We start from the raw sequence: 72,089 nt of genomic DNA on the forward strand, positions 1-72,089 counted from the left end.
TCTCCTATGCTCCAAGGAATAAAGTGCTACCCTGCCCAACCTTTCCCTATAGCTCAGCCTCTTGAGCCCTCACATGCTTGTAAATTCTATTACAGTTGTTTCTTGGCTAATTAGTTGACGTCTCTCATATTCCTCATGAGCACCTCATACTCATACACAACCCACTCTCGCCTATGTCCACTGTGATGCTTTGTCTGGCCTCTTCCAGCTTTCTTCTCCTCCCTACAATCAATCTGAAGAAGGGTCTTGACCCAAAATGTCTCCTATCCATGTTCTCCAGTGATGCGACGTGACCCACCGAGTTATTCCAGCATTCGACCCCACGTGTCTTTTTTGTCACGTACATTGGGTAATGGTGAGACTAGATCTGGATCCTGTTTGCAGTATTGGTCCCTTTATTGGAAGAAGTTCAGACAAGTTTATTAACTACATGGGATTGGTGGGTTGTCTAATAAGGAAAGGTTCGACAGGCTAGGATTTAAAATAGAGTTGTGGTAACTGGTAAATCTTTTCTCTTGAGCGAGAAGAGAGTTGAGAATCTTTGGAATGTTCTTACTCAAAGGAGTCTTCAGATTAATTTAATGCAGATTTTGATGAAGCGAGGGGCGGTGAGATTGAAAGGTTGCCTGAGTTGATCAACCACCATCTTATTAAATGGCAAAACTGGCTGGAGGGGCAGGCTTGCTTTCCTCTCCTCATTTGTATATTTACAAGAGGATTACTCACAGACCGGCCTCTGCCATTGTGGACAAGCCCATACAGATACAGTTTCATTGAACTGGAAATTCATTCTTGCGCTGTAAATGCAAATTACTATTGCCTCTAGATTTGACTTTCCCAATACACCACTGGCTAACTTTCCATGTTCTTAGGAATCCTTTGAAATTCTACTGCCCGAGTCCTTCCATAAGCTAGGGTATTGTCTGATTCACCTCGACCCCATTGCGGACATTGGACTTTGCCTCTGGAACTGATGCGCTACAATGCTGAGAACTATATTCTGCACACTGTATCTTCCCCTTTGCTCCACCTATTATATTTGGGTTTGAACTGATTGTATCTATGTATAGTATATGTGATCTGTTGGGATACCATGTAAAACAGAGCTTTTCACTGTTCCTCGGCACCCGTGACAATAAACCTAAGCCTCCCCCTATTCCCCTAGACCCCTTCCACTCAAATCCTTCCCTCTAGCTTTACATTTCTCTCCTTATCTGACAACCTTTTGTCTCCATTTCATCTCAAGCCTCTGTCTATCCGTGTGTCAACCAACCTCCCCCTAACGTGTAAACTGTCACCTGTCAGACTTTGTCCTGCCCCCACGTCTCTTTTCCAGCTTTCTCCCCACTCCCCAAATCAGCCTGAAGGAGGGTCCTGACCCAAAACGTCACCTGTTCCATTTCCCTCCACAGATGCTGCCTGGCCCATTAGGTTCCTCCCTGCTCAAGATTCAAGCTTCTGCAGTTCCTTGTGTCTCCATTAAGTTACTAACTTACTTTAGACGATTGATAAAAAAGCTTGTGGAGTCAACGCTCCCCCCTTACTCCACCCCCCCCCCCCTCCACCCCCTCCACCAGAGACAAAGGAGTGGGGGGGGAGAATGTGTTGATGAGGGGAGAGGGATGCAGGATGTTGTTGCAGGCACCTTGCTTCTTCCAAGAGATAGACACAAAGTGCTGAAGTAACTCGGCGGGTCAGGCAGCATCTCTGGAAAACATGGGTAGGAGATGTTTGGGGTTGGTACCCTTCTTCACACTGAAGGTAGGGGGTGTGGAGAGAGGGTGGGAGCCGGATAAAGAGCTGGAGGAAGAAGCAGTTCCCAGGACTGTTTCTTACTCTGCAACAGGCAGCCCACAGGTGTGTGGAGAACAATGCCCTGGGCCGCGTCATCCACAAACAGGAACTCTGCGGGACTGTCGAGTATGGCTCAGCCTGCCTCCTGTTGTTTATTCTACTCAGGAATGGAGGAGTAGGGGTTAGACGCTTTAAAAAGTTGCAGCCACCTCACCATCATCTGCTCCCCCCCCCCCCCCCCCCCCCCCCTTCAGACATTCCTGACTTCTCACACGTCCTGAAGCATAATATCCTGTTTGCATCCTGCTTTTCGGAGGTTGCAAATTCTTGAATTCATCTCGCTCGCAGTGCTTCATACACGTTGCATTGAACCCCATCCCTTCCCACCCGCTCCTAGACAGTCACTTTGAACTCCCTTCCTTGCACCTGGGTTAGCCGAAGCCCCATCCACAGCCTCAGTCAACAGACAGCAACGTGAGTGTCTGCAACACCACATTTAGTTTCGTTCAGAGATACAGCATGGAAACTGGCCCTTCGGCCCACCGAGTCCACGCCGACCATTGATCACCCGTTCACACTAGTTCTATGTTATCCCACTTTCTCAACCACTCCCTACACATTAGGGGCTTTGTTTTTACAGAGGCCAATTAATCTACATCTTTGGGATGTGGAAGGAAACCAAAGCACCCGGCGGAAACCCACCCGCAGGGAGAACGTGCAAACTCCGCACTTGAGGTCAGGATCGAACCCGGGTCTCTGGCGCTGAGGCAGCAGCTCCACCCACAGCGCCACTGGGCCCACCTGAATTTCCAGTCCAATGAATCAGAAACACCCCAATCTGTCCCTTTCTTCACATCTCTCTTGAGTTTTTTAATACATTTATTTATCCAGATGTTATGGTCCATCTCTACTTCCTTGGACACACCTGCTTGAACCGCTGTGGTCCTTCTCATGAAGTCGCTCTCACAGTGCTATTGGGATGATAATTCCAAGGACGGCACAGTGGTGCAGCAGTTAGTGCTGCTCCCTCACAGCTATAATGATACAAGTTTGATCCTGACCTCAAGTGCTCTCTGTGTGGAGTTTGCACGTTCTCCGGGTGCTCTGGTTTCCTCTCACATCCCAAATAAGTACGGGTTTGTAGGTTAATTGGCCTCTGTAAATTGTCCCTAGTGTGTAGGGAGTAGATGTAGGTGGGATAACATAGAACTAGTGTGAATGAGTGATCAATAGTTGGTGTGGACTCAGTGGGCAGAAGGGCCCGTTTCTATGCTGTATTATTCGGTCAATCAATCATTCAAAGTTCTGAGTGTTCAGGACCAGGGATCACAGTGTGAGGAACAGGGTCAGCCATGTACAACTGAGATGATGATAACTATCTTCTCCCAAAGAGTGGTGAACATGTAGAATTCACTACCACAGAAAGCTGCTGAAGCCAAATCATTAAATATATTCAGGAAGGAATTCATATTGATTTTGGGACTAGAGGGATGAAGAGATATGGGGAGAAAGCAGGAACGTGGGGATTGAGTTCAGTTGGGCAGCTAGGATGAGTAACGAGTGGTGGAGTGGGATAGAAAGGTTGAATGGCCTATCTCTGCTCCTAACTTCTATGATTCTATATTTAATATTATGACCAGTCTTCCTTCCTGGAACAGATGGGCTTCCTTTAGACCACTGTTGGGTCTTGATCACTCTTGGTTCGGGTCCTCCATTGCTCTGCCTCAATTGGCTGCAGTTGGATCCTTTCCGGGTCTTGATTGGATTTAATTTGTGTCCCTTGTTGGGCTTGGTTAGGGCCATGAACATGCATTACTCTGGTCTACTCCCAGCCTCTTCTCTCCCTCCTCCCAGGCAGGAGGGGGCAGCAGCACTTGGTGGCTGGCCTGGCGACCACAGGTGCCTTTAAGTATCTGCATTGTAGCCTGGGAACCAGTTGCTTCCCAACGGGGGTTGAAGGGTGCGTGGCGTGGGAGCAGAGAGACCTATGGACCAAAATAATTTTAAAAAGGGAAACTAACTCAAGAAAGACCTTCATTGAGGCTCCTGCACAGATGTCTGGCAAATGTTACATTTCCTATTGCTTTTAATTTTTTTCAAGGCTTATTTTTGGCAGGGATGGGATGGAATGTTCTAGTTAGGGTTTGACGGTCTCTGGTGTCTTTGCCAGTGGCCACTCCTCCACTCAAGTCTCACTCGCTGCGAATGTGAGAGTGACTATGTCCACAAAATACCAGGTAACAAACTGAGGGATAACATTTCTTGTTGGCTCAATAAACGTCGACATGTGGAAGATTTCCATGCTCAACAGATCGTTTTCAAAACAGTGTATCCATAAACCTTTTGTAATGGAGACACTCGCTCTTGACTGCAAAGATTCCTGAATGTAGGCACAAGGAACTTCAGATGCTGGAATCTTACGTAGAACACAAAGTGCTGGAGGAACTCAGCGGGTCAGGCAACGTCTGTGGATAGGCTACATTTTGGGTTAACCGAAACATCCCCTATTCATACTCTCCACAGATGCTGCCTGAGCTCTGAGTTCCTCCAGCACTTTGTGTTCTCGCTCAGTGAAGAGAAGGTGGAGGTACAGAATCAGTTTCAACAGAGGGATAATATTGAAGAGATTCTCTGCCACCTTGAACCGTCTTGTTAGTGGATTTTCTGCGCAAGTGCTATGGAAGATACTGTAAGTGCAGCACAGACAGAAAGTGCAGCACACACAGAGGAACCGTCTATCGAACAGGCAGTTAACAAGGCTGCTGTTCATTGTTGGGTGATCATTGGAAATTATTTTGGAGAGGAGCAAACTATCCTGATTAATGTCGATTCCTCACCCCTCACCAAATCTTTAAAACTGCTCTTCTGCTCGTCATTACCTGGTTATCAATGCACTGGAAAAACCCATCAGGACAGGCAGCATCTGTGGAGGAGGTACCAGAGGCAACGTTTCAAGTTGCAGACCCTTCATAAGATTTCTAGCATCAGCAGTGTTTGGACGTCCTTCAGTGATTAACCATTCATCGTTAATTATTGGGAAGTCTTGATTACATGAGATGATAAGGAGATTTTCATTCATTTTATCTATTTAAAAATCATGGATTTAACTGAAAGGAGTAACGAGTCAAGAGTCAAGATGTTTGATCGTCATATGTACTGAAATGGAATGATGAAATTCTTGCATGCAACAGCATAACAGGTTTGTAAACACAGTGTTAGACACAAAATGCTGGAGTAACTCAGCGGGACAGGCAGCATCTCTGCAGAGAATGAATGGGTGATGTTTTGGGTCGAGCCTCTTCTTCAATACTCAATAGATAATATAATAAACAAACATAAAGAAAATAAGTTCAATAAATGAAAAAAACAAACAATATTATGCAAAAAAAAATAAAGTCCAAGTCCTTAGTGCATTCAAGGCAGTTCGTAGTTTGGAGATTAGTTGGAGTTTGTGGTATTTAATAGCCTGATGGCTGTACGGAAGAAGCTGTTCCTGAACCTGAACATTACAGTTTTCAGGTTCCTGTACCTTCCTCCCGATGGCAGGAGTGAAATGAGAGTGGTCAGAGTGGTGTGGGTCCTTGATGCTGTTGGCTGCATCTTTGAGGCAGCAACTCCTGTAGATCCGTTTGATGGTGGGGTGGTCAGTACCTGTGATGGACCTGGGCCCTGACAGTGCAGCACTCCATAGCTACTGCACAGGAGTGCCTTCGGTTAGGGACTCATGGCTCTGTCACTGGATTTGAACCCACAGATTCAGAGCAGATGGAGGAAATTATCTAGGCGCCACGTGTACAATAGCAGTTCTCAGCTTTAATTGCACTAATTTCTTCCTCTTACATGACTGTTCTGTCCCGAGAGCAGGATTAGTAAAATTCTTAGTTGGATATCTTAGAAGGGTGTTTATGATCTCAATGCAGGATAAATAACTTTACTCAGGATCAAAACAACATTGCATAATGGAGCTAACAGACTCCAAACATGTCTGATGCTTTTTCTTAAAGTGATATTTCTAACTCACTGGTAACTCTGTGTCCATCTTCTTGAACTCCAAAGTACCACATGGTCAATGAAGAACCTTTTGAGGTGTTGTTCAAAACTGTGGACATTAAATGTTGCCACAGCTGGTAGACCTACTGCCTCACAGTGCCAGAGACCCAGGTTCACTCCTGAACACTAGTGCACGTTTGCACATTCTCCCTGTGACTGTGCGGGATTCCACCACTTGTCCAATCTGACCAAGCTACCCCCTCTCCAGTAGTCCCACCTGTCTGAGTTTGGCCTCTATCCTGCTAAACCTTTCCAATCTATTTACCTGTCTTAATATCTTTTCAATATTGCTATAGTATCTGACTCAACTACCTCCTCTAGCAACTCGTTCCAGACACCCACTGCCCTCTGTGTGAAAAATGTGTCCCTCAGGTTCTTATTAAATCTATCCCCTCTCACCTCAAACCTATGTCCTCTGATTCTTGATTCCCCTTCTCTGGGTAAAATACATTTGCTCTCTCCATTCGCCTTTGTTTGGGAGGACAGAAGTACCTCAGTTTAATATCCCATTCAAAGCACAACAGAACGAGGTGACGGTATCAGGTTCATGCATTGGCATTGATGTGATGCAGAAATTTTACTTCAAGTATACATTGGCCCAACTGACATAAAGGACCAGCTGTAAATACTCACACTACATCATTACAGGCTGCATGTGGTATGGGTATTTAATGATCCTTTTGGTAACTGCATACATTTATGGATATTTCCTCAATACAGTTGAGATGAGTAATTTCTAAAATTAATGTGTCAGCTGACATGAATCTGACTTTAAGGCTGGAGTGCACTTGAACCCATAATCTTCATGTTCATTTATTTATCGCTCTCATATTGTCTTGCAATATAAGAGGCCTTTTGACCCGTTGAGGCCATGCTAGCTCCCAAATAATTTCTCTCTCTCATGTACATTGATTTTGACCTGATTCTCCCACCAAAGTATTCGGTGAAAACACATTTAGTCACAGGAAGAACATGCAAACTCCTCACAGACAGCATCTAAGGACAGGATCAAACCCAGATAGAGTCATAGAGTAATTCGGCAGAGAGACAGGCCCTTCAGCCCACCATCAACGCCCACTGACGGGGTGGGAGATTGCAACCTTCACGAGGTCCACCCTGTTTCGACAAATGCCATCAACCCGGCATGCACAATCAAATAAGATCAAATAGAACAAGTTGTCCGACATATTTAGGCTGTGCACGTCATACGCAAGAAGAAGAAGAAGACCCACTGACATTAATCCTACACTAATCCCATTTTATTTTCCCCACAGATTCTAACACTGACCTATGGCGGCAATTTACAACAGACAATTAACCCAACAATCTGTACATCTTTATGATGGGGGAGGAAACCGCAGCACCTGGCAAAGCCTATGTCACAGGAAAAACTTGCAAACTCCACACAGACAGCAGCAGAGGTTAGGATTAAACCTGGGGATAGGGGAAGGGGGGGTGAGACATCTGCACTACCTGCTGCTGCAATCCCAGAAAATGAATGTATACGCTTACTGAATTACAGGAGTAACCTATACAGGGGCGCAGCTGGTAGTGTTGCTGCCTCACAGCATCAAAGACCTGGGTTCGATCCTGACGTCGGGTGCTGTCTGTGCTTAATTTGCATGTTCTCCCTGTGACCAGCGTGGGTTTCCTCTGGGTGATCTGGTTTCCTCCTACTTCCCAAAGATATGCGGGTTTGTAGATTAATTGCCCCTGAGTGTATAGGTAGTGGGTACAAAAGCTGGATAACATAGAACTGGTGTGAACGGGTGGTCAGTGTTTCCATGCTATATCTCTAAACTAAACAGTGCATCACACGGTAAACCCATCTGCCACTTCTTGTTTAGTCTGGGTTTTCATTGACTCGTAAAAGATTTATGACCACTCAAGGTTGCCTCCCTGACCCCTTCAAGAGAATTCCTCCTCTGGGCAGCACCATGGTGTGGCTGCTGCCTGAAACTCTCACTTTTCTTCCCCTTCTCTTCACTGTGCCACACCTGGATGCACACCCATTTCTCCCACTGTCCTGCCCCCTTTTTTCCCTTCCCCCTATCCCCTTCCTCTGGCTTCACATTTTATGTATCTTCTCTCCTTACCTCACAGCCTTTTGTCTTCTTTTCATCTCTAGCCGTTGTCCACCCATCAGGCCACCTCACCTGTATCCACCTGTCACTTGCTAGACTTTATTCTGCCCCATCACTCTTCCAGCTTTCTCTCCCTGACTACAATTAGTCTGAAGAAAGATCCCAACTAGAAACATTGCCTATTCATGTCCACTACAGATTCATTGCCTATTCATGTCCACTGCTTGCCCCCACTGAGTTACTTCAGCACTTTCTTTTAAAATTTCAAATACAGTTGGGGCCAGTTATTGTATCTGCTGTATCAGACAACCTGGGACTTGGACACACTCTGATCTCGGCCACTGTCTGTGTGAAATTTGCATGTTCTCCGTGATCAGATGGCTTTCTTCTCTCATCCCAAACATGTGCAGGTTGGTCAGTTGACTGGTCTACCATCGGCATGAGTAGGAAAGATTTAGAGGGATATGGGCCAAATGGGACTGCCTTATATAGGTTATCTTGGTCTGCATGGGCCAGTTTGGCCAAAGGAATCACTTCTGTGCTGTATGACTCTATGGCATTGTAAATTACTCAAATGCAGGACGGTGGTGGGAGAATCGCAGGGAGTTGATGGGAATGTGGGAGAAGGAAATAGATAAGCAATTACATAGTTCCCTGAAATTGGTGACATAGGTATGCTGGGAGGTGACAAAGGCGCTTGGCACGCTTGGCTTCATCAGACAGGGCAATGAGTACAATAGTTGGACGTCATGTTTCAGCCGTACAAGATGTTGATGGGACTGCACTTGGGAGTATCGTGCGCTGTTCAATTCTGGTCGCCCAGCTATAGGAAGGATGTGATTAAACTGGAAAGGATGCAGAAAAGGTTTACAAGTATGGAGGGCTTGAGTTATAAGGACAGGCTGGAGAAGCTGTGATATTTTTCAGAAAGTTGTGGGGTGATTTTTTATAGATTTGTAAAAACCTAAGGAGCATAGACAGATGTATGGTCATAATCTGTTTCTTAGGGTAAAGACCTGGAGGGAATAGGTTTAAGGTGAGTGGAGCAAGATTTATAGTAGATCCGAGGGGAATGGTTATCCCACAGAGTGCTGGGTGTATGGAACACGCTGCCAGAGGAAGAGGTAGAGGCAGATACGATTACAATGTTTAAAATACATTTAGACAGGTACGTAGATAGGAAAAGCTTAGAGGGATATGGGCCAAGCATTGGTTAATGGATGCTGCCTGACTTGCTGAGATTGGAGAGTACAATGTTCATACCATTGGGATGTAAACTATCCAAGCGGAATAAGAGGTGCTGTTCCTCCTGTTTATGTGTGGCCCTGGTCTGGCAGTGGAGGAGACCCAGGACAGACAAGTCGGTATGGGAATGGGAAGAGGTGTTAAAATAGCAAGCAACAGGGAGATGCAGCCAGCCCTGGTGGACAGAGGGCAAGCAATTGCCTGATCTATTCTAGATCTTGCCGATACATTGGTTGCTTCATAATTTAATAAACCTTTGGCTGACAGAAGACCTCACTGCACATCTTTTATATCTACTAACATATTCAAATAATGAAACTCTATCGATCCCATATATATTATTGACATTTGTCATGGTCTCCGTTGCTGTTTGAGGAAGTAGTTTATTTACTGTTGATTATTTGTAACATTATATGGTCGGAGGTCTGGCAGTTCATGCGTTGTCAGACAGACAGTAGCAGAGACTGATAATGTCCATAAGCTTTGCATTAGTGAAAATATTTCGGTAGCTCAATCAGCCTAAATAGCCGCAGGCATTTCCTGCATGCTGGAGCCAAGTCCTTGCAAAGGTCCTGGAATATATTTCCCGAGGTCAGAGCTCCGCTGAAGATATGTATACATTGAGGTTTTTTTTTTGAACGGGGACAAGCATGGGGACCGATTGCAGAAGCAATGGGAAAGATAAAAACATCAGATACAGGAGTCGGCCATTCAGTCTCTTGAGCCTGGTCTGCCGTTCAGTTCAATCATGGCTGACCTTTTCCCTCAGTACATTTCTCCTGCACTAGCTCCATACCCCTTGGTTCCCTCACCGTCTAAAACATTTGCCATCTCATATCCTGCTTGGGTAGCTGAATATCTTCAGTTATGGAGCCACTTGCATTGGGAATTTCCAAGATTCCACCCTCTGGAAAATTCTTCCCATCTCCAAGCTAATTGAGCAACATGATTTTGATGCCATGACCTCCTGCTTTAGATACCCCAGCAAGGGGAAACATCAACTCTCGTGTCAACTTTATCAAGTCCTGTAAGAACGATGTGTGTGTGTGTGTGTGTGTGTGTGTGTGTGTGTGTGTGTGTGTGTGTGTGTGTGTGTGGGGGGGGGGGGGGGTGTGTTGTGGGGGTGTGGGGGGGGGGGGGGGTGTGAGTGCATGATTGCGGGTATGAGACAGTTGGGTGTGTATGCATGAGGGATTATCAAGTATCTGTACACTGTCAATGGCTCGATGGTAATCATGTATTGTCTTTCCGCTGACTGGTTAGCACGCAACAAAAGCTTTTCACTGTACCTCGGTACACGTGACAATAAACCAACTGAATTATGTGTGTGTTTTGTTTGTGTGTGTATGTGAGCATTTGTGTATGCATGTGTGGGATTGTAAGATTTGCTAGTACGTCAGAGTATTTATGTCTTGTGTGGTAGTATTTGTGAATGTGTGCATGTGTCTCTGAATACCTATGTGAGAGTGATGTATGGTTTTTCACATTAATGTCAGTGTCTGTGTGAGAGTGCCTATATATGGGCATGTGTATCTGTCTTTGTGTGAGACAATAAGCTTGCCCATGTGAGTAGGTGTATGTGAGTGTACATGTGTATGACTGTACTTGTGAGAGTGTGTGTGAATATGCTTGTGCAGGAATGAGTGTGCAAGAGTGTCTATGTGAGTGTGCCCGTGGGGGGGTATGTGTGTTTGAGTGTGCATGTGTGAGTGTGCATGCAAGTATCTGTAAGAATGTGTGCATAAGAATGTGAGTATGTGTGTGTTAGAGATAGTGTATATGTTTGTGTGTGTGTATATGCGAATACTGGTTTCTTCCCAGTATGATTAGCCCTTTACAGCAAACCCCTAGTCTCCCCCCTAGGAGGTGGCATCTTCCACATGGTCAGTGTTCATCTGCCTCAGGGCAGGGGTGTTTTTTTTAACGTCCTCGTGCAATGTGACGTCGACCACAGAACTCCATCTCACTGCATCGACCAGTCCCAGTTGGATAAATATAAGATTGGAATTGTGACAATGACCAGACCACTGAGTTGTTGTACACAGTTTAGTTCACCCATGCCCTTCAGGGAAGGGAAGCTGCTCTTCCTACCTGGTCTGGGCGATACATGACTCCAGAGCACAGCAGTGCCGTCGTTTCTTCACTACAAAGTGCAATTGCACTCAAATCGATGGGGGTAGTGGCAGAGGGTGTTAAATGCTGGTGATATCCACATCCTGTGATTAAATTGAAGAACACAACATGTCCTGTCAGTTTCGACACACATGAATCCCTCTGATTTGCAAATTTACAGCAGTCAATTATCTATCCCTTTATAAAAGAGTAGATACAAAGAACTGCAGATGCTGGTGTACCAAACAAAAAGATGCAAAGTGCTGGAGTTACTCAGCGGGTCAGGCAGCATCTCTGGAGAACATTGATAGGCGATGTTTTGGGTCGGGACCCTTTTTTAGACTGATTGTAGAGGGGGGAAGAGAAACTTGGAAGAGAGGGGGAGCTGGACAAAATCTAGCAAGTGATCGGTGGATACAGGAAAGGTTCCAGATTTGTTCCTCCCTACAATCAGTCTGAAAAAGGGTCTCAACCCAAAATGTTACCTATCCATTCTCCGGGGATGCTGCCTGACCCGCTGAGTTACTCCAGCACTTTGTATCTTAAAAACATTTTTTAATGGAAGTTGTCATTGAATCTCCTCCGAGTGTAATTCAACCAAAAGCTCACTGTCAAAAAAATAAACTTTCTATACAGGATCACAGTTATGTACAGCACAGAAACAGGTCCTCAGCCCACCATGTCCACTCTGGTCATTATATATTCTGGTCACATTTTATCCATAGACCTTCAAATTCTTGGCAATACAAGTGATTGCCTGAAGACTTCTTAAATATTATGCGAGTTGGCTAGATCACTTGTCTCCAACTCATTTGCCCAATGCCTTCATGTATTTTTTTTAATTCATGATTCATTCCAGGGAATTATGTATCATTGATATGATTGGTTGGTTATCATTGATATGGTATATTGCCCATTATTCATTAGTTTTGAACTGAATGGCTTGCTCATCATGGAAAGTCATTCGGCGGCCCAACTAGTCTATGCTGACCAAGATGCCCCATCCAAGTAGGTCTCATTTGGACTCATTTACCTGCCCCTGGCACTTATTTCTCTAAACCTTTCTTAGTCATGTACCTGTCCAGAAGTCTTTTAAATGTCCATTTCAGAGGGTGTCAATCATAAGAAATCATAAGAAAATTACAGATGCTGTAAATCTGAAGTTGCATTGCAAAATGTTGGAAATATCCAGCAGATCAGGCAGCACCAGTTGAGAGAGAGAACGTATCAATGTCTCAAGTTGATAACTATTCATCAGACCGTAAATATTGAGGACCAGATGCAAGCTCTATGAAAGGGTGGGATACAGAATAGATTCAATAATGAATAGGGTGATGCTGTGAAGTAAAAAATGTCTAAAAGTCGTGAAAATGCAGAATTGTTCTCTGGAATTACCAAAGGAGATTGGAGAATAAAAATGATAGGAAACTGGAGTTAGGAGTCGCACCTGTGGACAGTTCCAATGTTGTTTAGTTCCAAAGCTTGTTGGTTATTTTTTATGCAATCCAATCCAGTAAAGTGTAGCTCTGCCTTCCTGCAGCCTAGTTTCAGTTTGTTGCCATTCTAGTGCAGTGCAGTTTCAGTTTAGTGCGTTTCCAATGCAACACATTCCCAATGCCATCCATTACCATTTTTGGTGCAGTGGACTTCCTGAATAGTATGCTTCCAGTACAGTACTCCCCCTGTCTATTGCAGCTTCTTCCCTTCTTCCCCTCTGTTGTCAGGCTTCTGAAAGGTCTTACCTTAAGCTAGGGTATTATCCGATTAACCTCTACCCCACTGCAGACATGAGACGTTGTTTTTGGTACTGATACACTACAATGATGAGAACCATATTTGCCACCTTTGTTGTATCTATTGTACTTGAGTTTGACTTGATTTTATTTATGTATGGTATATTTGATCAGTTTGGATAGCACCCAGTCTAAAGTTTAAACAATGCTTTTCACTGTAATATGGTGCATGACAATAATCAAACTAAACCTATTTTCAACATTTACTATGTAATGCAATCCCAATATAACATAGTCCCAATATAATACCAGCATTGTTCCATTTCCACTGCAATGCATTTGCCATTCAGGCTAGTTTCAATGCAATGCATTTCAGTGTCATGAAGAGCATTGCAGGGACCATACAGTGACCTTTATCTTCACTAAAACAAACATCTATGTCCAGGGTTATGAATTTCCAATGTTACATAATTCTCTCATCTTCCAAAAAAAAAGTATACTTTTGCATTCCAATCAGCAAGAGAGATTCTAAGGAGCAGCTTGTTGTCATTTCCTGGCATGTTGTGGATTTGACCTGGAGATCAGCGCAAGTGGAAACATGACCAAGAAACATCTGCAGCTGGGGTTGTTTCCAGATTAACTATAATTGCAGGAGGTAATAATTGCTGGATTAAACACAATTATAAACATCTATAACATGTAACAGTCGGCTCTTAACCTACTCCATCCACTACCAGAGCCTCAGCATGTTTAAGTTCCTTCCTGGTCCATCTACGGCGTAGATTTAATTCTTGTTGATCTTCTGTCTGCTCTCTCCAATACATCAGGATATTTTCCTTCGGCAGCTTACAACCCAACAACATGATTTTGATTTCTCTAACTTCAAGTAACCCTTTCATTCCCTCTCTCGCTGTCCCTCCCCCAACCTAGTCCTCCTGCTTATTTCACCATTTTGTATCCCTTTGTTATCACCTCATCCGCAGTCAACCATACACCATTGTGGGCTCCACTTTTCCTGAGTCATTGATGCAAGCTCTGCTTTGTTCCGTGCCTTCTCATGCACCTGGTTTCCCCCTCCCTGACTCTCAGTCTGATGAAGGGTCTCGGCCAAAAACATCACCAATTCCCTTTCTCCAGAGATGCTGCCTGACCCGCTGAATTACCCCAGCATCTTGTGTCTTTCTTTGGTGTAATCCAGCATCTGCAGTTCCTTTTTCTACATCAGGACATGCCACATATTCCATCCACAGCTGTTAGGTCCAAGAAAGAGTGCATGACAGATCTCAGGTTGAGGGATTTCAGCTCCAAGATTGGACTGGAGAAGACTGATTGAGAAATGATAGAGGCGTAGAAGACCACGAGTGGCTTTGTGTGCTATCCAATCAACCCTTATAAAACTACACATACTATAAATACAATCTAGCTGAACTCAAGTATTAAAGATAGAGCAAAGACAAAATTAGAGTGCAGAATATAGTTCTCAGGACTCCAACGTAACAGTTTCAAAGAAAATGTCCCAGCTACACTAGTCCCACCTGCCTGCGTTTGGTCCATATCCCTCCAAACCTGTCCTATCCATGTAAATGTCTAACTGTTTCTTAAATGTTGGGATAGTCCCTGCCTCAACTATCTCCTCTGGCAGCTTGTTCCATACACCCACCACCCTTTGTGTGAAAAGGTTACCCCTCAGATTCCTATCAAATCTTTTTCCCTTCACCTTAAACCTATGTCCTCTGGACTTTTGAAATGAAGTTTTACAAGCGCAAGGAAGAATAATATGGAAGAAATAACTGCCAAATGGGACTGGATACAAAATAGTCAAGAGTGTTTTATTGTCATATGTCCCAGATAGAACAATTCCATTTTTATTTGGGACATATGACTATAAAACACTCTTGACTTGATTTGTGGGAAATGACCATTTGTAGGTACTTCTTTCAGAGTTACCAACAAGGTGAGAGAATGCAAACTAGAACTAGGAAATAGTACCTAGTAGAAGAAAAGCCAGAAATAAAAGCAGGAAATGCCAGAAACTCTTAGTTGATCAGGCAGCATCTGTGGAGAGAGAAACATTTAGGTTCCAGGTCCAGGAACCTTTGTCAGGATTTGGAAAGGAAAAAAAAACAAGTCCGTTTTCTGTTTTCTGGAGAGGTGAAGGTTGGAGAGGTTTGCATAGAACAAGGGAATTGTGTAGTCACTAAACAGAAAATCTACATTAAACTTAAGGAGGAATTTAAGAACCTTTGTTAAAGTATAGTGCACCCTTCATGTCTCAATATAACAGAGGTACAGAAGCGCTAGAAAAAATATATAGAGAATGGTCAAGTCTTCTACCAGAATTCAGATGCCAACTTTTCTCTGCAAAACAGGTATAGGATACATATAGGTACACAAAATGCTGGAGAAACGCAGCGGGTGCAGCAGCATCTATGGAGTGAAGGAAATAGGCAACGTTTCGGGCCGAAACCCTTCTTCAGACTGATACATATACATCCTTTTCTAGTTCCATGGACACACTGGCATCTTTTAGCTACAAGTTACAAACCATTACAGTGAGGGTTCGGTGAGAGAGGTCCACCAGTAAAGGGGCAATTATATTGAGGCTGTGATCATTATCTTGTCTCACCACCTGTGTTAGGACAGGATCAAAGAGCTAAGCTTGAAGGCATATAATGTGTTTGCTATTTGAACGCAATAAGTTGATGGACAGGCCACTGTTAAAACAAGCAGGTAGATGAATTTCATTGGAATGCAAAAAGGGTCCAGCTGGAGTTTCCACATTTGGATACCACGACTTTCCTTATCATTATTCCACAGGGCCAATCCTGGAAGTGATGTGGAATTCTTTGCTGACTGTTTTCCTTCCAACTTTTAGAAGGAAAACAAAGGCTAAGAATAGTATTTCTTTCTTTGACATTGTTTCCCCACTTCTTGAAAGAATAGACTAGTTTCCGTCAACAGTATACCGACCTTGCAGCCTCACAGACCATGATGTGTGGATATAAATACCATGAACAGGAGTGTGTTACTGACCTCCAAATGTTAACTCATTCATCCTGTGGCCCAGTCATTGTCCAGCTGATGGGATGAGGTGTGCGCAGTTGGGATACGTACGTGCATGGTGGGTGAAAGAAGCTATTCAGAAATGTGGCAGATATGGCAAGATCCAATATTCTCACCCAAGAAACTGTCCTTTTCCCCAAGTCAAGAGTTTCCATCCTTGACATTAAGGGGACTCTGCGATTCATGCCCATGTCACTTGCTATTGTCATCACTTAAGCCCAAACTGAAGGGCACCAATAAATCCATAATGCAAGGCGAAATCGCCAAGTAGGTCCATTATCATTAACTAAATCCACCATCACATCACCAACTAAGTCCACAATGCCCAGCACCATCGCCATCCAAGTCCAAGGAAGACTATCACCAACTGATTCCACAGTGAAAGGTATCTTCCTCACCCAGGGTGTAGGAAACCATCACTATCACCCCCAATAGCAGGGTATCTCCACCATGACTCCAGGGTCTGAGACATCATCATCAACTTGGGTGTGGGAAACCATCACCATCTGCCTCCCAGGGTGTACCTTGCATCAGTGGATGACCCCACATTGTAGGTAGGACACTAGCACCAAGTGATCCCAGGGTGCATAGTCCTTGAGTCCTGGGTGTGGGCTGAAACTTAAACTAGAAAGTCAAAGGTTAAATCTAGCGAAAGAATGTATGATATCTGGGAGGGTAAAGGGGACCACAGTCTGAGATCTTATCATGTAGCCTTCAATACTCAAAGGCACAAGAAACGTTCTGATGTTGCCAGAACTTGAGGAGGTGAGCTATAGGAAGAGGTTCGACAGGCAGGAGGCTAAGGGGTAATCTTGTAGAGTCTTATAAAATCATGAGGGGAATAGATAGGGTGAATGCGCAGAGTCTTTTACCTAGAGTAAGGGGATCAAGAATCAGAAGACATAGATTTAAGGTGAGAGGGGAAAAATTTAAAAGGAATCTGAGGGGCAACTTTTTAACACAGGTGGGTAAATGGAAGAAGCTGCCAGAGGAGGTGGTTAAGTCAGGTACTATATCAACATTTAAAAGACATTTAGACTGGTATATGGTAGGAGAGGTTTAGAAGGATATGGCCCAAACAAAGGCAGGTGGGACTAGTGGCGCATCTTGGTTGGCAAGGGTAGGTTGGGCCGAAGGGCCTGTTTCCATGCTGTCTGACTGTAACTGGAGATGCTGGACACAAAATGCTAAAGGAACTCAACAGGTCAGGAAACATCAGTGGAGGGAATAGACCAACAGACTTCAGTGCTCCCTCAGATCTGCACTGAGTGGCAGTCTGCAAATCTATGCCCCAGTCCTGACGAACCAGCAATCTTCTGTTGTAGAGGTGAGCATGCAGCCTACTCAACCAGTGCAGGTGGGTGAACTAGTTGCATGCCAGCTGCTTTATTTCGGATTCCTCCTCGTTTCAGCAACTTTGTCGACTTTTGCAAGCTTACACAGTGAACGTCTGACTCTGCAACAGCACGGTTAATAACATAACATCTTGCTTATTTTATCAATGCCCAATAATACCTAATATAGCCCAGGGTAGCAAACAATACATCCTCATTGGCCGTTTGAAGGCTCTGCCAGTTAATGGGTCCCTGTTGGCTGCCACTGATGAATGTATTGCAAGCCTGTGTGAAGCTGACATGGACAAAGGTTCGGGACACTTTCGGCAATAACTTTCCGACTCTGTGAGAATTTGCCGTTTCCCAGACCAAATGGAACAAAGTGTCTATTTATAAAATTAGCTGCAACCTTGCATCGCAGGCTGCTAAAGAATTCCGAGCCTTCTGCCTTCCATGAATACCTTTCCAATGAGTTGGGCTGCAACCTGTGATACTTGATCTTTCAGGAGAAATTGTCTAAAGGGAGATGACCTTTGGAGCTGGTGACTGCCTGTATAATAAGCATAATAAATTGGAATAGAGACATAGAGATACACGATATCTGCATGTGTGGAGGGAATGGGCAGGTGCGGTTGAGACCCTTTTCCCACCTTCCCCCCAATCTTGGCCTCAGCACCACTCTTCTGTGCCTTTCACATAAGCTGTTCTCAGGTCCTAACTGCTTGCCTTTCAACATGAGCGTGTGGAAGCCATTCAGCAACAGTAATCAACACAGTCGAATCTCTCCTTATGCTCAGCTGAAGATAAATGCAAAGTGCTGTGGTAACTCAGCGGGTCAGGCAACATCTTTGGAGAAAAGGAATAGGCGACATTTTTGGTCAGAACCCTTCTTCAGCCATGACCCGACCCAAATCGAACCAAAATGTCACCTATTCCTTTTCTCCAGAGATGCAGTCTGATGTGCTGAGCTACTTCAATACTTTGTGTCTATCTGCGGTATAAACCAGCATCTGCAATTCCTGCCTACACATTGTGCTCAGTTGTCGTGGCCTGCACAGTTTGGTACACAAGTTGAATGGCCTTTCTCTCCACGTTTCCTGCACCAGGCCAATGTTTGTACTCCTACATCAGAGGAGAGACAACTCAACACACAATGGCCTCTACACCTGGACTATCCTGCTCCATGTGGTCTTGCATTTTACCATGTGTAGACAATGGAAGGAATAGGTGTTGTGTTTCCTGAGAAAAAAGGCTGCACTTGATTGAAACAGACAAGATCATGAGGGATCTTGAAAGGATGAATGTAAAGAGGAAGTTTCCTCGTGTTGATTTAGAACTTGGGGGCATTGTTTAAAAATGAGGGGAAATAAAAATAAGCTGAAGATGAGGTGATTTTATAAAATATTTCAGAAGTCCATGCACTCTCTTCCTCAAAGGGTGATGGAAGCAGTTTCTGAATATTTTTAAGGCAGAGATAGGTAGATACTTGAAAAGGTAAGGAAGTGATGAGCCATTGAGGTGATGTGAGAATGTGGAGTTGAGGTTACGAACAGCCGCAATGTTATGAAATGGAGGAGCAGGCAGGAGAAGTCCAGTGGTCTATTCCTGTTCCTAATTCGTGGCTCTGCATGAACAAGCAAGTGGAGTTCTGCCGAAGTGTCCTGAAATGTTGACTGTTGAGTGTTTCCAGCATTCTCTGTTATTGTCTCCAATATCCAATGTCTGCAGCTTTCATCTCTAGTACGTGGGCTCTGGCCTTTAAACCTCTTGTTCCTAACACTATCTGGTGAAGCCATGCAGAAAAATTATAGAGCAGAGGATGAACAAGGTTCAGGAAAAACATTTATTGGAAACCTCGGGGCTACTTACTGCTCCTTGAAATTGGCTTGACAGCTTCAATCTGTGTGCAGCAGGTGTATGATGTGAAACAAAGCCAACTCATTCATTTCTAATGCATAAAAGTATAACCCTCCTTTTGTTAAACCTTCCATCAATGTAATTTAACACCAGATCTGGCTTGGCGCTCAGTAATTAAAGGATTCAGATATTTAGATGGTTGAAAAAACAAACTGAATTGCATGGACATATGTGGACGGTTCTAATTGTTGGTTAATTACGAAACTAAGATGAAAAGTATGAAAATGTCATTGGCAAAAAAAAAGCTAGCAGTGGAAACATTTATTCACAGAGTTCAAGGAAAATCCATCTCACTAAGAAAAACAAGGAAACAATGTGGATGAGGTTAGAGTTAGGATGAAACCAAAAAAATACAGGCATAAAATGACCAGTCAGCAAAGGAGAGGGTTGACACTTGGGAATACCAATGGGCTAGGAAAAAAAGCCAAAACAAACGGTTAGGAAGGCAAACAGAAAATGCAAAACTAAATATTAAAAAATATAAAAGAGAAAATAAAAGAGATCCCAGAGGGACATAGGGTTTACAAACCGTATGGATAATGACAATTGGAATCATTATTGTATTCCTTAGTAGTTGGTGATAGACACAGGAAATTAATGTGGTGGCTATGGCATGCATCAGAAAACATAAAGACATTTAACATTGAAAAGAAACATATTTGGTAAGCTATTAATCTAAGAGGAAAATAGCACTGTCATGGATATTAGAATAGAGTCACAAGGAACTGTAGATGCTGCAGTCTTGTGTAGAATATGCTAGAGTAACTCAGCGGGTTAGGCAGCATCTCTGGAGGACATGGACAGGGGAAGCTTCTTCAGTCTGAAATATTGCCGATCCATGACCTCCAGAGATGCCGCCTGACCCATTGAGCTATTCCAGCACTTTGTACAGATAATAGAAAATGTTAGGGGTGATGTAGTGAGATGACTTGAGATGGTGTGCTGAAGGTTAATGTGATTCTGACATATTAAAAAAACATAAGCAGAATAAACTTGGGACCAACAAATCATTTGGCTTTACATTAAAGATGAATGAGATGGCTTTGCCTCATTTACACAGAAGTATTCAATAATGTGGAGAAACCTGCATTGGTGCATGAAAAGGGGAGGAGTGGAAGGACATATGGAATATTAAAGGCTATGGTGAAGAGAGATGGGAAGATACTCATAATCTGGAATGGCCCATGAACCATGAGTAGAAGCAATACTCTTAGCAGGTATTTGTGGAGTAGGAGACATTTCTTCAAAAGGTAACCAAGGTACCATCTCAACTGACCTGAGAGCTAACGTGGCTTCAGTAAGATGCAGAACTCCTCACTGTTGTATCTGGGGCTCAGACCAGATATGGTATCCAGGGCTCCACAGCCTCACCCAATATCTAGGCACATACTCCATGAACAGCAGCCTAGCACACCGGGACCAGTTACGGGCTTTAGCGCAGAATTGGAAATTTGCCAAAATTCATGTTTTTGCAGCTTCAAGGCGACAGAGCTGAGACTCCAGACTAATAGCGCTGAAAGCTGACTCACGGCCCCTGACATGATTAAGGGTCTCAAGAACTGCCAAGACAAATATCAAAATCCAAGCGGCAGCGAAATGGACAGAGCCCATAACTTGTGTTACAGCTTTGAACTCGCACTGATGGTCTGTAATCCTAAACTGTGCAGATATTTATCTTCCAGCTTCTCGCTGACCATGTCACTGCTCATGCTGGTGGTGAGTGAACTTTGTGAGTTGGGGGCCTGTGGAAATTAAACTCAATGGAACAAGAAACAACTTCCACATCTTGAGGATGTTCAAAGTACATGAAAGTGGGGAAATAAAAACACCAATTCCTTGAATGTCAAGATTTTTTTTTCAATTGTGTTTGCTCAAAGAACTGAATCATGGAAAGTTTACCACACTGGCTATTCAGCCCTACATGACCCTGCAGTTGAGAAAGACCTCCCAGCACTGGGTCATAGAGCTATACAGCACCTTCGGCCCACCTTGTCCTTGCTGCCCAAGTTGGCATACTGATATAGTCCTATTTGCATGCACATGGCACATAGATTTCTAAACCCTTATTATCCATATATTTGTCCAAATACCTTTTAAAAGTCATAATTGTATCCACTTCCTCTGGCCTGTAGTAAAGATAAGCTAATTATAGGGCAGTTGGTTTATCTACTTCTTTGCACATCTGTAGATTTATGTCAAGATGACTGAACTTTATTACCTTCCATCACAGTGAGGAACGTTGATTCCACTGTGGTGGATATTTATGTTAAATTTATCATGTATGGCAACTCAAATATCACTTTACCTTAATTGGTGCATGTGACAATAAATGTGAGCTTGAACTTGAACTTGAACTTGTGAGCTTGAACTTGAAGAACTTGAACTTGAGTTTGATTCCTCCCACTAAGCCGATTTTGGATTTAGTTTGTCACTCTCCCAAGGAAATTAGATCCAAAGTGTTTAACTAGCCTCCCATGTGGAACTTTGTCAAAACGTCCATATCTTGAGGATATGCTCCAAAGACGTGTAGGTTTGTAGGTTAATTGGCTTCTGCAAATTGTTCCTAGCATGTGGGATAGAATAGTGTTGGCTGGCATGGACTCAGTGGGCCGAACGGCCTGTTTCCACACTATATCTCTCAACTAAACTAAACAGCTTTGCTGCAATCCCTGTATACTACATCAAAGCAATGCCCTCATTTGTAGTCCTTGTTCCCATCGCAAAAAAGATCAACCAACTATGTCATCTGTCTATTCCCTTTGCAAATGCTGCCTGAATCTGCTGAGTTCCTCCAACATTTTGTGTCTTAATCTAACTGTACTTTGTATCCACGTAAAGAATAGAGCTTCCAGTACCAAATCCACACTGACTGTCAGTCTGAAGAAGAGTCTCGACCTGAAACGTCACCTATTCCTTCTCTCCATAGAGACTGCCTCACCCGCTGAGTTCGTCCAACATTTTTGTCTCCCTTCGATTTTTCCAACATCTGCAGTTCTTTCTTCAACAAACGTCCCTGATTAATCTGTCCTTTTCTACGTGAAAGCTTATTTTCTCCCCTGGAATTGATTCCAAGACACAGTAGCAGTTAGTGGTGTTGCTGCCTAACAGCTCAAAAGAATGTGGTTCAATCTTGCTCTCTGGTGCTGTTTGTGTGGAGCTTGCATATGTTCTCTCAGGCCACATGTGTTGCCTCTGAATGCTTCAGTTTCCTCCCACAACCCAAAGACATCTGGGTTGGCTGGTTAATTGGCCACCGTAACTTGAGAATGTGAGGAGAATAGAATAGGTTGGGTTAAGATTAGTGTAGACGGGAGTTTGATAACTAGTGTATACTCAGTGGGCCAAAGGGCCAGTTGTCATTCTGTGTTTCTCTAAGTCTCGAACTTGGCTCTGTATGAAACCCTGTTTATTGCTGCTGCCTCAGGCCACCAAGGGACCTGGTACAATTCAGCAGCTTCTGGTCTACTCCACACCAAACACTAGCAGATCCACAAACAAATACAAAAAACATGATATTCACTTCCTCCAATACAAACAGGAGGAAATGTCCCCCTTTGGCATGTTTCTTTCCATTTCATTCCAGTCTCAAAGGAACACATTACTGAGCGATAAAGTCAGCAGAATTAGCACAGGTGTTCTGGAAGCAGAGCCTTACTTCATTAGCCTCACTTATTCTTGATAAAAAGTGATAGTTTCTTAAAACATCTCCACACAGATCTCAGGGCAGAGTGAGAATGCCTGCCTGTATTTGAATATGTGCAAATGTGTGTGTGTGTGTTCTGGCCGGTCCCGACAGGAAATGCCGCTCCAGTCCAGATGGTAGGCCGCGAGGAGAGGGCGAAGCTGCGTCTCCGACCAGGTAGGGATTGAGAAAAGCAGTTTCCCCCTTCCCCCCACCCCCACCACCACATAAAAGAATAGAAGACCTCCAAGACAAAAACGTTGACACACTAAAAATAAAAAAAGGGTGAAAGGACAGACAGCTGCAGGCTGGGCAGCCATACTCAACGGCGCTCCCAATAGCTATGCTATTGGAACAGGCCCTTTGGCCTACAATGTCCATGCCGAACATGATGCCATGCTAACCTAATCTCCTCTGTCTGCATGTGCTCCATATGCTTCGTATATATGTGTCTACCTAAAATCTCATTAACGCCACTATCATATCTGCCTCCACCACCACCCCTGGCAGTGAGTTCCAGGCACCCACCACCCTCTGCATACAAACTTTCACCGCACATCTTTTATAAACTTTGCCCCTCTCACCTTAAATCTATGCGTGCTAGTTTAATTTAGTGTAGTTTGGAGATACAGGCGGAACAGTCCCTTCGGCTCACCGGGTCCGCGCCGACCAGCAATCCCATTAACATTAACACTATCCTACACACACTAGTGACAATTTTTACATTTACCAAGCCAATTAACCTACAAATCTGTACGTCTTTGGGGCGTGGGAGGAAACCAAAGATCTCGGAGAAAACCGAGGCAGGTCACGGGGGGAACGTACAAACTCTGCACAGACAGCACCCGTGGTCTGGATCGAATCCAGGTCTCCGGCGCTGCATTCACTGTAAGGCAGCAACTCTACCGCTAGTCCTTGACATATCCGTCTTGGAAAAAAGGTTCTGACTGTCTACCCTATCTATGCCTCTCATAATTTAATATACTTCCATCAGATCTCCCATATGGCAGATAACTGGCATACTAGGTATGTGCTATGACAGAGATAAGCACTTGTCATTCCTCCAAACACCGCAATACCTCTGTGAGCCCAGGGGCTGGCTGGGAAGGCAACAAAGATTGGTGATGGTACATGAGAGCGGAAGCAAGGGTCAGGTGGGGGTCTGATGAAAGGAGATGGGTGGACGGAGAGGGAAAGATATAATAAAATAAACAATGTCGTAAAGAAGCTTTCTGCCTCAACAATTCCAAAAAAGTCAGGAGTTGTGTACACCAGGGACTTTACCACGTCATTATGTGCATGATCACTTGGACCCGCTGACAAGCAAAAGATCATCAGCCTCACAGCCCCACTGACAAGCACAGAACATGTTCCCTGCTTTATTACTGACCTCCGAGTGAGGTCACCTCTTTGGGGAACCAGTGACCTGCAGTTATGTCAACATCATTAAGCCGGAGCAGTTCAGCCATTTCCCAGAGGGAGCATCTCTTGTAACTTGGGCTGGAATATCAAAAACATATCTCTCCCATCTTTATGTGATTTTGATAAACGTAATTGCCCTCAGGGCAAGACACAATAAAACGGCAGATGCTGAAAATCTGAATTAAAAACAGAAAATGCTGGAAGCAGCCAGTAATTCTGGTCACATCTATGGGGAGGGAATGAGGGTTCAGTTGATGCTGAGTGTTAGCAGCATCTTGTTTTTGTGTCTCCTCAGGGTGACTTTGTCTGTGCCAGACTTTGTACTCTTTTGTTATTTGTTCTTAGGACCTGGCAAGGCCAGAGTTTATTGTCCATCCCTAATCGCCTGTGAGAAAGTGGCAATCAGATGCCTTCTTAAACCCTAGCAATCTGCATGGATGAAGGGGCTTCCTCAGTGCTGTTGGGTGGGTGTTGCTGGATTCAGACCCAGCAATGATGAAGGAACAAGCTTACATTTCCAAATTGTGACGGGGTGTAACCTGGAGCTTAAACCTGTAGAACACAATGACTCAATGTGTCTTTGCCGTTCTGAATGGGTTTGGGTGGAGCTGCTGAAGAAGTCTCATTGAGTTTCGGCAGTACACCTTGTGGTTAGTATACAGTGCCGGGATGGTGTGTCGGTGATGGAGGCAAAGAATGCCCATTATAGGAGCACAAGGACAAGTGGCCTATTTAGCCCTGGATGGCTGTGCTTACCATCTCTCCTTTAATTGAATGGACTCCATTCAAGTCAACAATCAAGAATGCTTAATTGCCGCATGCATTGTGAACGAAACAATGAAACTCTTATTTCCCAGTATCACTTGCTAGTTCTTGCCTCACTCCTTCCCCTCACCTCTCTCGACCAGTTATCGCCTCTCTACTCCATCAGTCTGAACCCGAAATGTCATCTATCCTTTTTCTCCAGAAATGCTGCTTGACCCACAGAGTTACTCAGCATTTTGTGTCTATTTTAAATATAAACCAGCATCTGTCTGCTATTCTTTGTTTTTCCAAAACATTGTCCGTCCATTTCCCTCCTCAGATGCTTCCTGACCCTCTGAGCTCTTCCCACAGTTCGTTTTTTGCTCGATATCCCAGCATCTGCAGATTTTTTGTGTCTCCACGAGTCTTCTGCCAGTCAACTTGAATCCAATCCAATCCAACTTTATTTGTTAAGCACTTTAAAACAACCAATGTTGACCAAAGTGCTGTACAGAAGAATAAACAAGACATCATAAACAGACAACATAACAGAACATAACATAACAGCTCACATAAGGCGCAAAAATTACATATGAAATACAACAATAAATTAAAAGACATAAAACATGAGTAAAAATAATAGCCACGCAATAAAAGCAATCAAAATAAGAAATCAAATCAAGTAAATAAAGTCGACATCTTACTGAGTATCAAAGGCCACGGAGAAGAGATGGGTTTTAAGAAGTGATTTAAAAACAAACAGAGAAGAGGCCTGACAACTTGAATGAACAGTTCATCTGCCACGTATATCCTCAACCAGATTGGATAACATTTTTCCGGGCAGGAAGGATACTGGGTGCCAAGAAGGCAAATGCTCATGTTAACTGCAATCCCCCACAATCCTTACATGTCAGTACAAGTGTGCAAGCATTTCTTGATTCAGGGAGAGTTTGTTCAACTTAATAAGGTGTCACGAGACCAATACACCAAAACCTAGTGGTGAGTCACAGATTGCAGAGCTCTGAGTCATGAAGGGACTGACTTCCAAAGACTTGAGCACAAATCCTTTTGTCAATGAAGACACAAAGTGCTGAGTAACTCAGTGGGTCAAATAGCATCGCTGGAGAACATGGATGGGTGATGTTTCTGGTCAGGACCCTTCTTCAGACTAATTGTAGGGGTGGGTGGGATGGGGGGGGGGGGGTGGAAGAAAGCTGGAAGAGAGGAGGACAAAGCCTGGTAGGTTATAGATTGATGCAGCTGAGGAGGGGTTTTGATAGGCAGGATGGTTGGACGAAAGACAGAAAGTTCTACCTGGTTGTGGTCCTCTCATCTGGTCTACCCATTTCCTTCCCAGCTGTATGATTGGCTCTTAAATACCCTAGCAACCCAATCATCTCAAGGTGAATTCCGGATGCACAAAAAAATGCACCTTCTTCACCACCTTGATACCACTCTATTACTGTTACCACTTTCAGCAAACTAGATTTTGTCTGAAGAAGGATTCCGACCTGAAACGTTACCTATCCATGTTCTCCAGAGATACTTCCTGACCAGGCTGAGAAGAGATACTTCAGTCTGAAGAAGGGTTCCGGCCCGAAACGTCGCCTATTTCCTTCACTCCATAGATGCTGCTGCACCCGCTGAGTTTCCCCAGCAATTTTGTGTACCTTCGATATTCCAGCATCTGCAGTTCCTTTTTGAATACTTCCTGACCTGTTGATTTACTCGAGCATTTCGTCCTTTTTTGCTGGAAATACTTAGGCCAGGCTGAATGAGAGATGATGATCTAGAGTAAGAATATGTATCATGGGCTGAATAGCCTGCCCTCGTTGAATTTTTGGATATCTGGAGTGGAACTTGAACTCACAACGTCTGGCTCTGAAGCAAGGGTCACAGTTGATGTCCACTCACAGGTGACTGCAAACTTTCTTGACAAAAGAGAGAGCGATTGAGAAGCTGGGCAGATATTGGGACTGCATTCTTCTCCCCAACCCCACATGGCAAAAATTCAGAAGGATTTAACATTTTTTTGGATGTTTTTACTGCATCCCTAACAACCAAACACTTGCTGTAACATTTTACAGGGTTTGTTGACTGTGCAACTGGGCATCACATGCAGGGTAACTTCCTTTCCCTGAAGGATGTAAGTAAACGAGTTTGGTTTTTCTCACACTCCAGCAGCTTCCCTGGATAATGTCCTCAAGTACCAGGCCACAAATTACCGTTCACATGCGCAACTTGGCACCGAGGGATTTGAACCCACGGCCTCTGGCCCTGTACCATAACCACAAAACTAATATACACATACAGGGGAAAATTGTAGGTTGAAATTGACCAAAACGCTTTGAGATTAATCCTAAAATTCTCTGTGACCTCAGGATAATCTTTAAAGGGGCCACTGCCTGATATCAAACAGGGAAATGGGGCTGCTGCCCAGGGAAGAAAGTCGGACATAGAAAAAGTCTTTCAAAAGAAGAAAACAGAAACAGAAGTAGGCCACCATGCCTCTAAACCTGCCCCACCATTCAATAAGCTTCCCTTAACTACCCTTCTGCCTCCAATCGCCATATCTGTCACTTCCCTCATCTTGCAAATACTTATCTATCTCCACCTTAAACATCTCTGATAATCAGGCCTCTAGCACTTTCGGGAGCCGAGAATTCAAGTGATTTCCTACCGACAGAGAGCAGATTTCTACTTTAAATGATAGGCCTGTTATTTTGTGGCCATGTCCCCATGTTTACGTATTTCCCACGAATGGAAACATCTCATCATCTATCCTGTCAATTCCCATTAGGATCTTATAAGTTTGAATAAAGTCACCCTTCATTCTTTTGAACTACAAGGAATACAGACCAAAACTCTCTGGCCTCTCTTGATAGGATACCCCCTCCCATCCTAGGAATTCGCTTGGTGAATCTCCTTTGGACTACATCAAATATTACCATATCCTTTCTTTGGTAAGATTTTAACCAAGAGATGAATGGTTCTCTTCTGCGTAAGAGACCCATGTGCCGTTCTCCAGGTGTGGTCTCACCATCACCTTTTCCAGCTTTAACAAAACCTCCCAATTCATAAACGCCAACACTTTTCAATAAAGGCTAAGATGATGTTAGCCTTCTCGACCACTTGTTGGACCTGCCTGCTAACTTTTGGTGATTTATACCCAAGAACACCTCTCATTTGCAGTCTCCCTCGGGTAGCATGGTAGAGGTGACAGAGACCCGGGTTCGATCCTGACTATGGGTGCTGTCTGTACAGAGTTAGCATGTTCTTCCTGTGACCATGTGGGTTTTCTCCAGATGCTCTGGTTTCCTCCCGACTCCAAAGACGTACAGGTTTGTAAGTTAATTGGCTTGGCAAAATTATAAATTGTCCCCACTGTGTATAGGATAATGTTAGTGTGCGGGGATCGGCAGTCGGCGCAGACTCGATGAGCCGAAGCGCCTGTTTCAGCACTGTATCTCTAAACTAAACTAAACTAAGCTCTCCATTTAGACAATAGTCTGCCTTTTGATTCTGTTTATTGAATTGCACGACGTCACACTCCCACTCATTAAAGTCTAGTTCCCAGGTTTTGAAATAATCACTCAATCTATCTGCATCCCGTTGCAGAATCATTGTCTGTGACATAACACCCCCTTCCATCTATTTTCATATCATTGGCAAACTTAGAAAGCTTACATTTCAATCCCTCATGCAGGTCATTAATGTAGATACACTGTATACAATTGTGGGCCAAGAATCGATCTCTGGTATACTCTATCAGATTTATTACTCAATTCATTTATTCCAACTCTTTGTTTTCTATGTGATGGCTAGATTTTAATCCATGCTATAATACGTTTGCCTCTTAATTAATGCACCTTGTCAAAAGTATTTGGGAAATCGAAATACGCTACATCTGTAGGCCCCCCTCCATCAACTCCCCATGTCACATCTTCAAAGAATTCCAAAGAAGACACAAAGTGCTGGAGTAATTCAGTGGGTCAAGCAGCATCCTTGGAGAACATGGATAGGTGATGTTTTGGGTCAGGATCTTCTTCAGACTCATAGTTCAAAGAATTCAAGCACATTTGTCAAACGTGATTGACCTTTCATTAAACTATATACACTAGGTTTGATTACATTCAGCTTTCCTAAGTAATTAGTTCCTTTTTAGTCATTGTCTGTAGCATATTGTCATCAATAGATGTTAAACTTCCTTGTTTTTATAAATGAGGACCAACATTAGTTGTATTCCAATCTGATCTTCTGGTATATCCCACACAAGGGAGTCAATGCAAGAGTCACATTGGCCAGGACACTGCAATAAATCTCCCCCATTCTTTGAAGCACTGCCAGGGATGCTCTTACATCCACCCGAGAGATGGTGGCAAGGTGGTGCAGCTGGTAGTGCTGCCACCGCACATTCTCCCGATCTGGGTTCAATCCTGACCCCAGGTGCAGTATATGTAGAGTTTGCATGTTCTCTCTGTGACTGCATGGGTTTGCTCTGGGTTCACTGGTTTGCACACACATTCCCTAAGTGTGCTGGTAAGTTAACTGGCCACTGTAAATGACCACTTAGTGTAGTTTACTGGCATGGAGAATCAAAGGGGAGATGTTGGGCATGCATGAAAGAGAAAGTGAATCGTAGTGAATTCAGCCAAGAGGGCAATGGAATTGTTCCCCGGGAGTCAGCATAGATCTGATGGCCAGAGTGGCCTGTTTCTTTGTGGTTATGAGTATAAAATAAGAATAGAGACGGGGCCTTGTTTAGCGGCTCATTTGCAAGACAGTGCAGCACTGCATTAAACAACAGTTTGTGAAATCATTCCAATAAAATCAAACCGGCAATAAAAGAAAAATGGATTGTTTATGTGGGAAGGGAGGGATGGTGGAGCTGGCCAAGATGGAAATCATGAATTGTCAATGGCGTCATGCATGCAGTTAAATGATACCATGCGGTTCATTTACGTGGTCAAGCTTTGCAGAGTGTAAACATGAATAGTAAATGTGACAGGAAAATTTCCCAGAGAAATTTCAATTAGTTAAATTGCTTTTGCCTCATTGTAGGGACTGGGTAAAGATGTGGGAGAGGGGGATGGAAGGACATGCCAATGAGATTAGATGGGGAGGGTGGGAGAAGGGTTGCTTGGGGCATGAATTTGTCACTGCCAGATTTTGCCCTGTGGGTTTCATCCGTCAGAACGATATCTCTGCCATAAAACCCCTGACTTGTTAAACAATGATTGAAGCAGATTTTACAGGGACATTTAAAAAGGTGCATTTGACCCTCTTGCATGGGAAAGTGCCAGGAAGCACACAAAATGGGCCAAATGGCCTCTTACTATGGAGTGTGATTCTATCGCTAGCTGCCACAAACTCAGCCAAAGCAACAAACTGACATAGCTCCCAGATCTTTAAACATTGTCCGTTTGATGTTGTCGCTGTTTTGTAAGTTGCTGCCTTCCACTGTTTGTGATTCAGCTTCTAACAAAACAGCAGCTGGGTATGCAGGAAGGGAACTACAGCAAGCCCACTGTCCCATGTAGCAGACTCATGCTGTTGCTGTGAGGGTCCCCGGCTGTTTATCAGGAATTGTCTCTCTGCGGAGTCCACTGACAATCCCTGGCCACGGATCCCTGCAGAGTCTTTCACAGAGAAATGTGCAGTCACTTACAGAGCAGTGCCTGTCCCCTCTCTCTACCTTACCTCCCATTGCCACCCAAACCCCACCAATCTCCATGGATAAAAGATTAGACATGGAAACAAGCAATTGCTTTTTCACCCCGATTATTCCCTCTTTTCTTCTATACCACTGGGCAGGAGACACGATAGCTTGAAAGCACGTTCCACCAAGTTCAGAAACAACTTCTTTCAAGCTGTTTTCAGACTTCTGAACAGTCCTCTCTTAAACTAGACCGAATGTAGACCGAATCCTCCATCCTACCTCACTGTGGACATTGGACTTTTTCTCTGTTTTTGCTGTATCCCAACACACGTGATCAATACCAAGAATAACAATCGTGAGAGTAAAAAAATGGAATAGCTTTCTTTGATGTTTTCTTTTGAAATCATTTGATTATTTGTATGTGAAATATTGGAGAAGGAGAGACATTACTATTTGGCTAGGGTGAGATGATTGGATTTTGGAGACAATGAGATGGAAACTTCAGGAATCTGCCCAAGCCGGCCTGACAACTCCCAGTCAGTGATGCTCCCTGGCAAAATAGAAAATGCAATCTAATGTAAAGCTTCCCAGAACGGGATTAGTGAAAGAAGATGATTGTGAGAAGACAGGGTGGGGTGGTGAGAGGCCATCACAGATGATGACAGAGAAAGTTATCCCGTTCAGTATGAAGATAATGTTTTGGTGGTCTTGGTCATTACTGATGATAATCAGTATGAAGAGGAGAGTAACGATGCCATGATCACGTTGATAATATTTATATTGATGCTCATGATCACAATGTCACAACGCCGATGCTATTGTCGATTATGATAAGTGGAGGATGACGATGATATTGATGCAAGTAATATTAATGAGGATATTGATGGATGAGATAGACAATATTTATGATGATATTGATAAGATTGGTGATGAAAAAATAAATACCAATGAAGAAGATTGGTAATAACGATGACATTCATGACGATGGTGATGATAATGATGAGGATGTGGGTTACATTGATGATACTGAGTGTTGATGATGTTTATGATAATATTGATACTAATGTTGATATTAATGATGAGGGAAGGGAGAGGAGAAGAAAAATGTGAAGAGGAGAAAGATTAAAAATAGAAAGAAAAACATAACAAAGTTTTTGGAATTGATGATGGTCCCATATCCTCAGACTGTCCTGTGAAGCTTGTGGCATGGTCACTCTTGTAATGCATGAAATCAGTAAGATGATTCATCCCAAAATAGCCATGCCCCATGGAAGAGCCTCTTCTGTAGTTGAGAGTTGACATCCCATCTTGTGTGCTGGCACCACAGTGCAGTTAGAAAAGGGAAGTTGAGACCAGTATCCCTCTCATTATTCCACCATGTTGATTTCCTGTCATGATGTGTGGCAGAAGTGAGCATCTCCCTCTGGCTGTGTGGCACAGCAGCGGAGGGGCATCCTGGTTCCCTGAGGATCCACAGACTCTTCCTCCCTCTGGTCATCTCAGAAATGTTGCATTCACCAGAAAGCACCAGGGAGTTGGTAACATCAGAGACCACACATGCCGTGCCCATTCCAGTGGCCTACCCTTGTTCCTAACTCGACTGTCTCCTTTAATGTTAACATTCAGGGAATCCCAGGAGACATCACCAAATTTCCACCCCCAGATTCACTTTGACCCTCTTGGCATCGCTTGTACTCCCAGCGGTTGAGATAATCTACATTCCCACAATCAACATTTAGGCTGAAGCCTCACAAAATACAGATTACAATCTCCAGCCAGAATCTCCCACGTACGCTACAAATTACTTGCAGACTGGGATGGAAGACCTAGCCTTCACTAGTACATTGACCAGAGCTGACCAGAGCCTAACTCAACCATCATCATTATCACCACCAGTGCTTTTATACAATTGCTTTAAGACAGTGAAATGGCGAAAGAAGTTTAATTTTTTTTTACATTGAATGATATAATAAAGAATTTGATGGAAACACTCAGCAAGTTAGGTAGCATCTTTGGAGAGAGTGACATTGCAAATGTTTCAGGTTACAGAGAGGTTGGGGAAGAAATGTATAGTCAAAGGAAATATCTGTGATTGAGCAATGCCAGTGCAATGCGTTGATAAAATCCAGATGATAACTAATGAGGGGAGAGGGGGAGAGGGAGAGAGGGAGAGATAGAGGGAGAGGGAGAGAGGGAGAAGGAAAACTACAAAGGAGCATATAAAACTGTGAAATGAAGACAAGGACTGTAGAAAATGCCCACAGGTCAGGCAGTGTCAATAGAGAGAGTAAAACAAAGATAATGTTACAATAGGCAGTAATTTCTTAAATAAAAAGAGAAAACAAGTTATATAAATTGTTGAATTAGATATTGAAGGCCACGGCATGTCCCAGAAGAAGATGCGGTGCTGGTCCTCAAGATTAATCTGAATCTCATTAGGACAGTGAGGAGACCACCGACAGATAGCTCAGAGTGAGACTGGGATGGAGAATAAAGTCTGTCTGCAGCCCTCCTGCATTGTTCTCATGAGGCACAATGTATTCTTGAGAACCACAACATTTCTTCCTTCTGGGATGTACCAGCCTTTGGGACTTAAAATTGAATTCAATAATTTTAGATAACTTAGTAAAAGAGTTAAACCATTGTAGTGGATGTTAGTAAATCCTCTTCTGGGACAGCACATGAAGAGGACCATCTTGCAACTTTCAAATCTCAAGTCTCTGAAATCAAATCCGATCTTGGCGTAAGGCGATGGCACATTTTATTTTCTCACTTTAAACACTTAGCACTAATGGATCGATGAAGTAGGGCTCAGCAGTTCGATGATGTCGTCTCCTTCCACCGCTGCTCTATGCAGCTGCCGCAGGCTGCGCTCGATCCGCTTGTGCATCCCACCGCTAAAGAGCCTCCAATGGTCACCTCCATCAACACCACGGGCCGCAACCACTGCACCCCCGCCATCTGTTGCCTCCTGCAGCCGCCCCTCTGCTTCAGTGCTCTGAGATAGGCTTCCCAAATGGACCATGAAACTTTAGAGTGCTTTCCAAGGGCACAGGAGGTAAGCTTGCAGACCATTCACAGGCACTAACTTTTACCTACGCCTTCTACTGCTACCATTTTGTTACAGGTTTTGTTATGCTGAAGGAGGTTATAGAGGTAGGGAGGACGGAGCCGAGGGAAGGAGCTGTACATAAGAATGGAAATTTTAAGTCTGAGATATTAGGGGAGCCTCAACAGTGTAGTCTCAGTGAGCCATGACATGCACCACAGAATTAGCAGAAGCTTGGGTGATAGAAGAGTAGGCACTAACAAGAGCATTGGAAGAGTCAACTTAGTTGGAAACAGGAACATTTCAATCTTTTCAACAAAGGTTGATGCAGGAATCAAGTTATTTAGTATGCTGGAGATGGTAATACGTAGAGACAGTCTTGGGAGATGTTGAGGCCACAGTGAATTAGAGCAGGCAAAATCTCAATATCTCAGCTCCTGGCCTCTCGAATGTTCTACATCATTTACAAAACAACAATCAGGTCAAGAACAGCTGCTACTTTACTGGAAGTAAAGCACTCAGGAAGCTGGATACCGTCCAGCACAAAGTGTTGAATTTGATGGAGGGATAACACTCCCTCCACTGATGGTCTACTGGCACTATTGCCCATTGCATCAGCCTGGTATACAGTAGCAACTTACTACTACATGACAGAAACTCCTTCCATTGTAAACATGACCATCAAGAATGCGAAGAGCAATGGTGGTGTGGGAACAACAGCACCCACTAATCTCAACTTTCCAGCCTATAAATCTTTTGGGTTGAAATCCAAGAACATATCAAGATCATCAGCAGTTCAAGAAGGTGGCTCTGCACCATTTTCTCAAGGGGCAATCAAAAAGTGCTGGCCTGAGAATAAACATTTACGTGAATAATTTGTAACTCCTTCAATTGAAGCTGAGAAATAATTCCAAACCAACAAAGCAATCTGCTGTAGGAATTTGTCTCTGGTCAACAGAAGGAAAGGAGTTTCACTCACTGGTGGCTGTTGCCTCTGCTGTCGAGCTAAAGATGTGGGATTTGAGTTCAACTGATGTTCGATTCTTGCAAATAATGCTGGCCACCGAGAGGGAGTTTGTCTCCCTTTGAGTCTTACGCTGGAGCTCCTGACTTTCGACAGAGAATGTCGTCTATATTTGCACTGATTAGTGTGAGGAACCCAATCATTGGCAAACCAACAACTGCACCTTAACAAATGCAATCAATAGACAATAGACAATAGACAATAGGTGCAGGAGTAGGCCATTCGGTCCTTCAAGCCAGCACTGCCATTCAATGTGGTCATGGCTGATCATCCCCAATCAGTACCCCGTTCCTGCCTTCTCCCCATATCCCCTGACTCTGCTATCTTTAAGAGCCCTAGCTAGCTCTCTCTTGAAAGCATCCAGAGAACCAGCCTCCACCGCCCTCTGAGGCAGAGAATTCCACAGACTCACAACTCTTTGTGTGAAAAAGTGTTTCCTCATCTCCGTTCTAAATGGTTTACACCTTATTCTTAACTGTGGCCCCTGGTTATGGACTCCCCCAACATTGGGAACAATCGTTGACTAATTGTTGGGGCCTCTGGCCAAAGAACTGCAGGAGACAATGAATAGACCACACCGCTCACGACATAACCTTCTTACAGTATGTCCAGCTGAATAAAAACCTTAGAGCAGTTTTGAGGAGAGTAGGGCTTGGCAATTGAAACAAGACACCTGCTTGTTTTGGGCTTCAGGAAGAGAACAGCAGTGTAGGATCAACCCTACTTGCAGAGGCCAGTTTCAGCTATCTCAGCACTGGCCTTGTTACCAAGAGAGTGATATCTCACAACTAACATATCCTGCATCTCCAACGCACATTAGGGGAGCGCTGTGCACTGAAGGAGCTGTGTTATGGGTTCAGCACAGCCAGAGTCCATGAGAAAGCAATCTCTGTTCCCATCATGAGCCTAGTCTTTCTCCAACCCTTTGACCCCCTTACTCAATCTCAATCTTTCCTCACCTGACCACATTCTCATCTCCTCCACTCCTCATCCCAAATCTCTGGACAAGTTCAGCCACTTCCAGTGAACTCTTCATCACCACAGACCCCTTTCACTTCTCCAACCCCTTCATTGCCTTGACTCCCTCCTCAATTCAACCCCTTCTTCACTCTGACTTCTTCCTCAAGTCCAACCCTCTGCATGGCCTGGGTGATTGGCAAACCTTTTAAATGAAGCTGACTGATCCAAGGGTGGTTTTTAACCAATAACAACCACATCCTATACTCAGCATAAGATTAGTGGTTGGAAGATTCACAAGGCCGGTTCCAGGGATGTGGGTTAACTCTCTGAGGAGAGATTGCGTAGGCTGGGACTGTATTTTCTGGAGCTTGAAAGAATGAGAGGAGATGTCAGCAAAACCTACAAAAACCTTCATGAGCTTGACAGACTCAATGCAAGGAGGATACTTCCCCTGACTGAGGAGTCCTGGACTAAGGAAGCCCCATTTGAGAATGAATAGGCTATTTAGGACTGAGTCGAGGAAAAATAACTTCATCAAAGAGTGGCAAAACTTTCAATTCCACATCTCGGAGGGTTGCGGAGGTTCAGTCATTTTGTTCATTCAAAATGGATATTGATAGATTTCTAGACATTAAAGGAATCAAGATATTTGTGGAGAGTGCAGGAAAATGGCATAGAGGCAGTAGATCAACCATGATATTTAAGTCATAGGACCATAGAGTCACACAGCACATCTTTTGTTTAGAACACCGGAGGGAAACTCACGCAGACAGGAGGAGATGCAACTCCACACAAACAGCATAGGAGGTCAGTATCGAAGCCAAGGTCAGTGGAACTGTGAAGCAGCAGCTCTACCATCGGCACCACTGTGCTGCTGAGTATGATGCCAGATCCTTGGTCTCAGTCCCAGTTTCCCTTGCAATTGAAATCTCTGATTTCTGCAGCATCAGCCTCAACTTTGAACATATTGAATGCGAGTGTGGATAATTCCAAAGCTTTTCATAACTAAAAATGTCCACACCTCAGGACCAATTCCCAACATTATCCCGTGATTGTGTCCCTGCATCTAGATCCCTCGACCTGAGGAACCTCTCTGCATCTCCCCAGCCAATCCCTCTTGGAACTCTGTGGTATCCTTCTCATATTCAACTCCAATGAGCAGAATGGTGGTTTTAGCAACAAATGCCTGAGGCGTTCCATTGATGATCCGGTCATAAAAGTTTATGGGGTAGAAGCAGACCATTCACCTGACCATCATGGTGACCAAATTGGGCAAAAGAAAGACCCTCCTGCTTATCCAAAAACAATGTAAATATGTGGAGTATGTCTGCCTCTACTTCCATTTCAGGAGATAAGTTCTGCACTTCCATTGTTCATTGGGGGAATTTGTATTTCCTCTATTGCCTCCTATTTTTTCCTACCAACCACCTTTGTCACTCTATCTTCGAAAAGCAATCCATTCATGGCCAGTCTTAGTCTTCAGGGGCAGAGCCAGTCTTTAAGCTCTTGCAGCCCTTCCTCCCATTGCTGGTGATGGATAGATAGAAAGCCTTGCTTGAACAGACAGGTAGAGTTTCCATAGGCAACAGAGTTTCTGCAGGTGAGGAGATGAGGCCTGAGACAGATCAGCCATGATCATACTGAGGGGCAGGGCAGGCTTGTGGGCCGAATGGCCTGGACCTGCTGTGGTTTTCTTGTGTTCTTAAGTAGATGGACAGACGAGAAGATAATACATTTGCTAAGGATTAACAGGTGGAATCATTAGATATGAGCAACATTGGACATTTGTGATTCCCACGGATGGAGGTTAGAATTTCCACAAATGTGTGGACATGAACTCTGCCTGTTCATTAAACCTTACCTATCAGTGTGTACATGTGCTATCAGTTCAGTTACACAAGACCTACAGGTCTACTGGAACTCCACCTGCCCTGTGTTGGAACTGCCCCTGTCTATCTTCAGGGGGAGTTCCACCTGTTTGACGAAGGAGTGAGGATCACAATCTCTGCTTCAAGAGAGTCAAGAGTCGAGTCAAGTGTATTTCCCACCATGAAATACAGATTGTGTTAGTTGGGGAACCGCAGATGCCTTAGAGGCCTCCTGGCTAAACAATCCTTGGAAAAGTTAACCATTGTTAAGCCTTTGCAAAACAATGGGTTTATTTTTAAAGCATCTGTCTGGTTTGGAAGCAAATAGTCTGTTTTTTTTTGCTTTGGTGGTGTCTGGAAATTTCTCAACTGGGATAGTGAGGCTGATAACCTTCAGCAGGTTAACCACGGGGTTGCGGTGAGAGATTTCACCGATACATTAATCTCCAAAGGCTGATATTTAAACCATTTATTTGTTTAGATGTACGCTTATGTTTTGCCTCGTTACTTCAACTAAAATGTTTCAATCAATAATAAAATGGGTGCGGTGATTCAAGTCACAGCCAAGTCCACGCCTTCCATGATACCCCAAGACCCTCTCCCTCGTTGGTAGGACATTAACAAATAGAGCGACCAGGTTGTCAACTGATTGGGAATTCATCCCCATTGTCTCATTAGGAAAACCTTTTTTTTTAAAACAACCTGAGTGGTTTTTGAGGCAAAAAGGATTTATGATGAATGAGCGAGTGAGAATGGTTATGTGCACGGACTGGACACATTTAGAAAGAGGGGATCTGATTGACATATTTAATGCCATGGAGGAATGGGTGGCATGGTGGCACAGCGGTAGAGTCGCTGCCTTACAGCGCTTGCAGCGCCGGAGACATGGGTTCGATCCCGACTACGGGTACTGTCTGTATGGAGTTTGTACGTTCTCCTCATGACCCACAAGAGATTTCTCGGAGATCTTTGGTATCCTCCCACACTCCAAAGACGTACAGTTTTGTAGGTTAATTGGCTTGGTATGTGTGTAAATTGTCCCTAGTGTGTGTAGGATAGTGGGGGGATCGTTGGTCGGTGCGGACTTGGTGGGCTGAAGGGCCTGTTTCCGCACTGTATCTCTAAACTAAAAGAAAAACGAAAACAGACCACAATTGTTCCAAAATGGAAGAGAGGTCAAGAACTCAGGAACAAAGAATGAACTGATTGGCAAAAGTACCGGAAGTGATTTGATGGACCAATGTGGAAACAAGGAAATGCAGATGCTAGTTTACACAAAAGGACACAAAGTGGAGTTGAACGGACTGGAATACTTTTTATCACATGTTACAAGGCACAGCGAAATTCTTCTACCCAACGTATGCAAATAGTCAACACATAAACGGCGCTGATAAAGTTACAAAATATCCCATGCCGTCTCCTTTGTTTGCTCCCCTCCCCCACCCCCTCATGGCGGTCCCCCCACAACAGGTTCTCCCTTGTTCTTCCTGGCCTAACTCAGCGGGTCACGCACCGACTCTGGAAAACATGGATAGTGAAGAAGGGCCAGGCCCAAAACGTCACCTATCTATGTTCTCCAGAGATGCTGCCTGACCTGCGGAATTACTCCAGCACTTTGCATCTTTTTGTGACTTGGGGGAAATTGTTTTACCCAATGGTACGAGCTGCACTGCTGGGGAAATCAGGGGTGTCCAGGGACTAGAAGCTAACATTGATTTGTCTGTTCTTTCATGTTGCAGTTGGCACCATTTCAACTGTTTCCTGTGATGTTAAAGGAAAACCCTTCCAATTACTGACCACATTATTAACTGTTATTTAAATTTGACAAGAAACTAACCTGGCAGGCGGTCGAAGCAGTTTTTGAAGTGTTCAAAGGGAATTTCATCCACAATCTCCAAATGAAACCATTTAATGAATTTGTTGAGTGAAGCAAATGTCTGTAAAAGATACGTACAATAACAGTGTTTATAAAGATGACAAAACTAGAGATGAATAGCACCTTACTTTAAACAGCTAAACACAAGATATGCATTACATTTAATAATGATTAGCAATATTGTTGATTATGCACACCATTCTCTGCTAATACAACCTAGTATGTCATTATTTTACTGCAGCTAATTGTTGCTTTTATAATAAATGGTCAGATTTTCTTGATCAGCAATGCTTCACCTTGCACGGACTTTCATCTTGTAATCCCTTTATCCTTTCCCATCCCCCTAATAACACATCCATGGAATTAGAATTTTTTTTCAGACTGCTATTCTAGTGAAACCTGTTAAATATATTTATTTATAACCTTCACCAGCACTGGCGAAAGTTCAATTCCTTGAAACATTAAGTCTGTTTCTTTTCCCACCGATGCTGCCTGACCTGTTGAGTGTTTCACGGCCATTGTGTGGGGGTTTTTTTTTGCGCTGGTTAAACCCCAAGATAACGGAGGTTTTGCAGATTAATGAATCCAATTCCTCCAAAATATCTCCAAAACTGGGGTATCAGTGTGGAGACAAGTCCTCTTCCCTCACTCAAAGGCCCCCAACACACTGACCCTCCCTTTAGCATTGACCCACCCTCACACTGATCTTCCCCACTCCCTGAGCCTCACACACAGACTCTCCCTCACACAGACCCCTCCCTCACACATAGACCCTACCTCATATACTGACTCCTGCACAGACGGATTCCTGCACATACTGACTCTCTCTCACACATGCTCTGACCCTTCTGTTCTGGAGCTTGGGTTGGAAAAATGAAAAGAGATAGCGGAGAGGCAGCAGTGAGTGAGGACTGTGCAGAGATGATGGTGTGAGCTCAGTAACAGCCAATGAGCAGGAGAAGTTGGGTGTGGGGTGGATTAGGGAAATTCCAACAAGGCTCCTGCTCATGACTGTTTCAAGCTCACGCCACCGGATGTACCATTGCCCGTTCAATGGGACCTGCTCCTGGAGTGTTACCGCCTTGTTCCCCATCCCAAATGTGAGGGAAATGGAGAGGACCGCTTGCTACTCCCTGACCATTATTGGCATGCCTGCCTCACCCACTGCACCCTTCTCATTACAGTACAATGGGTGAGAGAGGATGACAGCTGGTTTCCAATGGGAACAACAAGACAGCAGGGGGCACAAGAATATTCATGAAAAACTGCAGATGCTGGAAATATGAGATAAAATCACCAAATGTTGGAAAAATAGAGCAAGCCAGGTAGCACCCATAGAGGGAGAAAAACAATTAACATTTCAGTTTGAAGTTCTGATGAAAGGTCTTTCACCCAAACATTATCTTTGTATCTCTCTTTACCGACACTACTTGATATGCTGAGTGCTTCCAGTATTTTGTTTTATTCACAACATATTTAAGATGCTTTGATTCCCAGAAATGTCTAAGTCTCCTGACTCCTGTAGCTTACTGCTATTTAAAAAATAATGACATTTTGTTTGTCCTGTCTGCAACAGATTCATGTTTTCGAAATTCATCTAGCAATTTAGACATACATCAGTAACATATTTATACAGTACCTGAAACATAGTAAATTCTCCTGAAATGCTTCACAATAATGTTTAATACCGATTGTGTAGAAAGTAATATGAAGATATGCAATTGGCTTCAGAAGGAAATTCCAAAGATGACCTGATCACCACATATTTGAACATCTCATTCAGGAAAAACTCAGACAAATCTTTAGATTAACAGTAATACAGACTGACGCCCGGAATAATCTCACTTGTAAAATTTCCCCCGTAAGTTCTGCTTCCTGTTTTTATCTGTGCTCACATTATTTCACAATTCCTTGCTTTAATCACCAATGAAGGATGTCAGATGGTTTCTGGAAAAGCAACAGTTCCCTCATGTTAAGGGCAGCAGTAACCTCTGAGCCACTATAATTTAGCAAACATTTGCAGAATGAATGCCAGGAACACTTTGCCCTGTTTCCCTGCATGTATTGGGGTTGTCAAGCGCATCTTTGGCCACTATCCTGACTTACCTGTCACGGATCATAATTTCACCCTTCACCTACATTAGCAAAGAGAGGGGCTCAGCTATGAGACCAGTGCTTTTTTGTGATGATGCGTTCCAGAGATGCTGCCAGACCCTCTGAGTAACTCCAGCACTTTATGTCTTCTACTCTAAACGTCGATATTTTGTTTTACAACTACGTGACATCTACGTTGTGCTTACCAACACATTTTTGTGTTGAATAAAAGCACTATGTGATACTATCGAATCTTATTTTATTGCCACACAGAATAGGCAATACTTTACCTTAATCCTCTCAGTAGTAACGTCGTTTAAAGCAATCGTATGACATTTTCTGATTAATCATGCAAACTCAGCATTGATATTGATCATTCATAACCACGGCCCGCGGACAGCGGCTGTTGGCACGGTTTCTAAAACTTTCGCTGTTACATTGTAATCAGAACAAAAACAGAAAGCACTGGAATATTCAGCAGGTCTAGAAGCATCTCCACTGAGACAGAGAAACCAAGGTAATGTTCTGGATCAATGACAGAAATAGCCTTTCCCTCTATGCAGACATACTGAGCATTTCTATAACTTTCTCTCTTTAGTTTAAGAGACTAGATTGTTATCTCCTTCCATCTCCTGGTGGCTTTGGCAGATCGAGTCAAACCCTGGCATTGTATCCCCAAGCTATTTAACTGCGGTGGGTAGTTAAACCGAGTCTGGTCCAGTACTGTCCTGCCAATATCTGTCCTGGCCGATGCCTCACACCAATCCAGGTTCAATCCTGACCTCGGGTGCTGTCTATGTGGGGTTTGCACAATCTCCCTGTGACCCACGCAGGTTTCCTCCGGGTGCTCCAGTTTCCGCCCACATCCCAAAGACATGCAGGTTTGTAGGTTAATTGACCTCTGTAAATTGCCCTGAGTGTGTAGGGAGTGGATGCGAAATTGGGATAACATTGAACTAGCGTGAACGGGTGATCCGTGGTCAGTGTGGATTCGATGGGCCGAAGGGCCTGTTTCCATGCTGCATTTTTCAATCAATCAATCAATCCATCCACATAGACTTTCGAGTAGAATTTTTTGCATAAATTCTGCCTGGTTTTAGCTTTTATAATAAACACACACAGGCACAGGCATTTGCTCTTGCCAAATACAGTTCTCCGGACACAGGTTTGAAGTTCTCCTAGCTCGGTGCAGTGCCGTCCCACTGACTCAGCGATCACTCACTGGAAAGTCCTTTTGCCTCCGAGTCAGCAGCTTGTGGATATGAACCATGTCCAGACACTATACCATACTGTACAGTGCTGAACTGAAGGGGTGCAACGCTGTGTAAGGTGTCACATTTCTGTGGAGGCTTGGTTGGGCTAGGCACCCTTAAGGCCACTTTTCCAAAGACATGACTCTCCCTGGACCCCATGCACCTTAACAAATATTTCTGATTTATTCACTCTAGGAGCTTGCCTGCCATCAAATGCCTGCCAGGCTTCCAATCCTGGCCATACGGTAAGTGGCTACAAAACGATTTAAGCTGTGCTGAGGTTGTGAAGGGTGTGAAATAAATAATAATTCTTCAATTAATGAGCCTCTGGGGAAGGTGCAAGTTCTTCTTTGGATGTAACAGCACGGCGAGAAGTTGTTATGGTTGTTGTAATAACCTGTGGTCTTAAAATAGACTTTTCTTTCCTCTTATCAAGGAGAACAGGATGCATTTAAATTCTTGGCAAAAGGAAGAGCTAAAGATGTTACGTGTGTGGGAGGCAGTGCACGCCCTCTTTCAAAGGCATAAAGCTTTTAAACACCAGCACACGGCAGCAGAGGCAGTGGAGTCCTTTGGACACTGGCGAATGCTTGGATTGGATATAGGGAAACCAATCACCAGAGAGAGATTATTGCACGGAAAATAACTCAGAGACTCTGAAGTCCCAACTCATCAGGTCATACTGGGTAGGTGCTTTGTGTTTATCTCTTACTTAAATGTTTGGAACTTGTTTGTGGTGTTTAATGTTAGTGTGTTTCTGAGATGCTTCAATGAACCCTCAGCTGCACTGGCAAGTCATTGCATAGATGGCAAATGATTCAGAAATTAAGATGGGTTGCAGATTTTGATGCTCGTTGGAGATTCTCTCTCATATTCCCCAAAGGTCAGAAATGTAACTGGGAAATAGCTTCAGTGGTGAAAGTTGATTGATGGTTCAACTCACTGGCTCTTTGAGTGTGTGTGTCTGTACACGTATCAGCTGGCTGTTCAGCGGGGGTCTGAAGCCCATTTTCTATGTTCCCATGCTCGAGTACTTTAGGGACAGGTGTGACAGCTGATAACTGGGGCAGGAGCATTATAGGAATTCCCCTATTCACCATCCCTGAGATGCACCTAGCAAGACTTCACACCCAATTCCAATCCTAAATAGTGGTCTCCCAGTTAAACTATTGAACAGTAATGTACCTCATAGCTGAGTCCTAAACTGGATAAAGTATTCAATCGTCTCACTTGACCATTCAACCGTGGGGAGCATCTCAGATTGGAGATGATCCACCTATGGTACTCAAGCGAGGGGTGATTTGCTACCAAGCACAAAGAGTATGATTACTCAACCATGGGGCATAATACAGTAAGATCCAAGCTAGTGGGTTAGTCAACTTTTAGTTTAAAGATACAGCAAGGAAACAGGCCCTTTGGCCCACCAAGTCTACACTGACCAGCGATTCCCGCACACTAACACTATCCCACACGCACTAGGGATAATTTACAATCTTACCAAAGTGAATTAACCTTCAAACTTGTACGGCTTTGATGTGTGGGTGGAAACGGAGTACCCGGAGCAAACTCATGGAGGTCACGGGGAGAACGTACAAACTCTGTGCAGACAGCACCCGTAGTCAGGATCGAACCTGGGTCTCTTGCGCTGTGAGGAAGTAACTCTACCGCTGCGCGACCGTGCCACCCTAATGGGTTACTCACAGCGGAGCCAAAGCATGTTGGACTTTTCAAGCGTGGGGTACCTCGCAGTTTTGAAATGATCATGCCCTGAAACATTTGCAAATACAAGTTACTGGTCTGCAATCCCAGACTGGGTACTGAGCTCAACAACCAATATCCTACCATTGCCTCAGCACGGCCAAGGTGAGTGAACCTGACACCATCCAGGTTTTGGCGCGGAGGAGCCCACGCAGCAACGGCCTGAAGCTTCTCAGATCAACAAAAGTTGCCTTGTGACGCTGACTGTGCTTAAAGCCGAGCCCTGTGTATCTTGCTGCTGAACGATACACAGGGAGTTGTTAAATGCAAATAAATCAGTCATCAGCCAATAAACCCACAACTGTAAACTGCTGACAATTATATTCCTGGAGGAGAGGAATGTTTAATCCTTCGTTAGCCCACAGAGTCCTTCAATCACCAGAAAACCTGCATTTCCTTCCATTCAGTTTCACAGTTCACATCCCAAGCCCAACTAATTCCTTAATGCCTCGAGGTGCTGACACATTCTGAGTCACATTTACAAACCAGTATTGGGTCAGGCAGCTTTTAGCGACAGTGTCACAGCAACAGTGTAATATACTGTATATAACTCCTTTTAAATATTCGAAGGAACTTTGCAGGATTACTGAACAAGATGTGTCCAAACAGCTTGAAGTAAAATAGCCAAAAGCTTGGTTCAGGAGCTATTTTTAAAGAAATGCCTTACAAAATGCGGAGAGAGGTTGAGAGAAAGATGATGCAGAACTCACAGCCTTAACAACCAAAGGCAGGGTTGGTGGTGGAGTAATTAATCTAGGGGTTGGTCAAGAGGTCAGATCCGGAGAGTTGTACTGATCACGGGGTAGGAATGGTGGTGATCACAGACAGAGGGGTGAGTTTGTGGAGACTCTATAAACAAGGGTAAGAAGTGGAAATCTGGGTGTTCCCCAATCAGGAGCTGAGGAGCACTAGTGCATGTGGGGCAAAGGAGATGTAGAATGGGTCAGTTTCAGGAACAGCTGTATGTTTGATTGAGTTCAAGTTCACGAGAATGTCCAGCTAGCCATCAACCCGTTGGAATGTAGAAACAAGCAACTGCACATGCTGATTTAGAAAGGAAGACACAAAGTGCTGGAGCAACTCCGCGGATCAGACAGCATATCTGGAGAATGTGAATAGGTGATATTTCGGAACGGGACCTTTCTTCAGAATTGGAATGGTTGGATCTGCAGAGAACATAAGGTAGCAGGGATGTAGAACGTAGCAGTGTGATCTGGTTCACGCCTCAACTATACATTCCAACATCGCTTCCAGTTAGGAAGTCCCAGTCATAGCCATTGATAAGTTAGGTAACGTTAGCAGTTGAAAATGCCTCCTTTTCATCGGACTTTACATCCTTGTGGTTGTGTCACTTGCAAACAGCTTCTGTAGAACAGCTAGTTGTAATAGTTCCTCTACACCATAGTTACATAACTCTGAACTGCTTACACAGCAAGAGCTCCCATTTGGGTTAAGACCATCTGGAGATATGTAACAGTCCTCAGGAAATGGGTGGCACAGTGGTGCAGCGGTAGAGTTGCTGCCTTACAGCGGCAGAGACCCAGATTCGATCACAACTATGGGTGCTGTTTGTTACAGAGTTTGTATGTTCTCCCTGTGACCTCATTGGTTTCTTCTGGGTGCTACGGTTTCCTCCCACACTCCAAAGAAGCACAGGTCTGTAGGTTAATTGGCTTTGGTAAAAATAGTAAATTGTCCGTAGTGTGTAGGATAGTGCTAGTGTACGGGGGGTGATTGCTAGTCGGCACAGACTTGATGGACCAAAGGGCCTGTTTCCATGCTGTATCTCTAAAGTCTAAATGGCACTGTAGGGAATATTAATAGATCAATTGAGACCTTGAGAGCTCTGAATTACATGTACACACGGAGTCAGTTGTTGAATGGTTAAACATTGACCCACTTGGATTGACTCCCACTTTACGCAACAAACTAGGTTAGAACACCACAGGTCTGGATCAATATTAATCTGTCTGTTTCCAAAGCCGCTTCCGGGATGGCTCTGCAGGAACAGTGCCAGTGTGCTGGGACAAGGGGCTTGAGAGATTCTCAGTGGCAGGAGTGGGTACGGGATGAAGTTGATGAATGTGAACCTGTGGTATCTGAGCTGATCTGAGGGTTGGGGATGTGGGTTGAGGATGTGAGGGTTGGGCCGAGACATTCAGTTTGTGCCAGCGTTGACCTGCACCAAAATCCAGCATTGAACTAACAAAGGGGTGTGAGGAGGGTGTGAATAAAGTAATCCTTTGTGGCTCCAGGAGCTATACACACAATGGCCAGTACTCTTCACATTTTTAGCTACTTTTTAGTGGTTGTAGCTTCTAACGGTGAGTGAGCTTTATTCTGATTTCTAACCTGCACTGACCATACCTTAAAACTGTACAATGATCATAAGAGAACTCTATATCAAACCTATCCTGGGAATGTATGATATGACATTGTAGAAGAAGCTTTACCCTCTGCTAACCCATATCCTGGGGTAGAATAGAAGCAGCTTTATGTTATGTCGAAACCATGCTGTCTCATCCTGGGAGGCTTTGATGGGATAGTGTAGAGGAAGCTTGACTTATTCTAAATCATGTTGTCCTTGTGTTAGGAGTATTTGATGGGACAGTGTAGAACCCAAGCTCTTGCTGTCCTGGGAGTATATGATAATACAGTGTGGAGGGAGCTTTACTCGATATGTAATCTGTCCTAGACTCTGCCCTGGGCACATCTCATGGGACAGTTGAAGAGCGACCCAATCTCTGATTTTGACCTGGAAGTACTTTGGGCTGACCCTGTGTACAAAAACAAGAGAAAGCTGAATTTTTTCCAGTCCTGGGAATGACAGCAAATAGTTTGAAAAATACAAGATTCACCAGAAATTGAAAACAGACCAACAAACTTGTCATCTCAAAACATTAAGGTCAGATTTGACCCCTTTAGATTTTGGATGTAAACAAAAAGCTCCATTCAGCTTTGTTTGTAATTTAATACTAGGAACTAAACATTAATTTATGCCCAGAATGTCTGATTGAATTAGTTTACTCTGTTTTTGTTGAAATGACGATAGGCACAGGTTCCAGTTGGATTAGAGAATATGTATAGATTTGCAGTTTCAACCTTTCCCCAAGGATGCCCATGTGTGGCACCATCTCAGCTCAAGCTTAAATATCACTCTTCCTATTCAGTGCCATTATCAGCCATTACAACCAGCTCCCTCAGAGCACTGCTACGTCTGAAGGCTTGTGGACTTAGGGAGCTGTTTTCAACACAGATAAGAAGATGTCACAGATGTAAACCCTGACACTGGAAGGGCTTTGGAAGCAGATACAATGTGGATTTCAGTGATTAAATGGATACGTTTGTGAAAGAGATTGAGATTTGTAGGCATGAAGGTTAAAATGTAACCACGTACTGGATTTTAGACAACTCTGTCAATGATCCAGCAAAGCCAAAATGGGCCAAATGGTCTCCTGGTGCCCAATAACCCTGACCAAGGTGATGTGGTAGGACACAGCAGGGGTTATGGTTAATATGATGCCCTTGCAGAATGGGTTCCACCCCTAAAGCTCCTTCTGCACTGTCTTGTCAACCACTCCCAGAGCAGGGACAACATGGGTCTGCAACAGGATAAAGTGTCCTCTACTCTGCCTCATCAAACAATCTTCAGAGGTCAATATGGGTTAGTTATGCAAAAAGCTCCCCTATGCTGTCCCACCAATGTCAATTAACTCCAGTTTCAGTTTGATCAACAATTGTTGGAAGATTATATAGTTGGAAAATGTTTAATGTATTACCAGAAAACAGCACCACTAATACTACCTTCAGTATCAAACAAGCGTGTTGGTTAAGAGTTGGCTTATAAGAGAATATGGTGAATGAAGTGAGAGAAATTAAGGAATCGCCTCAGACCACATTCCTAACTGGATGATGGAGTCTCAAAAAAGTTGCATATGGCATGTTTTGATTGCAAGAGGGTTGGAATTTAGAAATAGGGAAGTGTTGTTGGTATTGTACAGGGTGCTGATGAGGCCGTGAGCAAATGTAACAATACATGTGACTGTTGTAAAGAGTCCCACCAGTACAATTGTACACAATGTGATCCCCTTGTTTAAGAAAGGATATATTGACATTCACCAGGCTAATTCCTGAGATTAGAGGGTTGTCCCATCACGTGCAGCTAATGATATAAGATCCACTGTATCTTCTTTAGAAGAATGTGGGTGATTTTAGTGAAAGTCAATCATCTCAGCCACAGGACATCTCTGCAGGAGACACAAGAGACTGCAGATGCTGGAATCTGGAACTACAAGCAATCTGCTGGAGAAACTCAGAGGGTAGAACAGCATCTGCTGAGGGAAAGGAATTGCCAATGTTTCAGTTTGAAACCCTACATCTCTGCAGGAGTTCCAAGGGACAATGTCCTGGGCCCAACCATCTTCAACTGCTTCACGAATGACCTTCCTTCAATCATAAAGTCAGCAGTGAGCTGATGATTATACAATGTTCAGAACCCTTTACGACTCCTCAGATAATTAAGCAATTCTCATCCAAATGCAGAAAGACCCAGACAAAATCATGGTCTCACATAGTTACAAGCTGAGGAGGTGGCCATTTAATACTGAATTGCACAGGATCATAGAGTCAGAGCAGCATGGAAATTAGCCTTTCGGCCCAACTCATCCATGCCGACAAAGATGCCCCATCTAAGCCTGTGCTCTCTCAGATTCTGCAGTATCTGCTGAGAATTTCTTGTAGTTTCAGATGTTGTCTCTATCCACCTCATTTTTCTTGTTGGCTGAGAGGTAGAATCAAAGTAACAAATTGAATGTGTCCCCTGGGCCTTGCAGTCCAGCTCAAGCCAATGGCATTGGGCAATGTGAGGTGTGGAAGTGTTCCCTTGACGATTAGGGTAACATTGAGACTACCATATGATTCTATTACAAATGTAGCAGGCTTTAATTATGGGTTAATAACAGCAAAAAAACTCATACTTAAATTTTGGAAAAATGCTATTATACCAACGCTTAAAATGTGGATTAGTAATATGTTTTACACAGCACACCTGGAAGAAATGAGACTCCTCCTAATAGACAAACAAGACCAATTCTTAACGAGTTGGTCTCCATTTATTGATTTATTGGATTCATGTGGTGCAATGGTATTGTAAAAATTAAATGTTTCATGTACGGGTGAAAGATGATCAACAAGATAAAAACGCATCTCCTTGAGTCTATTTGATAATCTCCCTCCTGCTCTCTTTTCTCGCTTATCTCTTTTCCTTTTTTATTTACACACACTACACTTTTCCCTATTCTTTACTATCTCTTTTTTTCTTATTTTTAAAAAAAAAAAAATGAAGTTGTACAGAGAATGTATTATGTTAACATATATTAGGCACCTGTAAAAAAGGTACCACTATATTGTACTTACTTCTAATAAAATATTTAAAAAAAACAAAAAACAAATGTAACAGGCAGGTTGATTCACTGTGATTAATCCTGTAATGTTTCAATCTCCAGATCAGCATACCAAGATGATGATAATTGCTCTTGTTGCCCTCTTCTGTTTAAACATTGGAACTCCTGGAGAAGCACAGGAGGTGGACAATGCTAATAGGTGAGTATTCAATTCATTTTCAATAATCTCCATTACCCAACAACAACAATCTGAAAATCATGAGACCTTTACAGTCAGGCCTCAGCAGTGTGAGGGAAGAAATCTGCCAAAATAGAGACGTAGGGAGCAACAGAGGACCAAATACATGATTAATCAGAAAAGCTGCAATTACTGTAACAACTCACAGGACGAAAACGAGAATTCAGGTCGGACTAAGACTGGGATGAAAACACATTCAATATAATTTAGGTGCAGAGTAAAATCAAACACATTTCAGTCTGGAATAATATCAGTCTAGATTCTTCCTCTTCCCAGTCAGTGGTGCTGTACTGCAGGGTAGATGTGTCCTCAAGTTACACAGCACGGAAACAGGCTCTTTAGCCCAACTTGTCAATGCCTACAAAGATGTCCCATCAAAGCTAGACTTACTTGCCTGCATTTAACCCATATCCATCCAACCCTTTCCTCTCAATTTAACTCTTTTAAATGTTGTTATTGCACCTGCCTCTCGCAGCTTGTTCCATCTACCGTTACTCTCAGTGACAGTATCTCCCTCCACTCTTGTTCTCTAAACCCAGTGAACAGCGGCTGCCAACGTCTGACCTCCTCATGTACCTGCGTGAGCTGAGAAATACCAAGGAGACTGGGATGGACGACCATGACCAGCGTGCCAAGAAGTCTCAGACCTTCTCTGACTATGGCCAAGACATGAAACTCAAAGGCACTTCGGATATCAGGTATCAAAGGATCGCAGACACTGGTCAATATCTGGGATACAGTGTAGCAATCTTGACTATGTCACAGGAAGCTTGTGACTTTCCAGTGAGTGAGGTGGCTGTATTAACTGGCATCGCCAATGCTGCAATGGGTACAGGTTTTTACAGTATGTACTATGTCCACATGAGTGCCTCAATTCTTTGATGGCATAGCATTCTTCCAGGGTGCAGGTTGACGGAAGTAGAGCATTGGAGAGGGACATCAAAAAATGAGAGAGGGGGACGGATGGAGACAAAAGTGTGGGAGTAAAAAGAGGAAAGGATGGCAAAGGGAACCAAGCAGAATGAGGGAGGCAAGATGGGGCCAGGGAAAGAGAGTTGAATTATAAGGGAGGGAGGGAGAGAGGGAATATAGATTTAAGAGTATTTACAAAAGAGCTAGTATGGAGAAGAGGCAAGTTTTGTCTTTAACAAACGAGTTGTAGTGATCTGGGATATGTTCCTGGAAAGGAACTTTCAAACGTTGAAATTACAGAGAAATGGGGACAAAACGGAGGAGAAGGATGGTACCAAGGACTGCCTCCTGCAATTAATCTGTAAAATTCTCAAAAGACATATCACAAAATGTCCTGTTATCAAAACAAAATCCTTTGTTTTTATGGAAATTATGAATGAACAGGTTGGAGAGATACAGGCAGGGAGTTCCAGAGCTTGAGGTGTGGGTCGCTGTTTGACAGTGTATTCACATGGGCTAGATTAATTGTACTGAACTGACTGTTTTGATTCCAGCACCGTGCCACAGAGCAGGGTGAAGAGGCACCGACATAGCTTGGGACAGCAAAACTACTATCGACTGGGGAAACGGGGCTGCCCCCTCACCACCTGCCAGACACACAACCTGGCCAACTGGCTGTACCTGATAGCAGCCAGCAAGGGCAAAGATAGCACTGCCCCCAAGAACACGTCAGACCCCCACGGCTATGGCAAGAAGCGACGAAGAAGATCAACCTTCCTTCCGGGGTATTCAACCAAAATAGCCCAGTAACAACATGTAGCTGACCCGAGTATCCTGTGACATTCAACTGTGACTTACACTCCACATCCTGAAGAATTGATCTTCCAGGAAAGGCAAGGAAAAGACCATGGAAAATCCCACAACAGAAGACATTTTTAGTTGGTCAATTACAACAACCAACAGTCTCCCCCCCCCCCCCCCCCCCAACCCTTTCCTATTTGTGTAATGAAGAGCAAGGGGATAGGGTCTGAGGAAGCATGGCACAAATGTTACTGAACACACTCCCTCTAAGAACTGTTGCAGGATCTTCTAAAAGACAAGTAGATGGAGACAAATTAATAAATAATCAAGCAAGTTACCTGCTCTCTGTAATTCTGTCTGCTCTACTCCATCCTACTTCAGATAACCAAATAATTAACTTTATTTGCTAGCGCTTCGAAGTTGTCAGGTGTGTGGAATGGGTCATCTCATCCAGAGCCCAATGCAGCACCAGAATGAAGTGACCTGGGACTTTGAGCCCTAAGAGTTACACAGGTCTTACTGCCTGGCTCTGCCATGCTATCTGGCGAATGGAGGTCAACTTATGAACCCTCTCCTCTGCAGCACAGTTGAGCTCCCATCACTTTGCATTAAACCTCTGTGCCTCGTGCCTACTCTTTGTCCTATCACTCCAACCCAGAGACCAATGTTGCTGCTAATTAGGCAGGACAGGGCACTGGACCAGTTGGTCGAATAGTAGTTGCTTGCTAAGTGTACAAACACAATATGTTGGACTTGCTTCCAAGTAGAACACAGGGAATGGAAATGCCTTGACTGCCTGGTTGTATACAAAGCTTTCACTATATTAAAACTGAGATAACTCAGTTTGTTCTTGGGTTAGTGGAGCAGCTCTGCCCCCAAGAGGCAATGGTGGGAGTAGCAGGAGAAGATACATTTCTGTACCCTGCTGTAAGACCTTTGCATCAGCAGTAGTGGGCACTCATCAGCTGGATTGTCCTCCTGCTCGGTAAGGCATATGGAGCATCCGATGAGAAAATGAATATTTGCAATTTTTATGTATGTGGTGATGTGAGTGCATGTGTATATATTGGTGTATATTTGCAAAAATATGTGCAGAGATATGGTATATAATTACATGCACATATATATATATATTTGATTGGAGTCATACAGCACAGAAACAGGATCTTCAACCCAACTTGTCCATGCTGACCAAAATGTCTTATCCAGCTAGTCTAATTTAAAACATTTAGCCATTATCCCTCTAAACCTTTCCTACCCATGTACCTGTCCAAATGTCATTTACATTTTGTCATTGTACCTTTCTCAACGACTTCTTTTGGATCTTGTTCCATATACCCATCACCCTTTGTATGAAAAAGTTGCCCCTCAGTTTCTATTGGTTTTCCCCCTCTCATCTTAAATCTATGCTTTCCAGTTCTTCGTTCCCCTCTATCCTGGGCAAATGATTCTGTGCATTCACCCTATCTCCTCCATTAAAAATGTGATATACCTCTATATGATCACCCCTTAGCCTCCTGCACTACAAGGAATAAAGTCTTTGCCTGCGCAATCTCTCCCTATAGCTCAGGCCCTCGATTCCTGGCAACAAACACTTAAATCTTCTATGAACTCTTTCCAGTTTCTTTCCAATAGCATGGTGACCAAAACTGAACACAATGCTCAAATCACTTTTTCCTGACTAATCAATGCCAACATGTCAAAAGCCTTCTTTACCATTCCATCTGTCTGGGATGGCACTCACTTTCAGGGAACTATGTATGTGTACTCCTAATCCCTCTGCTGTACAACATTCCCCAGGATCCAAACATTCCCTGTGAAGGTCCTGCCTCGGGTTTGACTTCCCAAAGTGCAACATCTCACTTACCTAAATTAATCTCCATTTATCATTCCTTGGCCTACTTGCCCAGCTGATCAAGATCCCGATGTAATTCTTGTTAAACATCTTCAATGACTTCAATACCACCCATTTTTGTGTAATCTGCAAAATTAGTCATCATGCCTTGTATAATCTCATCCCCATTGTTGACATAGATGATGAACAGCAATGGTTCCACTGATTCCTGAGACATACCATTTGTCACAGACCTCCAATCTGAAAAACAACACCCACTGCTTCCTATCATTAAGCCAATGCTGTATTCAGTTAGCTAGCTCTCCCTACATCCCATGTGATCTAATCTTCACCAGCAGCTTACCATGCAGAACCTTGCCAAAGGCTTTGCTGAATTCCATATCGGCTTTGTCTATGGCCCTGCCCACATCAACCTTCCTGGTTACTTCTTCAAAAAAACTCAATCAAATTCTTGAGATAGGATCTGCCACTTACATGCCCCCTAATCACCCTCTGTCTTTTCCAAATGCATGTATATCTAGTTTTCATGTCTTTCTCTACAGTAAAAAGAGTTTAAATATTAATTGATGGCCTCACATCCCGTGGCTCTACATATAGTTGACCACTTTGGTTTCTGAGGGAGCATTCTCTTTCGTTATCCTTTTTACAATAACGTACTCAAAAAATATCTTTGAATGTGTATATATATTGTGTGTGTGTGTGTATATATATATATATATATATATATATATATATATATATATATATACAGCACTGAGTAATTGGTATAACACTGGTGTGTGTGGCAAGTACCAAGGCTTAAGGCAGATTTTAGGTGTTACAGCAGCACGGAGATCAGAACAGGACACCATTCTGCGATGTTTCATTGCAGTGTCCTAGATCTTGTCCTTTCAGTTCTGTCCTAGATGCCACATGCAATCCAAGACATTTCTACCCAATCATCCAAAGGCATGGTTGAAAATCCCAGCAGAGTGACTGTGCATGGATCTGGGAGAAGTGTTTGGAGAAGGGCAGGATTTTTAGTCATTTTAGGCTGCGAGCCTCTCTTGAATGTTTTGGAAGTAAACAAGAATTTCTTTCTTAAATTATCAATAAAGTTTCCAAGCAATGCACTAAATACTTTCACTTTAATACTTGAAACAGGGAAAAGAAAATGTAAATTAATTAATAACTTAAATAAAATTGCATTTTGAGTGAAATAATGTGCATAATGTAAGAGTCGTTATGGATAGAGTGCTGTACATTTTTATATCACTCATTAAAGATTGCTATTTAATAAATCTTGTTGCCAGGGTCTCGGTTGTGTTGTGTTGCTTAAGAGAAAAGTAAAAGTCACATTTCAATAACACGTTTCACATTTCTTTCAGGCAACATTAAAAAATTCATAGTCAAATAAAGTGTAATAACTGCAGCAGCTGGTTCATATGCAGCTAGGTCCCACAATAGGGAGGGATGAATGTCTGACTAGATAACCTGTTTTAATGATGTGGTTTGTGGGATAAATATGGGCAAAGACTTCAAGACAATCACCCTGCGTTGCTTCAAAGTAGTGTCTTAGGCTCCATAAAATGGACAAGAACTTCTCAAGTGCCATTTTGGTCTGTAGGACACCCCCAAAGCGTTTGACAGATAGAGAAGTGAATTGGAAGGACTGTCACTGGTGTATGTTCATATATCATGGTATTAAAGCTACAGCTATCATGTGAGAATTACATCTTTTATATATTACATACTGAAACACATGATAAACTAGGCAGAAGTAAGCATGGTTTTGTCTGACAAATCTATTGGAATTCTCTGAGGAAGTAACAAAGAGAACAGACGAGAGAATCTCATTCTGCAATTCTATTCAAAATGGATTTTGTTTACTTGGACTGTCAGAACGCTTTTGACAAGGTGCCACACGTGAGGCTGCTAAACAAGATAGGAGCCCATGGTATTAGAGGCAAGGTACTACTAGCATGGATAGAAGATTGCTGACCCTAGTGGGAATGAAGGGGCCTTTTCTAGTTGGTAGCCAATGACTAGTGGTGTTCCACAGCGGTTAGTGTAGGGTCTGCTACTTTACACATTCTATGTTAATGATCGGGATGATGGAATTGATAGCTTTGTGGCCAATTGTGTGGATGATGCCAAGATAGGTGGCGGGGCAGGTGGTGTTGAGAAAGCAGGAAGCCTGCAGAAGGATTTGGACAGGTTGAGAGAGAGGGCAAAAAAATGGCAAATGTAGACAGCATAGCAAAGTGTCCAGTCATACACTTCAGTAGAAAGAATAAATGCCTAAACTCTTTTCTAAATGTGGAGGAGATTCAGGAATCAGAGGTGCAAATGGACATGGGAGATCTGGGGCAGGACTTGCAAAAGATTAATTAGGTTTCAAGGTCAGTTTATTGTCAAACGCACCAATTAAGGTACAGTGAAATTCGAATTAGCAGGTTAAGTCAGTAGTAAGAAAGGTAAATGCAATGTTACCATTCGATTTGAGAGGACTGGAACATAAAATAGTAAGATTAAACTAGAACTTACCAGTTTGAAGTTTGATCTGTATTTTATGAGGAGTTACGATGAGGGATTACGTGAAGAACCCGCTCAGTGCGCAGGCGCGGCATACTTCCAAGCAGCGGTGTGGAATCACAGATAGACACAGTTATTTTGAAGTAAACATAGTAAAGATAAGGAGACATCAATTTATTAGTTTGATCCATATAATGAGGGTGGGAGCGGAGGGCACGTAATCCCTCATCGTAACTCCTCATAAAATACAGATCAAACTTCAAACTGGTAAGTTCTCGTTTAATCTTACTATTTTACTTCGGAGTCACGTGAGTGACTACGTGAAGATTTCAAAGCTCTGTGATTTCAAACCGTGTAACAGTTTCATTTCACTCACTGCCGAAGTTCTTGAGGGAGGAAGTGTTATCGTAATGAACCAATGAGTCTATTTGTAGAAAAACACAATGGTATTTTTTAAACAATAACAACAAAGAATTAAGTTGCTCCCCTGGGCTTAAATTAAATATTTGCAGTTCGTAAATCTTTACTGCAAATAAACCAGGTTTTGCCAACGGCTTATTATAAAATTTCTGAACGGTCTTTTCCCTTCCCACCATCCTGCTGTAGCCAGGATGTGGTGTATAGGCATGTCCATTCTTTAGCCGTCGACATGGATGCTTCCCTGGTGGAATAAAATTTGTACATGTTAGTGTTTATCCCAGCAGTTTCTAGCACCTGCTTGAGCCATCTCGCAATGGTTTGGCTCGTACCCCACCATAAGGTTTTTGTGACTGACCCACAAGGCTTTTCATCTCCCTCGAATATTCTGGTTGTGTCTATGTAGGATAGTAGGTAGGTCATGGCACATAACCGTGGTTCTGGTGGGTAAGCCACGACTGGATTAGGTGTTCCTGGTCTGCTCTGTTTGACCAGTCGCTGGATAACGACAGATCTGGTCTGGAGCTGTGATCATGTTGTCCAGTCGCAATAGGTGTAGTGACTGGACCCTCTGAGCGGATACAAGTGCCATCAACCTAAGCGTCTTTAGTGTAGCTTGCTCGAGGCCGGGGGATCTGGCTGGTGGCTATTCCCTGAGATATGTCAGGACCACACTGATATCCCAAATATGGGTATACCTGGGCTTAGGGCTTGATATTGTAAATGCCCTTCATCAGTTTTACCACCAGTGGATGGGATCCCATCGCCTGTTGTCCTGCCGCTGGTTTGAGATAAGCAGAAAGAGCACTCTGCGCTGTGTTGATGGCACTGTAGCTGATCCCTACATCGTGGTGTAGATGGCCAGGAACTCCAGTATGTTGGTGGCTGTAGCTGTTGCGTATGTTGTCCATGTTTCCTGGCAGTACTTCTCCCTTTTTTGATGCTGGTTAAGTACTGCCTCTTGGTGGATGTTCGAAGGGATGCCGACATGGTGGTGATGGTTTGTTTGGACAATCCCAGTTCCAGGTAAGGTCTGTTCAAACTTGCAACCCAGGCGTTTAATTTTCTCATGGCATGGGTGTTTAGCTTACCTGGTAGGTAAGTAGCTGATAGCCAAATATGTCTTTCGACATACCATTGCCAAATCATGTTGACCAATTTGTCGCATGATAATGATTTTATGCCACCCATATGGTTAATATAAGCCATCACCGTAGTATTTATCAATTTGTAACCGAACATGCAAGTGCTGCATATTAGATACATATGCTTTTAAACCATAAAAGGCGCCCAACATCTCTAGATAGTTAATGCCCAGTGTAAGTAGTAATGATGACTCTAGTTTAGTCCATCTACCACTTGTGCTGGATATGGAGTTAGTCGCTCCCCAGCCTTGAGCACTGGCATCTGTTTGAATAACTAAAGTAGGGTTAGTGATAAAGATAGGGCTGAAACTATGCCAAACGTTTTCTGCCCACCACTGTAGCTCTGATATTGCTTCAGTGGGTAAGTTCATGACACGATCATAGTGACCTGTATGCCATTTTATTGCCCGTACCTTTGCTCTCTGTAAATTTTTTGATAGTGCAAAGGTCCGAATTGTGTAGCCGGAAATGCTGCTACCATTTCCCCAATTACTCTTGCTACTTGTCGAATAGTTGGTCGCTCGTTGACCATTAATTTGTTGCATGATTGTGCTAATTCAACCATTTTTGCCTTTGGCAAGGTAACAGTCATATGGACTGAGTTAATTGTGAAGCCCAGGTAGTCCATGATAGTGGATGGCTTCAACTTAGATTTATCTGGATGTAGGACGAACCCCAGAGTTTCGAGGAGCTGTTTTGTAGCTGATACTGCTGCCACAGCCAATTCCATCGTTTTCCCTACTATGAGAATATCCTCCAGATATGCCATGACAATATGTTTTTGTTTTCTTAGTATTGCCATGGCTGGGTTCAATATTTTGCTGAATAATCTTGGGCTGAAGTTCGCCCATAGGGCAATGCTTTGTACCATCCAGATAAATTTTAGGTATCTGCGATGATCCTTGTATATGGGTACTAGATAGTAAGCATCTTTAAGATAAATGCTTGCCATGAAGTGTCCTTTGGAATTCAGTTGTTTGGCAGTAACATATGTCTCCATTTTGAAATGTATATACTTAACAAATTTGTTTAGTGATGTTAAGTCAATGATGATGCGACAGACACCATCTTTTTTGGTTTTAGTGAATATATTCGATACAATTTCCAAAGGTTCATGTTTGGTCTTTTTGATGACCCCCTTTGTGATAAGTCTCACCAGTTCAGCTTGTCCCTCACGTTCTCTTTGACGGAGGGAGAAATACCCTTTGGGGCCATTGTTGAACTGGCGGCGTTTTTTCTGACATGAATTGTATTTTATATCCTGTAATGTTGTTGAGTATATACTTGTCACTCGTGACCATACCCCATGCTTCTTTAAACAAGTGTAATCTCCCCCCTGTTAATAAAGCACCCTTATTCTCTATATGCTGGTAGGGACCAGACCCACCTACCTCCATGGTTATTGGCGATTCTGTTTCTTCATTTTCCTGAAGGTTTTGTTCTGACGTGCTGGCGATGTTGGGGGGAGGCGCATTTTCCAGAGGGTCCACTGCGGGCCCTGATCTGAAAGATCTTTGGGGATAATGTGCGGACCCCAAGCGTTCACCAGTCCCATATTGCGGACGTCGACTGGTGGATGCCGTGGGGCGCTGCCACTTGGGTATCGGAGGTCTTGGTTTGCTCGTCCCAGGGCCTGCCCTCATTAGGCCGAAGGTTTTTGATGCTTCCTGCATCTCCTTCAGTTTTTATTGAAATCTTTCCCAAATAGCAGCGCGTCCGTCTCCGCAGCTGGGGCTTTACACAAGCCAGCAAATTTGGGATTGAGGGCAGGTCTTATGTTTCCCTCCGGAGATTGTTGATCTCAAATTGTGTGGTACACATTAATGCCAGCACATCCTGCTGGCAGGTATCCATCTCCGTGGTCTCCACGGAACGAGCAAAGGCTGTGATGGCTGACGTCAGGAGCCTTAGGATCCACTGTAGCTTGAGTTCTTGGGTCTGGATGTGTGACCCACATGCCCCCAGATTTGGCTGTTGACACTTTTTACTTTGAGGGCCTCACCGTTTTCTGGTGCTGTGTTGTTTCAGCACCTCAGCGAGCACCTTTTCCAGTAATGGTTGATGCTGGCCGCCATTCTTGGTTCCAGCGGTGCTCCAGCCCGTGGGGTTGCTACAAGTGGTCCATCACACCCAACAGCTCTTCATGTTCCTGCACCCCTGGCATACTCCCAAATTCGTCCGCCTGCCCCTGTTCCAGACCAGCCCAGCCCTGGTCACCAATGCTAGCCTCCAGTAATGAGGGAGCAGAGGGCAGTGCATGAGGCACTGTGGAGGGGGTGCCTGACCTCCCTCCGCGAGAGCGCTCTTTCTGCGCATCTCGCTGGAGCTGCTCCAATTGCTGTTGGATGCAGCTCAGGCGGCTGTCTCTCCTCCATTTAGGTGGAGACATGTCCCCGTCCGACGAATCGGACGCCACCGGCCGGATGCCTGTTCGGATGGCTAGACATCCAGCCCGCAGTTCAGGCACTAGTGGGACTGGGCTCGGCGCGGTGATGGGGATAGCGGGGCGACCGGTAATTGTTCCTACCGCCTGTTGCTGCCCCCCCTGCAATGGAACGCTCCTCCGCTGGAGTCGAGCGGGGGACAGGTTCTTCTGGAGTTTTTGCCTTGTAGATGCGAGAGCGCCCCTCAAGCAGCGCGTCTCGCAGGCACCTGCTCCGTGAGCCGCTCCAGCGGCTCAGGCGGCTCTCTCTCCCCCCGTGCGGGTGGAGAGACGTCCCGTCCGACATCGGGAACACCTGCCGGATGCCTCTCGAGTGGCTATGCGTCCAGCCCGCTGCTTCAGGTACTAGCGGGCTGGCCTCGGCACGGTGTCGGGGAATTACGGAACACCTGGTAACGCTCCTACCGCCTGTTGCTGCCCCCCTCCCCAACGGGAAAACGGGGGACAGTTTTATCCAGAGCCTTTTTCTCTGCCTGTAAAAAACACAAGCAGAAAAAGGCTCACCTGTAAAAGAAAACCCGACCTCAGGGTACTCACCTGACGGTCCGGTTCATTCTGTAGCGGGACAGCCTAACTCCCGTTGCAAGCCGCTGTTGCACTGCTGGCGTAATGCCGCGCCTGCGCACTGAGCGGGTTCTTCACGTAGTCACTCACGTGACTCCGAAGTAAAATCAAGGATGCAATGCTGAGGCTTTAACATTTGGAATGTTATGAGCAATTCTGGGCCCTGAGGAAGGATGTGCTGACGCTGCAGAGGGTCTGGAGGGGGTTTACGGGAATGATCCTGTTGATGATTGGGTTAGTGTATGAGAAGCATTTGATTGCTCTGGGACTGTGCTCGCTGGACTTTGGAAGGCTGAAGGGGAATCTTCTGAATGAAACCTTCCGAATGAAATGCCTCGAGTGGATGTGGAGAGTGTGGAAGAAAGAACTGCAGACGCTGGTTTAAATCAAAGATAGACATAAAATGCTGGAGTAACTCAGCGGGACAGGCAGCATCTCTGGAGAGAAGGAATGGGTGACGTTTCGGGGCAGTCCCGGAATAAAAGGATTTTTCTTTAGAATATAGATGAGGAGAAATTTCTTTAGCCAGAGAGTGGTGATTCTGTGGAATTCATTGCCATAGACAACGGTGGAGGCCATCATTTAGTATTTTTAAAGTGAAGAGTTAGGTTTTTGATTTATAAGGGTGTCAAGGGTTATGGAGAGAAGGCAGGAGAATGGGTTGAGGGGGAAAAATAGATCACCATGGAATAAATAATAGGCGAGGCAAATTTCCAACAAGAGAGATCAAATTGTTCTGATGATATTCATCAATAATCTCAATCCTATTAGGAATAACACTATGTTCCCATTGGCGCCTCCCTGTCTGTGAAAACATTTCCTTAGTTTTGAGTTGCCCAAATTTGACCTATCAACAGGCAAGGAGGGATTCAGCACATGTGCATCTCACACTCAAGTTCTTACGGTAGCCGTTTTCACACAGCATTCCACTGAGCCCCTTCCACTTCATGAGTACAAGCTTCACCTTATTCATGCGATGTGTTGGCTGATGACTGTCCATTGTCTGTATGTGACTTACCTGTAAACTCCAATCATTCTAACTGTCAATCTTTGAAGGGCCTGAATTCACTGACTCTACGAACTTCACCTCATTAAGAATTGAACTTTCTGTCAATAGCAATACCAGGCAACATGCATCAGTTAGAGCTCACCTGTCAAACTCTATCTGTACACCTGCTGGAGCCGCATTTGTTTATCTCTAGGAACTCTATCCATCTGTGGAAGGCCTACCTTTCTGTCCATAGTTGCTGTTATTGACCATATGTGGAACTTTCCCTGTTCTTCAACAGGAGTTCAAGTTCTCTCACTACACAGCATGTCAACCTTAATTAAAGTATTTGTCTGTCTCCAGGGAATCAACTTTCAACTCTAAATTACCTCCCTATCCACTCATTGGTATGCTCACAGACAATATTCAAAACTGGGGCAATGTAGTCAACAGCAGAAGCTTCTCCTTCCTCCTTCCGCAAACACTGAAATCCTAAACATTCTGCAGTCACTTCTGTGCAAACCCAAATCCATTAATTTCTTTATACAAACCGTTAGTGCTTCTTTTGAGAAGTCCACAATCTGTAGGACTCAGAATAGCAAGGGATATTGTTTGAGATTTCTCATCCACAATCTCATTTACCACTACCATCATTCAAAACCCACTCACTGTCCTTGCCCTTTTGCATCTCATCTCTAACGCTTGTCTCTTTGCCCACACTCTCTCTCACCATATCTTGTTTAATTGAACTTAGTTCAGAGATACAGCATGGAATAGGCCCTTCGGCCCACCGAATCAACGGCAACCATCGATCACATGTTCATACCAGTTATCTACCACACTATGCTATCCCACTTTCTCAACCACACCCTACACATCAAGGGCAATTCACAGAGGTCAATTAACCTACAAATCCACCCGTCTTTGGGATGTGGGAGGAAACCGGAGCACCCAGAAGAAATCCATGCAGTTACAGGGAGAATGTACAAATTTGACACAGATTGAACCCAGATCTCTAACACTGTGAGGCAGTAGTTCTATCAGCTGCGCCAATGTGCAACCACTTACATCCCAGCACTGAATTCTGTCCCCTTTGTTATTCACCCAACATCTCCCTTGCCTCCTGAACCACTGCACCCAATCTTGTGTTGCTGCACCAGAGATGCAGCACAATGTAAATGGTGGGTTAGATATCATGGCAAATGTAATTACCAATGTGCCTTAAAAAAGATTTTTGTTGTTCTTTCAAGAAAAGGTTGTAGATAAATTCTTCAGAAGAATAAAAGTTTGTGACATTATTTAAGTAGGAGATAGTCCACACCCTCTCTCAATGGCATAAAGCTCTTACACTCCAGCACACTGCAGTAGTCGGTGGAATCCTGTGAAGAAGTCTATCAGCACTGAGGAATTATTGTATGGATAACTCAGAGGCTCTGAACTGGGAAGGTGGCTTGTATTTATAGACAATAGACAACAAACAATAGGTGTAGGAGTTGGCCATTCGGCCCTTCGAGCCAGCACCGCTATTCAATGTGATCATGGCTGATCATCCACAATCAGTACCCCATTCCTGCCTTCTCCCCATATCCTTTGACTCTTATATCTTTAAGAGCTCTACCTAACTCTCTCTTGAAATCATCCAGTGAACCAGCCTCTGAGGCAGAGAATTCCATAGACTCACAACTCTCTGTGTGAAAAAGCATTTCCTCATCTCACATATGAATAGTTAGAACTTGTTTGTGGTGTTTACTAACTGTGTTTCTGAGATACTTCATGAAAGCCTTGGCTGCCTTAGCAAGTCAATTATAGTGGACATTTCAGAAATTAAGGAGAGGCAGTATTCTGATGATCTGTGGAGCTTTTCTTGCTTCTTTATTGGAGGTCACCCTTGGCTGCCTTTTCAGCAGGTCTGAGAATGGAGTGGAAAGCAACTGGACCAAATGGAGCCCTTTGCTGCATCTTCAGGACTTGTGCAGATCAGCTGGCAAAGGTATTCTGACATCTTTAACCTCTCACTCCTCACCTGCTTCAAGAAAACCACTATCAACCCGATGCCAAAGAAAAGTATGGTAGCATGCCTTAATGACTACATGACATCCACCATCAAGAAGTGCATTGGGAGACTGGTGATGGATACGTGACATTGAATCCTTTATTTGTCATTCAGACCTTTCGGTCTGAACGAAATGTCGTTGCCTGCAGCCATACATGTAATAATAAACAGCACACAATAAACACAAATTAACATCCACCACAGTGAGTTCACCAAGCACCTCCTCATTGTGATGGAGGCAAAAGTCTTAGGGTTGCTGTCTCTTCCCTCCTCTTCTCCCTCTGCACTGAGGCGATACCCCACCGGGCGATGGTAAGTCAGTCCCGCGGTTCAAGCTCCGCAGCCCGGCGGTGGTCGAAGCTGCCGCCCTCCAGTCCAGCGGACGCAGCTGTTGCCACGGGAGCTCCGGAAAACAGGCATCAACCTGTGACCTGCGAGCTCCCGACGATGTCATCCACTGGCACGCGGCCGAGCCCCGGATTCAGGTCGCCGCCACCAGAACATCGCCTCAGCCACCGGAGCACCGCCTCAGCCCCGCGCCGGGCCCAGACGGGACATATTTATCCCTCATATTAACTCCTGCATTCCAGCCAGCCTTGATCCACTACAGTTTGCTTACTGTCGCAACAGCTCTACAGCAGACACCTTCCTGGCCCTAAACTCATCTCTGGAACACTTAAATACCTATTTATCGACTGTTGCTCTGCTTTCCACACTCTGATGTATTGGATGCGGAGACCAGTGGGGTGAACAGAACGGATCAGGGGAAATCTTCTTTGTTCCGTCTGGGGGGAGGGAGCAGGAACGAGATTAGAACAATGGGACACAGAGGATATGTGGGTGAGAGATCCATTTATGACAGCAGGAGAGGAAATCCACGTTTACTAAAGAAATGAATGTTGTAGTTGCCTTAGAATGAAAAGCCACATCTTGTGATCAGATGTGGCAGAGACAGAAAAATGGAGAGTAGGGTATAGCATTTTTGCAAGGGGCAAGGTAAGAACAGATGTAGCCACCCTACTGTTGTAGGCCCCCCTCGGTCATGACTGACCATGGGTGATGCATCCTAGTTGTTTGCTGCTTGCTCCAAACCTCGGCTAGAGCAGAGTCGCTTGTGGCCGAAGAGACCAATACGGGAGTGACAGTCTCTGTGGCAAAGGTCACATTTGCGTGTGATCTCTGGTTTGCTGAAGTTGCTGCGTTCCTTTCTGCGTGCCCGCTTGTCTGCCGTTGCGTTCAACAGTTTCTCTTCCTCCGTTTTGAGATGTTGGTTCCGGGTACCTCTCCACCTCGTGCTCGTGGGTCAGCTGCAATACTCTCCCAGGACTCCACATCTATGTCAAGCGCCTTCATATCTCTCTTGCAGACATCCTTGTAATGTAGCTGGGGTGGCCTATGGTTCTCCTCACAGATGATAGCTCCCCAAAGAGGATGTCTTTTAGAATACGGCCATCCTCCATGCGGTGGACATGGCCCAGCCACCGCAGTCTGCGCTGCCTGAGTAGAGTGTACATACTGGAAAGGCTAGCACGAGGCAGGATCTCGGCGTTGGACTTGCCAGGATATGCCCAGGATACGGCGGATGCTTCTCAGGTGGAAGGTGTTGAATCTTCTCTCCTGCCTGACATATGTGGTCCATGTCTCACTGCCGTGCAGCAGTGTGCTATTGACACAGGCGTTGTAGACTGCTATCTTTGTCTTTACTATCAGCTTTGGGTTGGTCCACACTCGAGTTGTTAGGCGAGTGAGAGTTGCCTTCCCGATTCTCTTATCAATCTCTGTGTCCAAGGAGAGGTTGCCGGTGATGGTGGAGCCGAGGTACATGAACTGATGGACAGCATCAAGATTGTAGTCGTCGATGGTGATGACAGGCGGCGCCTCTGTATCCTGCCCCAAGACGTTCGTCTTCTTCAGGCTGATAGTCGGCCCAAAGTCCTTGCATGCCCAAAAAAAGCGGTCCATCAGTGACTGAAGTTCCCGCTGGGTGAGAACTGCAGTCGTCGGCAAACATGTCTCTGATGAGAACTTCACATGTGTGGTATGTAGCAATCTGGTCTCTATATCGCAGGGAGCATATGACTTTGTCGAAAAAGAGCTGTATTAAATGGCATTGCGTAGGTTCCAATAGGTACAGGTTGTTCTGTACTATGTCCAATCCTGTCTGTATATCACAGGGAGCTTAGGACTTTGTGGACAGTGATGTGGCGCTATTAAAAGGCATTGCCAAGGTTTCAATAGGTACAGGTTGTTCTGTACTACATCTTGAGTGCCTCATTACCCTTTGGCGGAGGGAGATTCTTCTCAGGTGCAGGCTGAGGGAAGGAGAGCTTTGGAGAAGGCCATCTGAAAGGAGGAAGGGGGAGGGACAGAGTGAAAAGTGTGGGAGGGAAAGGAGGGAAGAAGGGCAGAGAGGGAACAAAGGAGATTGTGTGAGGTGAAAGCTCAGTTGAGCATGATGGGGACTGGGATAGAGAATTGAATTGAATTGTTTGGAAGGGAGAGAGGAACATACAATTAAGATCATTTACCAAGGAGCTAATGTAGTGATGAGGAGAATCTTCAAGTTGCAGTGATCTGGGATGTGTTTCTAGAATGGGCAAGGAAGAAGGGTCAAAGGGAACTTTCAAATGATGAAAGTAAAGTATTTACAGAGAGCTGGGAACAAAGCTGAGGAGAGGGATGATAACAAGAACTACCTCCTGCAATCAATCTGTAAAATTCCCAAAAGGCTTTTCATTGAGCTAAAATGCACCGAATTATCAAAGCAAAATCTTTTGTTTTTAAGGAGATTATTAATAAAGATGCAGTAGGAGAGTTCCATAGCTCGAGGTGTGGGTCGCTGATTTGACAGTACATTCACAAGGACCAGAACTAGTTCAATGAATAGAATTGTGTAGGTTAATTGTTCTGACTGATTGTTTGATTCTTACACTGTTTCACATGGCAGGATGAAGAGGAACCAACATAGCTTGTGGCAGCAAAGCCACAAATAGCAGCTCAAAACGATCTTCACCCTCAGCAGCTGCCATGGACATAACGTAGCCACTGGCTGCACTTGAAACAAGCTGGCAACAAAAAGGATCCTACGAATCCCAACAGCCATGACAAGCAGTGACGGAGAAGATCCATCTTCCTTCTGGGATATTCAACTAGGGTAGCCCAGTCACATCATGTAGCTGACTGAACCATCCTGTGACATTCAGCTGTGACTTACCATAATTTAGAAGGATGAGAGGATATCTTATAGAAACATAGAAAATTATTAAGGGATTGGACACGCTGGATGTAGGAAACATGTTCCTGATGTTGGGCGAGACCAGAACCAGGGCCCACAATTTAAGATTAAGGGGTAGGCCATTTAGAATTGAGATGAGGAAAAACTGTTTCACCCAGAGAGTTGTGAATTTGTGTAATTCACTGCCTCCAAAGGCAGTAGAGGCCGATTCACTGGATGCATTCAAAAGAGATAGAGCTATTAGGGCTAGCGGAATCAAGGGACAAGGGACTTTGGTTTCTGAGGGAGCATTCTCTTTCGTTATCCTTTTTACAATAACGTACTCAAAAAATATCTTTGAATATGTGTATATATTGTGTGTGTGTGTGTGAGTATATATATATATATATATATATATACATATATATATATACAGCACTGAGTAATTGGTATAACACTGGTGTGTGTGGCAAGTACCAAGGCTTAAGGCAGATTTTAGGTGTTACAGCAGCACGGAGATCAGAACAGGACACCATTCTGCGATGTTTCATTGCAGTGTCCTAGATCTTGTCCTTTCAGTTCTGTCCTAGATGCCACATGCAATCCAAGACATTTCTACCCAATCATCCAAAGGCATGGTTGAAAATCCCAGCAGAGTGACTGTGCATGGATCTGGGAGAAGTGTTTGGAGAAGGGCAGGATTTTTAGTCATTTTAGGCTGCGAGCCTCTCTTGAATGTTTTGGAAGTAAACAAGAATTTCTTTCTTAAATTATCAATAAAGTTTCCAAGCAATGCACTAAATACTTTCACTTTAATACTTGAAACAGGGAAAAGAAAATGTAAATTAATTAATAACTTAAATAAAATTGCATTTTGAGTGAAATAATGTGCATAATGTAAGAGTCGTTATGGATAGAGTGCTGTACATTTTTATATCACTCATTAAAGATTGCTATTTAATAAATCTTGTTGCCAGGGTCTCGGTTGTGTTGTGTTGCTTAAGAGAAAAGTAAAAGTCACATTTCAATAACACGTTTCACATTTCTTTCAGGCAACATTAAAAAATTCATAGTCAAATAAAGTGTAATAACTGCAGCAGCTGGTTCATATGCAGCTAGGTCCCACAATAGGGAGGGATGAATGTCTGACTAGATAACCTGTTTTAATGATGTGGTTTGTGGGATAGATATGGGCAAAGACTTCAAGACAATCACCCTGCATTGCTTCAAAGTAGTGTCTTAGGCTCAGTAAAATGGACAAGAACTTCTCAAGTGCCATTTTGGTCTGTAGGACACCCCCAAAGCGTTTGACAGATAGAGAAGTGAATTGGAAGGACTGTCACTGGTGTATGTTCATATGTCATGGTATTAAAGCTACAGCTATCATGTGAGAATTACATATTTTATATATTACATACTGAAACACATGATAAACTAGGCAGAAGTAAGCATGGTATTGTCTGACAAATCTTTTGGAATTCTCTGAGGAAGTAACAAAGAGAACAGACAAAAGAGAGTCTCATTCTGCAATTCTATTCAAAATGGATTTTGTTTACTTGGACTGTCAGAACGCTTTTGACAAGGTGCCACACGTGAGGCTGCTAAACAAGATAGGAGCCCATGGTATTAGAGGCAAGGTACTACTAGCATGGATAGAAGATTGCTGACCCTAGTGGGAATAAAGGGGCCTTTTCTAGTTGGTAGCCAATGACTAGTGGTGTTCCACAGCGGTTAGTGTAGGGTCTGCTACTTTACACATTCTATGTTAATGATCGGGATGATGGAATTGATAGCTTTGTGGCCAATTGTGTGGATGATGCCAAGATAGGTGGCGGGGCAGGTGGTGTTGAGAAAGCAGGAAGCCTGCAGAAGGATTTGGACAGGTTGAGAGAGAGGGCAAAAAAATGGCAAATGTAGACAGCATAGCAAAGTGTCCAGTCATACACTTCAGTAGAAAGAATAAATGCCTAAACTCTTTTCTAAATGTGGAGGGGATTCAGGAATCTGAGGTGCAAATGGACATGGGAGATCTGGGGCAGGACTTGCAAAAGATTAATTAGGTTTCAAGGTCAGTTTATTGTCAAACGCACCAATTAAGGTACAGTGAAATTCAAATTAGCAGGTTAAGTCAGTAGTAAGAAAGGTAAATGCAATGTTACCATTCGATTTGAGAGGACTGGAACATAAAATCAAGGATGCAATGCTGAGGCTTTAACATTTGGAATGTTATGAGCAATTCTGGGCCCTGAGGAAGGATGTGCTGATGCTGCAGAGGGTCTGGAGGAGGTTTACGGGAATGATCCTGTTGATGATTGGGTTAGTGTATGAGAAGCATTTGATTGCTCTGGGACTGTCCTCGCTGGAGTTTGGAAAGCTGAAGGGGAATCTTCTGAATGAAACCTTCCGAATGAAATGCCTCGAGTGGATGTGGAGAGTGTGGAAGAAATAACTGCAGACGCTGGTTTAAATCAAAGATAGACATAAAATGCTGGAGTAACTCAGCGGGACAGGCAGCATCTCTGGAGAGAAGGAATGGGTGACGTTTCGGGGCATTCTAAATAAAAGGATTTTTCTTTAGAATATAGATGAGGAGAAATTTCTTTAGCCAGAGAGTGGTGATTCTGTGGAATTCATTGCCATAGACAATGGTGGAGGCCATCATTTAGTATTTTTAAAGTGAAGAGTTAGGTTTTTGATTTATAAGGGTGTCAAGGGTTATGGAGAGAAGGCAGGAGAATGGGTTGAGGGGGAAAAATAGATCACCATGGAATAAATAATAGGCGAGGCAAATTTCCAACAAGAGAGATCAAATTGTTCTGATGATATTCATCAATAATCTCAATCCTATTAGGAATAACACTATGTTCCCATTGGCGCCTCCCTGTCTGTGAAAACATTTCCTTAGTTTTGAGTTGCCCAAATTTGACCTATCAACAGGCAAGGAGGGATTCAGCACATGTGCATCTCACACTCAAGTTCTTACGGTAGCCGTTTTCACACAGCATTCCACTGAGCCCCTTCCACTTCATGAGTACAAGCTTCACCTTATTCATGCGATGTGTTGGCTGATGACTGTCCATTGTCTGTATGTGACTTACCTGTAAACTCCAATCATTCTAACTGTCAATCTTTGAAGGGCCTGAATTCACTGACTCTATGAACTTCACCTCATTAAGAATTGCAACTTTCTGTCAATAGCAATACCAGGCAACATGCATCAGTTAGAGCTCACCTGTCAAACTCTATCTGTACACCTGCTGGAGCCGCATTTGTTTATCTCTAGGAACTCTATCCATCTGTGGAAGGCCTACCTTTCTGTCCATAGTTGCTGTTATTGACCATATGTGGAACTTTCCCTGTCCTTCAACAGGAGTTCAAGTTCTCTCACTACACAGCATGTCAACCTTAATAAAAGTATTTGTCTGTCTCCAGGGAATCAACTTTCAACTCTAAATTACCTCCCTACCCACTCATTGGTATGCTCACAGACAATATTCAAAACTGGGGCAATGTAGTCAACAGCAGAAGCTTCTCCTTCCTCCTTCCACAAACACTGAAATCCTAAACATTCTGCAGTCACTTCTGTGCAAACCCAAATCCATTAATTTCTTTATACAAACCGTTAGTGCTTCTTTTGAGAAGTCCACAATCTGTAGGACTCAGAATAGCAAGGGATATTGTTTGAGATTTCTCATCCACAATCTCATTTACCACTACCATCATTCAAAACCCACTCACTGTCCTTGCCCTTTTGCATCTCATCTCTAACGCTTGTCTCTTTGCCCACACTCTCTCTCACCATATCTTGTTTAATTGAACTTAGTTCAGAGATACAGCATGGAATAGGCCCTTCGGCCCACCGAATCAACGCCAACCATCGATCACATGTTCATACCAGTTATCTACCACACTATGCTATCCCACTTTCTCAACCACACCCTACACATCAAGGGCAATTCACAGAGGTCAATTAACCTACAAATCCACCCGTCTTTGGGATGTGGGAGGAAACCGGAGCACCCAGAAGAAATCCATGCAGTCACAGGGCGAATGTACAAATTTGACACAGATTGAACCCAGATCTCTAACAATGTGAGGCAGTAGTTCTATCAGCTGCGCCAATGTGCAACCACTTACATCCCAGCACTGAATTCTGTCCCCTTTGTTATTCACCCAACATCTCCCTTGCCTCCTGAACCACTGCACCCAATCTTGTGTTGCTGCACCAGAGATACAGCACAATGTAAATGGTGGGTTAGATATCATGGCAAATGTAATTACCAATGTGCCTTAAAAAAGATTTTTGTTGTTCTTTCAAGAAAAGGTTGTAGATAAATTCTTCAGAAGAATAAAACTTTGTGACATTATTTAAGTAGGAGATAGTCCACACCCTCTCTCAATGGCATAAAGCTCTTACACTCCAGCACACTGCAGTAGTCGGTGGAATCCTGTGAAGAAGTCTTACAGCACTGAGGAATTATTGTATGGATAACTCAGAGGCTCTGAACTGGGAAGGTGGCTTGTATTTATAGACAATAGACAACAAACAATAGGTGTAGGAGTTGGCCATTCGGCCCTTCGAGCCAGCACCGCTATTCAATATGATCATGGCTGATCATCCACAATCAGTACCCCATTCCTGCCTTCTCCCCATATCCTTTGACTCTTATATCTTTAAGAGCTCTACCTAACTCTCTCTTGAAATCATCCAGTGAACCAGCCTCTGAGGCAGAGAATTCCATAGACTCACAACTCTCTGTGTGAAAAAGCATTTCCTCATCTCACATATGAATAGTTAGAACTTGTTTGTGGTGTTTACTAA

General features: G+C 43.9%; 1 protein-coding gene and 1 long non-coding RNA gene across 2 annotated transcripts; one reads left to right on the plus strand and one right to left on the minus strand.

Moving 5' to 3' along the window:
• Positions 1–11,270: 11,270 nt before the first annotated feature.
• LOC116966942 lies at positions 11,271–56,493 on the minus strand. The gene is made up of 3 exons (XR_004410096.1): positions 56,456–56,493; positions 39,578–39,677; positions 11,271–11,389 (listed from the first exon to the last, which is right to left on the minus strand). It is a non-coding gene; the product is annotated as an uncharacterized LOC116966942 (long non-coding RNA).
• Positions 43,524–55,209, plus strand: LOC116966941 (ADM-like). The gene is made up of 4 exons (XM_033013329.1): positions 43,524–43,649; positions 50,226–50,322; positions 50,901–51,059; positions 51,828–55,209. Exons 2-4 carry the CDS (start codon positions 50,240–50,242, stop codon positions 52,081–52,083), a joined length of 498 nt encoding a protein of 165 aa, XP_032869220.1. The 5' UTR covers positions 43,524–43,649; positions 50,226–50,239; the 3' UTR covers positions 52,084–55,209.
• Positions 56,494–72,089: the final 15,596 nt, after the last annotated feature.

The sequence above is a fragment of the Amblyraja radiata genome, chromosome 38, assembly GCF_010909765.2.
Source record: "Amblyraja radiata isolate CabotCenter1 chromosome 38, sAmbRad1.1.pri, whole genome shotgun sequence".
NCBI lineage: Eukaryota > Metazoa > Chordata > Chondrichthyes > Rajiformes > Rajidae > Amblyraja > Amblyraja radiata.

Coding starts and splice junctions, on each gene's coding strand:
- LOC116966941 (XM_033013329.1), top strand. CDS start 50,240: ATGATGATAATTGCTCTTGTTGCCCTCTTCTGTTTAAACATTGGAACT. Junction 50,323..50,900: donor GAGGTGGACAATGCTAATAG/GTGAGTATTCAA, acceptor CTCTAAACCCAG/TGAACAGCGGCTGCCAACGT. Junction 51,060..51,827: donor AAAGGCACTTCGGATATCAG/GTATCAAAGGAT, acceptor TTTTGATTCCAG/CACCGTGCCACAGAGCAGGG.